This window comes from Prionailurus viverrinus, chromosome F1 (assembly GCF_022837055.1).
Source record: "Prionailurus viverrinus isolate Anna chromosome F1, UM_Priviv_1.0, whole genome shotgun sequence".
Classification (NCBI taxonomy): domain Eukaryota; kingdom Metazoa; phylum Chordata; class Mammalia; order Carnivora; family Felidae; genus Prionailurus; species Prionailurus viverrinus.
In genome coordinates this window covers 32,508,922-32,572,180 of record NC_062577.1, presented here as the reverse complement: position 1 = coordinate 32,572,180, position 63,259 = coordinate 32,508,922, and the positions used below count along the sequence as shown (strand labels likewise).

Sequence of the window (63,259 nt, the reverse complement as noted above, 5' to 3'; positions counted from 1 at the left end):
CTAAATTCCAGCAACGGGTGATTTTCTCCCTGTACTTGAATAAGACGATGCCTTTAAACAACATCATGTAAAAGTAGTGACTTTGGCAGGAATATCTCCATCTGAGAACCTCAGGTTGTGTCAGAATCTTAGTTCTGATGTGCATCTCCCCTTAACTGCTAAAAACAGTAAAAATCCAGCCACATTATTTCAAGAAAGGAGACTGTGTCCGCTATTGGCCGAACAAAGGGACAGAGAAAGCAAACAGCTGCAGTGGCACCTGGCGCTCAGGTGGCACTGACCGTGACCTGAGTCCTTACACCAGGCAGAGTCTCTGAGATAAGCCACTGGGCAGAGAGGAGGGACGGCCACTCACATTCAGAGTACGGTTTTACAAATTTTTTGCACTTTCATAGTTAGTAGCATAAGTTAGGCCAAAGAAACGCTGCCTTGAGAAGGACATGATTGGGAATCATGTTTTACAAGTATTGTTTTATGGATAAAGCATGTTTATGATGCACTGTAAGTGTCCCCTCCCTGAGGGATCGGTGAGGTACTTCGGGAAGATACGCTTGAGCAGAATGAAACAGGAATTTTGAATTAAGTACGAAGGTGAAGTTTTACTATACCCAATTTTCACATACTTTTCAGGGATGTAGCACTTGCTCAGAAACAAGAGATGGCTGTACTGTTGATTTTTAACAAGCCCAGTTGACTCTTTTGCAACCAAAGATTGTTATGCTATTTTCCAAAAAAAATTGTTATGTTATTGTTATGTTGTTTTTCCAAAACAGACTTTTATACTAGTTTCTGCTTCAAATTTATTTTTTTTATTTTGTATATTTATACAAAATTGCTCTCGATATGTAAATATAAATTTTGTTTTTCAAATAATGGCAATTATATATGCCATTATATACATTTATATATATGGGATAAAATGAAAAGTTTCTCTAATGATGTGGAAAGTAGCATATGTGAAGGGTTGCTAAAACCGGAAGAATGTATTTGCAGTGAAATGAGAAGTCCCATGGGGGGGGGTGGGGGGGTCTTTATTGTTCATATTTTGAAAATGGGGTCAAGTGTTGTGAAAAATAAAATCCAAGATGGGAGAATTTTCATTTGTGACGATGCGTTCATTTCCAGTGTGTTTCAGCTCAGAGCAGAGCATGCTTGTACTTGGCCCGACTTCTCTACGCGTTCCACTCCAGCCCCTCACATTGCAGAGCCTTGAATGTGTCCAGGCTCTTCTCCCAGCCCGTGCTGGGCCTCTCCTGCTCAGAGGTGTTCAGTCCCAGGTGCACAGCGTCAAGTGCAAGGTTTCTCGCAGGCATCCTGAAGCTTTCTACAATTAAATCCCAACTTACCTTCCGAAGACTTCTGCTCCATTTCTTCAAAGAACCTATTGTCCGTCGAGCGGACCGTCTGCCCCACGTGCTGGGCTGTGTTCCTGGTTCACTGTCGCCTGTAGCACTTCTAGTCCTGGCCGGGTCCTGGACATCTTCCCCAAGGCTCAGCTCCTACTGCCCATTCCTTGAAGCTTCTCCCGACTTGCCCAGCTCTTAGAGCCTTTGTGATGTCACCAAACCTTGAGATAACCGGGTGTCTATATGCCTGTATCTGGTGGCAGATATACCTTCCACATCACGTCAGTGCGTGGGTATGATTAAGTGCTTACAAGCCCAAGCCCCAACGATGAAAGTAGAAAGTTTGATTTGTGTAATAACAGGGTTTGCTTTTGTTTACACAAAAAGTTTTCATGGTCTTTTTTGCAGATTCGAATTAAATCAGATTGCTACATGTCTGAGATCAGGCCTCAGTGTTCTGAACCATGTTGCACATGGAATCACGGGGCATTTTACCCATGCCTGGGTCCCACCCCTCTTGGATTTCTTATGTAACTGATCTGGGATGTGGCCTGCCTGGGCATAGGGATTTTCCCAGCTTCCCAAGTGATTCTAATATGCAGCTAAGGCTGAGAACTTCTGCATTAGTGACTTGCAAGTTTATAATGACACAGCCTTATATTTACAAAAGAAAATCGAGGTTTTATTCATTTAGCATACTTAATAAATCCGAAAACGTCTAAGACTTAAAATCATGGTCTTGTTGCATGGCTAACAAGGCTCTGGTTTAAGAAAAAACAAAAGCAATCTTTACAATATCAACATTTGATGTAAATTAGGTTCTCTATAAAATTTTTTTTTAACCTTTATTTTTGAGACAGAGAGAGACAGAGCATGAATGGGGGAAGGTCAGAGAGAGAGGGAGACACAGAATCCGAAACAGGCTCCAGGCTCTGAGCTGTCAGCACAGAGTCCGACGCGGGGCTCGAACTCACGGACTGTGAGATCATGACCTGAGCCGAAGTCGGACGCTTAACTGAGCCACCCAGGCGCCCCAGTTAGGTTCTCTATAAATGAAATTAAATTTTATTGGGCTTTAATTTGAAACCACGCCTTATTTTTTAAATTATCATAAAATATACAGGGAGAAGTAACAAAAAGTCTTTTGTAGGAATGCTTAGGAGGGTAGGGCAGAATTGCACTGTTAAGGAATATGCTTGGTTTAAGGACAACAGGCAACTTCAGTATTCTAAAATTTAGTGATGCCTGCCAACTAGCTGCAACCAAGAATGAACTTTCCTTGCGTATTTTAAATATTTGCATATTTCCACTAAAGAGCAGGATTTAACATAGTCTACTGACTTCCAGAAATGGTGCAAAAATCAAGTGCCTGTGCACCATCTATTTTTTATTTATTTATTTTTTTTCCTAAGTGATGTTGCTTTCATCATTTCCAGGTTCATTTTAGAAAAGGTTGCACTAAACTGAAGCGGTCAGCCTTTGCATGACGGGGCACTGCTGCCCTCCTGTGGCCTTCCCGGGCATTGACAGTCCCAAAGTCCTTCCAACTTTGTCATCGTTCAGAGGCTCCGACCATTGCGGTGATTCCCAGAAGCCGTTTTTAATTTCATGTTGTATCCAGTATTAACTAGGTCTTTTCTGCTTTCCTTCTGTGAAATTACCATTCTAAAAGGGCTTAACTCTGCCCCTTGTTGCTTAAATATGGGAGAAATCCAATACTGGGGTCTGTGGTCAATAACATCTTCCTTCCCTCTCAGTTCCGTACCTGAAGGTAAACAAATCACCACAAGTATAGATCGCGTGGAGAAAGTTCCCCACTCTGACTCCTGACTTGCTACCCCAAGAACATTTGCAGCTGGGTAGTAAAACTGATGTTCGCATAAGCTACTTACGTTAACATCATTTATCTCCCTTACGCAGCTTTTAAAAACTTGAACCATTTTCTGTGGCCGTGGCAAGCCTTGTGCCGATCTATGGAAATCAAGCAAGAGCTATGACATCCTGGTGCTTAGGGCTGGTGGCTTCAGTGAGAATCTGGAAACCACCATTGTTTAGATGACAGTTATGGTGTTTGGGAAAATGGTCAACTGGTCACCCAGCACCACCTGAAAAGGCTCCCAGGAAAACACCCCTTCCATTTGTAATCGATGTTCGTTATTGGAGAATTCCTGGTGTAGGACCCCATGGGACTGCGCTTCAATTTCGTGTGTAGTAAGTCTTTTCGAAATGCAGATTCTGATTCCCTAGGTCCCAGGTGGGGCCAGGGTTCAGCATTTCCATGAGTTCTATCTACTGCTATTTGTGGTAGGCTAATGGCCTCCAGAGATTTCAGAGTCCTAACACCTGACACCTGTGAGTGTCACCTCTCTGGCAGAGGGTCTTTGCAGATGGGATCTTGGGTGGGGCCCTGAATGTAATCACAAGGTTCCCTAGAAGGGAAGGCAGGGGGGACCTGACTGCAGCACAAGGAGGCGTGAGCCGGAAGCAGAATGTTCTGCTGTTGGCCGTCAGGATGGAGGCAGGGGCCGCAAGCCAAAGGACACAGCTCTAGAAGTGGGGAAAGGCAAGTAAACGGTTTTTTCTAGGACCTCTGGAGGGAGACCGGCCCTGCCAATGCTTTCATTTCAGCCTAGTGAAATGATATCACACTTTTGATAACTAAACTAAAATAAATGATGAGTTTTTTATTTTAGTTCCAGAACTAAAATAAATGATGTGTTTTTTTGTTTTTGTTGTAGAGAATGTACGTAAACGGGGTAGAGGAACGGCGGGGAGAGAGAGAATCTTAAGCAGCCTTCATCCATAATGAGCGTGGACTCTGGGGCTTGATTCCGGGACCCCGGGGTCACAAGCCAAAATCAAGAGTCAAATGCTTAACCAACTGAGCCACGCAGCTCCTGTGTGGTAAGACAATCACTGTGTGAATGTGTCCCACGAAAATCCTGTTAAAGTCCTGACCCCCAATGTGATAGTATTAGGAGGTGGGGCCTTTGGGAAGGGATTAGGTCATGAATGGGTTTAGTGCCCTAATAAGAAGAGGTCCAAGAGAGTTCCCTCAGGCCCTCTGCCCTGGGAACGCACAGCCAGAAGGCACTGTCTTTGAACCAGAAAGCTGACTCTCACCCGACACGGAGTCTGCCAGCGCCTTGATCTTGGACTTCCCAGCATCCAAAACAGAAATATCTGTTGTTTATAAACTGCCCAGTCTAGTATTTTCTGACAGCAGCCCGAGGGGACTAAGACCAACACCAAGTTGTGGGACTTGTTACAGAACACGAATACACCCTTGCTAGGGGTCCTCCCACCGCAATTGGAGTAGAAAGCCTCTTAGAACAAGACCACAGAGGAGCGGCTCTCACCCGTTGCTGCCAATCAGAATCATCTGGAAAAACCTTAGAACAAAAATGTAAGCCCCTAAAACAGTATAACCAGAACCCGTACAGGTGGGCCCGAAGTATCACTAATTCAAAGGCTACTTGGGTGAATCTAACTATAGAACACTACTGGGTTAGTATAAACCCAAAGTATGACTTGTGTTCAAGGAATGTTCTTAACCTTACCCCAAATATGGACGCCCTAGTCTGCTAGGTAGCCCCTAAAACATCCACCAGCTTCTCGGTGCAGGCCAGGCCAACATCTTCCGTGAATTACCAGTTTCAAGACTTAAAACATTCTGTTTTACCTCAATTGGTCAAGTTGGATTTGTGTCATATTAATTCACCTGCACTCATTTTCACAGACGGGAATTAGTCGCCAGTTGCCAACTTGCATGAGGCTTAGATCCAATCCTCCCTACAGCTAAAGATGTGGTAAAACTGAGGTGATGGGGACCCATGCCTGACACGGCATTTCCTATCTAGGTCGATAGCGTGGCCTTAAAAACAGATTCAAGATGTCTCCAGGAGAGGGACGCCTGGGTGCTTCAGTCGGTCGAGCATCTGACTTCGGCTCAGGTCATGATCTCACGGTTCGTGGTTCGAGCCCCACAGTGGGCTCTGTGCTGTCAGCATGGAGCCCGATCCGGACTGTCTGTCCACCACCCCCCCCCCCACCCCGCCCTGCACCTTCCCTGCTCACTCTCTCTCAAAAATAAACAAAACAAAAAGTCTCCAGAAGAAACATTCTGCTCACTAATTTGTTATGAAAACCCACCCTGGAATGGCAATTTTAAGTAAAGGGCTGTCAGCATCTAGACGAATAAAGTAAAATAATCCTGTGTGAGAGGCACCACAGCTATGCGTGCACTTTGCTTCTCGTGACCTAGCACTCGGTGGGAGCACCAGGGACCCCCTTTTCGGAAAAGACGTCTCAAGTCACTGTTTCTGTGCTTTGATACTAAACCCGGTCTTCCGGCACTTCCAGCATTTGGGTGGCCGGAATCAGCATAACCCGAGGGCAGAATCCTTGGTGCAACTCTGAGGCTGGAGCTTGGGACTCGGTAGGGGACTCAAAAGTTGGCTCAACACACTACAACTGGGCAAAGCTGTTAGACCCACAGGTCCTACTGCACCTAGCGCGGCCAGGGAGGGAATAAAACCATCGCCACCATCACCTCCTGGGGATGAGAACACGGATTCTTCAATCAACAGCCCGAAATAGCATTGCAGCTGCAGGGAGGGGGTGCGTCACCCTCCCTGCGCAGTCTTCCCAGCAGATGCTTCACCACCACCCCCCCCACCCCCACCCGCCAGGCAGGGCAGCCATCTGGGGGACGTGAACTTAGAAAAGCTTCCCAGGTGCTAGAGCTGTGACCACTTACCGAAAGCCGCTGGCATGAAGTACCATAGGTAGCTAGTAGCTGGCCGCATGTGTCTTGTGCAAAATGCTCACTCAAGGGGCCACACCCCTCCTACCTGAAGATTCCCCAGGCTTAATCCCCCATGAAGTAAAATCTGGCTATTTGCTGAATACCTTCACAGGACTGGCTCACCCTGTCTTCAACGGTGATAGAAACGAAGAACCAAAAAGTAGATCTCCTGCATTTTTTTCTTTTAAGTTTATTTTGAGAGAGAGGGAGAGAGAGAGGGGCAGGGGAGAAGCTCAAGCAGGCTCTGCACTGTCAGCACACAGTCTGACTCGGGGCTCGAACTCCCAAATCGTGAGATCATGACCTGACCTGAAATCAACAATCGGATGGTTAACCAACGGAGCCACCCAGGTACCCCCTCCTGCGTCTTTTATAAAGCAGCTGAAATCATCAGGCTGCTCCCCTTTACCAGCCATGTGGCAGTATGTTCGGTTGTGCAAAAGCTTCCGGAAGGAATACCGACCGCAGAGGGGCCAGGGCTGCCTGCAGCCCATTCGGAACCAGCCTCAGTTTCCCCTTCAAAAAGGAGCATCCCTCAGCCCAGGCTTGAACATTTCTCTTTTCCGTGATCTTTTCTCTCATTTTATTTCTTGGCTCACAGGACCTCATTCTTATCTTAACGGGCTTCGTTTTTAACGTGTGTCTGCCGTAACCTCCTCCAGTTCTTTAGGAAGTAGGTAAGTCTGCATAGCAAGTTAACATTTGCAGGACCCCACTTCTCACGGCATTACGAACAGAGAATGATCAGATGAAAAACAAAGACATGATTGATTGAAGAGAGTAAAATATTTATTCAGGTCAAGATGCATGAATAGACTCTTAACAGAAAGAGAATTCAACAGCAGCCATTTACAGAATACACAGCACTGCCACATTTTAGCAAACTGCACCCCAGGACATCAGATAGGTTACAGCGATTTGTTTTTAAAACTGCATTCAATTCTCTCTTACCTCCGCAATAAGGTATCATTAATGCAGTGAAAGAAGTTAGTGAAAAAAGCGTGATCGTCCTTCCCCACGCTCTGCCCATCCGTCTTCCGGGAGACCACGTCTTCCAGGAGAACAGAGGCTGTTGCTCACCAGACTTGGCGTGAGGTTTCGAGGCTGCTGCTTTTCCCCCTACATCATAACCGATTTCAAATGGTGCTAGACAAAAACAGACTCTGAACACCAGGAGAAATCGGTCAGCCTGTGTAAGAGATGGGTCCGGTGGTGCTCCCGGGGGTCCGGCACTTGACCGTGCAGGTGGCAAGTCTGATTCCAGCCGCACTGCAAGTGCAGCTGGGTGTCCCGGGGCCTCTAGGAGCGGGTGCAACGCCGATGGGGATGGAACCGTCCTCCAGGCACACAGCCTCACCCCTCCCCCGCTACAATCGAGTACGGAGGAGCCGGCATCGCCTGGTCCCCGCGGTCAGAGGCCCTACAGACAGGTGAGCGCCCGGTGGTGCTCCCAGGTGCTACAACCAGGCATCACCTCGGCCCCTGCTCCAGCTCGGAGTTTCTTTGAAACACAAACACCCTCCCCGCACGGCCGCCCCTCCACAGCCCGCAACGGACATACGCTGCGGCGCACTTTTCCTTTTCAAGTTCTTCCTCTCTTGGACCGGCTCAGGCGGCAGAAGGAGGGGCTCTGTCCCACCAGCGAGAGCTCCTCTGCAGGTGGCCCTTTGCTGCGCCGCAATTCTTACTCCTAAAACACTGATTTCAAATGGTGCTAGATACAAAGATGGAAAAATCTAAGCCACCATGTGAAACCAGCTTCCAGAAGAAGAGGATCTCATTGAAGAAAGAAGGAAGACACAACCGGAAGACCCAGGTGCTGCCCTGTCTTCTTGCAGTTCCACTTGGGGCGGGACATCGCGGTCCGTGAGAGAGGCACAGAGCGGACCTAGCCAGGGATGCTCAAGGAATGTGAAAGTCGCGGCTGACTCGTCACACAGACAGTAGCAATACAAAACTCATGGAGCCTAGTTGACCCTGGACAACCAGTCCTAACAGTTTATTACACATGCGATGGAGGGAAGTATCCCAGAGCTATTATGAGAATGCGTTAACGTTTTCATTAGCATCGCCCCCTGCTCTCGAAAACATTTCACAGCACGCAGTGTCTTCTGATACTATGTCACGTCATCAGGAAACAAGCGTCCTATCTGCCTAGGAGGTTCGAGCCAGGTGAGTTTCACCTGCTCGGGGGCAACTCCTGATGCGCCCTATTCAGGAAGAGCCTGGGGTCCACCTTCCCAGCCTCAAGTAAGGGTCAGAACATTAGCAATCTTTGTTTAACCTCTGCTGTGACACACACACACAAATGTCGTGTCCTGAAGCGGTGTTAAGTAGATAATCCTCTAACACAAGGACCGAGTTTTGTGTTGTTTTCAAAAATGTGTCTGAAAATAAGATTTGCATCCTGTGTTCAAATTAGATTTCCCATCTCCTAAATGTGTCGGGTTTTTTGTTTGTTTGTTTGCTTTTGTTTTGGTCATCGGAAGCTGAGAAAACAGGTCTGTATCTCCCGGGATGCCACAACTAAGGAAAGAGGAGACAGAGTAGAATCTGGATCTTTCGGGCTGTCTACCAGCTCTGAAGGCTTCCAGATCCAGGCCTGTATTTATTGTGGCTCCCGGAAATAACAGCATGTGCCGCTGCAGGCAGGAGAAGGAAATAAAATTTGAACACTGAGGTGTGCTTTGTAATTGGGTCGGTCTTGTGAAGCAAATAGTATTCCCGTGCCTGCAGGAGAAATTGCTCCTTCATGCAGTTCGGTGACTCGCCACAGTCACGTGACTACTACGTGGTAGAGAGACCCCAAGTCTAACTCCAGAGTCTGTGTTCCTGCCCCTCTGTCCACTGCACCTGCTCCACGGCTGGTCTATCATCTCATTCTGTTCTTGAACTCAATTGTGAGCAAGGGTGGGGTGGGGGGAGTCCTAGGCAAGGTTTCTGCATGGCCGTGGATGTGACTGACTGCACAACACGTTTAACCTGGTGGAGATGGGAGCCCAGCTGGTCCCGTGAGGGGCCCGGTGCCCCCAGCTGGCTCGCCCACTCCTCCTGCCCCTCTGGAGCCTCTGTGCTCTCCTAGAGCGTAGCTGCGGTTGGGGGAGGCGTTGGAGATGAACCACCAGCAATGGCTGTGCTGGACTCTGGATTCTGACCCCAGCACTGGGCTCCGAGCCCAGGGGCTCTGCGAGGCCCCAGCCACTGAGGGAGGAGCTGGGCAGCGGCTCTGACACAGGGCACCTGCAGTCAACAGCTGGGCCCCGCGACACAGGTTAACTTCCAGGGTTTTAAGGTCAGGAAGTAAGTGGTAAATGAGAGTCATTTCTGTGGGGTCCTATAAAACGAGGGGGTTGGAGATCTACCTTTGCTACTTCTCAGCTTTTTTGCTTTTTACTCCAGCCGAACTCTTCCTCCTTAGTAACCCCCGACAGCCAGTATCCACAAAACCTTTCCCAAGGTATTGTCACACAGGTGTCTTTCAGTGATCCAGACAGCCTCCTTCCTCCCCTAGCAGGCCTCTGCGTACACCATTCCCTCTTTCTGGAACATTCTCTGTCGTCCACTCTCCCAGGGCTACCACCCCATCAACCCTCTCCCAGGTGACGCAGGTCGCCTGAAGCTTTCCCCAGGTGAGCCAGGTGTTGGGTTACGCCCTCTCACAGCACCTAGTTCTTGTCCTTCAGGACGCACGTACGTCACGTGGTCATCAGGGGGATTCATTACAGTCTCTCCCGCTACCCAGGAAGCATCGGCCCTGAGTTCAGAGGGGGAGTGGCAACCGTTACTGAGGGAACTGAGGGCCATGAACCGGGGTCTGGGCCCCCAGACCGAGGTCTACAACACTCAGTTCTCTGGAGGAAGAGAGAAATCATTCACAACACATGAACATAAACACCGTAAGACAAGAAAAGGCGGGGCGTGCGGGGGTGGGGGTGGGGGTAAGTAATCCTAGTATCAACACCTTCTGCCCTCCCAACCCCACTGAACAGGAGTCTGCTCGGGTCTCAGCCCTCCCAGGGGAACCAGGCTTTTCTGGCAAAAGTCCATCGAGCAAGGATGCACTTACCTGAAGCTAGCTGGTGTTTCTGTTCCCTTGTTAGACGGGGCCAGGTGGTCTAACGGGGGCTGGAGGCCCCAGCCTGCTAGGGCTCTGGTGTCAAAGGCGGACGGTGTGATCGTCCCAGCCTGGCCCAACAGTCCCACGCACACGGGCCAGTGGGAAGAGTCTGGTGCGCTGTCGGGGAAGGGAAACCGCCCAGCCAGAGAGCTGGGTACGCCATCACGCAGGGAGAAGGTCTGGGAAGCACGGTGCAGCCTCCGTCCATTTCTGTGCAGACGTTCTATTTGGAGGGTTTTCCACCCCCTCATGCCTAGACACTCCTCTGCCCGGGCAGCGACCGAGGGTGGAGGAAAGGTCACCACACAGTGAATCAGAACACAGGGGCTTTAATTCCTGCGCGGCCCAGACTTGAGAACGGGGGACCCGCACCTCCCTGGAATGGGCCCCAGCTTTTCCAAAACGAGGGAGGGCTCATGCAGACCAGTCTCCGTGCATTCAAATGCTTGAGGGCTGGGGTGGGAAAGAGGACAGAGAGGCAGAGACCTCGTGCAGCAGAAGTCCAGTGACCTGGAGAGGCTGTGTTTTGTCTAAAAGCATGTCTGAATCGGACACGTTAAACAAACAAACAAACAAAAACAACGAAAACTCTGTAAGTCAAACAAAAACATCTGAGGGTTAAAGATGATTCATGGGCCATCGGTTTAAAGGGCAGTCTGGAGACTGCAAAGAGAGCTTCTGCTGCGTTCTAGAAATGATGCCGTCTGTGCCTTTTAAAGTCCTAAAAATCCTATGCCAGGCATGGGGTCCAAAAAATAACACGGGATGAAAACGGGAAGGAGAGGAACCCCGGTTTATGAGACCTATAAGCAAACCCGCGGAACGGACAGACACGCACCCCCAGGAACCGAAGGCCGCCAGCTCGTTCAGTGTGTTCAGCCACCACCATGTGTTCAAATCCAGAATGCTGGGAAGGTTCCTGGGAGGCGTCTTCTGCCTCCCTCCCGACCAGGCTGGGTGCTGAGTCACGGCTACTTACACGACTGACGCAAGCTCCAGCCGGCGCGGGGGAGGGGTGCCGGAAGCAGAGCCCAGATCAGGTCTTCCTGCTACCCGGGATGCTGGTTTCCAGGCTCCTGGCATCGAAGAAGAGTCATCTTGGTGAGAGAGAGGGGCCTGGGGAAGACCCTTTTGAAAATGAGGAAGGTTCTGCACTCCACACGGTCCTTGCCCATTGTATGCGTGAGCCGAGAGGCCCGGCCCAGCTTCCTGTCACTCAGCTCCAGGCCAGACCCAGTGTCCTGGACATTTTGTCTTGAGCTGTCAGGGTGGGGGCCTGTTGCCAACTAGCCGTGGTTAATGAATCAGAGGAAAGGGTGATAAAATGTGTATGGGTATGTGCACGGGGGGCAAGGGAGGAGGGAATGGAGGGTGAGGGAGGCAGGAAACATGGAGCTGGCTCTTTTCCTGGCAGCTTGGCCCCCAAAAGGAGGGTGGGGCATCCAGGGATCCCTACATGTCCCAGACCCGGCATCCCGAAGTGAGAATAACATGCTCTAGACCCACTGAGCCCCTCAAATGTCTGTGGAGGTAACAGGGCAGGAGGTCACAGCCTTCTCATGTCACATGGGCCCCACATCAGCAATGCCGGTTTTCCCTAGGGCCGGGGTACCGCGGCCTGAGTTCCCAGGCAGCTGCTTTCCACCCGGTTCGGTTCTCTGTCCCTGCCTCAACACCAGAGAAGACCCGCATCTGGAAATCCTCCAGATTCAGTACAGGCCCAGGCTCGGGATGGCTGGTCGGCTGGCTGGGAGGATGGGATGCCTTGGGGTGCCGTGGGGCGTGGGGGGGGCAGCAGGGGACAGTGGGGAGCGCAGAGAAGGAGGAGCGATGGAATGAAGGGGGGGGGCCCCCACACTTCCCCAGAGAGAGGCTTCGCTCAGGCAGAGCAGGAGGACGGGCACTGCCCTGAACTGCTTCCCACGAGAGGAAAGCGAGCACGCCTACAGTCCATTACACAAACACAATGCCCACCACACGGTTCACGGGTCCAAACAACCTCAGGCCAAAGGCAGACCACCGCTGCTTCTCACTCTCCCGTCCCAAATCATGTGCTCCACGCAGTGCAGGTGGGCGTGGCAGCGAAACTTCGGTCTCAGGTGAAATCCACTCAGAAGGCTGGGGGGCGATGCCCCAGCGCCCAGCTTGCCTGCTCCCCAGGCAGAGCTGGGTCACCCCGAGCAGCAGACACGGTACCCCACCAGGCACCCGCTGCCAGGACCCTGTGCCTGCTTGCTGCGGGGAGCAAGTCTCTGTCCCCTGAGCCCCTCTGGAGGCTCCAGGGCTCCATAGCTCAGCCCGGCTCCCTCTGGAGGGAGAGCAGGCCACCTGTACGAGTCTGACGGCCTCCTGGGAGCATGGCCTCCAGCAGACACCGGGTAGTGGGACAGACCCACTAACCTCCAAGCGGAGGTTCTCCCGGTAGCTGGGCACACCCCTGGTGGGGCACGTGGACTGGGGCACACCTCGCACCGTGGCTCCACATCTCTAGCTGGGGGCAGGAAAGGGACGCAGAGGGTATGTCCAGAGTCCAAAGCCAACTTGGAACACCTTCCTTGCCTGCTTCCCCTGCAGCCGGCCGGCTGGCCGGTGGCTGTACCTAGGCCAGCCCTGTTCTGTTATCGGGCCTCGGGCCTGGAACAGAGAGTGGTGGGAGGAGGCAGGAGGAGGCAGGATGAGGAGGGAGGGAGGCTGGCGGGGGAGGGGTGGGGGAGGAAGTTTCACAGTCTGGCGCACTCGCATCAGATCAGAGAGAGGGGAACACGTACAACTTCCCCTTTCCAGGCGCTTCTCTGCCCCTGCTTTTGTTTCGGTTCCTTCCCCTCTGGACTGGGGATGGCTGGGCTGGTGGGCTGGGTGGGGGCAGGCGCCCAGGTACCCGGCCAACTGGGCCCTCGCCCGGCTCCGTCCCGGGCCTGGCAGGCTCCCTCGGCCGTTACCCGGCATGCCCTTCTCCTTGTCAGGGAGGCCTCACCCTCTTGTTTTCAAAGTTTTATAACAGTATTGTTTGTTGTCCAGCAGATTAAATTCTTTTGGAGGCTGGAGGGTGGAGGCGGGGGTGTTGAGGGAGAGAGAGAGGAGGGAGAAGACAGAGGGAGAGAAAATACAAACAACTTCCATTGGGGCCAAAAGATTAAATGAGTTCCTTTTGGAACACAGAGTTCACCTGTCTTGGAGAGAGGCCCGTGGCCAGGAGCGTCTGTCCCCTTCCCGTCTGTCCCCGTCCCTCTCTGTCGCCCTCACCTAAGCAGGGTGACAGGTGTTCTTGGACTTTCAAAGCCACTACTCAGGGTTCAAGCTAAAAAGAAGAAACTGCTAATAATGTTAGGGGTGGGGGATTCATGCCTGAGCAACCCCTTCCCAAACAGGGGGCATGGCACGGGGTCTGGCTGGTTCCCACAGACACCCTTGATTCCCGTCTCCTCAGGGCTCCACATGCCCTACTCCAGAACAAGGTAGAGAAGAGGATTCTGTGGGCAGTGCAAGGATGGCTCCCCTCTGCAGTGAGCCTCTGGCCTGTTCACATTTTAAATAAAAGCAATACATTCAATGATGTCGGAGACACTGGAAAGAACAGCACCCCAAGGAAGTCGTAACACGAATGCGTGGACAAATATTCACGTACGCCTAAGGAATGCATGGGAGTGGAAAACAGGAAAGAAAGGAGACAGAAAATCAATATAAAATGAGCATGATCTTACAGACAGGAGGGCCCAGCGAAAGGTCCCCAGCCTGTCAGGCCTTTTGATGCTAAAGCTGCAGACTTAAACACAAAATGATGTATGATTCTCCACACGAAATCAACCCTCATTTAGGCATTAACTGGTTCATGTCAGACTCTGGCGTTACCAGTAAATAGTATGTCCATCTGAATACACATGTGTGCCCGTGGGCCTGCCCTGAGATACTCCTTTTCCTTGTCCTACCTTCTTCCCAGCAAACCATGTCTGTCCCTGCCCTTGGCCTTCCCACCAAACTCATTCACATCTCTAGTGCCTATCAAAGGGCCCTAGGCTGGGGGGGGGGGGGTGGTCAGCAAGGGTGGGGAGTGGCAGTGGTACAAAGACAGGATTAGAGCCACTCAGGGCTCTTTCCTGGCAGCGATGAGGGACAACATGGCTTTCTCCTTTTTTTATTTGCAAATAATATCAATGCTGTTCGGGTCAGTTCTGGGAATTCTCTCTGCACGAGGGAACAAGGTTAGAGCTCCAGGCCCGATGCTCGTGGGGCCCACCAAGGTTAGGCTTGCCTCCACGGCAGAAAGAAAAGATGTGCAACCTGCTCTGGGTCCCGGTACCCGAAGTTCACGCTGTTCCAGGGAGAGCCTCACAGTCCCACACGCTCAGGACCCGAGGGACCTCGACAGGGACATCCAGTCCCTCTTCTGAGATAAAGAAGCTCTGTGTCTCTTTGGGAGCCCTCAGCGAAGAGGCCGCCACAGCCCTCCCTGAAGGCTGGCCTAGATCGCCTCCCAGCTACAGGTCCTGCCATCCTCCTTCCCATCCTCCAGGAGAACAGAAAGATCTGGGTGTGGTGTGACACATCTTCACACAAAAGTTATCAAAAGCCTTCGCTCCAGCAAAACAATTCTTCTATGGATTCCCCATGGCAGGGCTTCTCTAGGAGCCAAGCCTGCATCCGGGGAACACGAACGGACAGACATATGCGTGCTGCCACGCTGTCCGACCCCGATCCTTCAAGAAACGTGCCCGAGGTGAGCCCAAACCATCACGAGTGAAGGGTGCCATAAACAAAGACAAGCACTTCTCTCTCCCTTCATACAGGCTCGCTCTGGGTCTCTCTGAATAAAGGCCACTCAGAGGGCCACGCGGCCCAGAAGGCACAGTCCAGGCTGTGCCTCGACCCTCCTCATAAAGAGTGGGCTTACGCCCAGTATCCAGGGAACACTGATGCCCAGGCGTTCTCTGATCCACCTTCCCCTCTGTGGGTAAGGCCTACTTTTTCAACTCTATCAGAAAGCAACGTTCAGAGCTGAAGCCACTGGTTCCACCAGCTTATAGTATACATTGGCCAATCCTTCCAGCAGGTGCTGTACGTTCATTAGCCAGCAAACAGATAACGTATACACGATGCACACGCTGGGCAGAAAGCTCTGGGCATACCTTATAAATCTACTGGAAAAAAAATGCCCCACAATGGGGCTTCATTTCTAAGTGAGCCACTTGGCAGAAACAGGGCTACATGCACATGCCTGAAGTGCCCGACAGATGTGTCGCAACGGTCTAAAGCGCCGTATATTCCAGAAGCTTCCAAACGTAGGGAGTCTCACCAGAGACACATGGTGAATGGCTGGCTTCCTGGTCAAAGAGGGCAAGCCAGGTTTCATAAGAACTCCTCGTAAGAGAAGTTGAAACAATCCAAGAACAGGAGAACCTGGGCGGAGGCTCCCTTCCCCATTCGATGCGTAGAAAAGAAACCTGCAACCTACAGAGATCAAGTTGGCTACCCAAGATGCACTCCCCATCCCTGCCCTGCCCCCCTGCTCAGCTAAAGAGCACAACTGAAACCAAGGAAATGACATCTGGAGTCGGAGGGCCTGGGGGCGGGGGTGGGGGGGGGTGGGGGTGTGCGGTGACCCAAATTAAGCAGGTACAAGAAACCGGACCTCAGCAGGGCTGTCTGAGGCTGAGCTTGAACACCCACGGGGATCCCACCGCCGACCCTCACAGGGCTGCGTGAGGACCAAGCGAGCCAGCGAATCTGAAAAGAGCTGCAAAAACAACACACGGTGCGCATAAGACGTCGGTCACGGATCAGTTCGGCTCCTGCCTGAATCCTGGCCCAAATCCCTGTTTGCCACCCCACCCTGGTGGGGAAGGGGGCGGGCTCACAGCTACAAGTCCCAGCGTAAGTGTCCAGTAAAGCAGCACACGGATCGTGTCTTGAAGGCATATTGCTAATTTGAAAAACCCTGCATTCCATTCTGCGGCCCGCGCAGCATGTGCCCGCAGCCCCAGGGGCTCCTACCCACGCAGCCTTGGAGAAGCGGGGGACGTCGGGGACAGAGGCCGCCATGTCCCCGGGCTGGCCTTTCACAACAGCCCACGAGGGTCTGGGGCCTTGAGCTTCCCTGCATGTGTTTTACTTTTGCTACCTTTAAAACAGTGACTCAAGATTGAAAAGCTAAAATGGAACCAAGTGGCTCAGAGATATTTTTGTTTTTGTTTTTTGTTTTTTTTCTCTTGTCTTTTTTTTTTTTTTTTTTTTTTTTTTTTTTTTTTAAATAGAAGGGCTTAAACAACCACATGAGAAAAAAATGGCTAAATATAAAGGAAGACTTCCTGACAGCAAGGGGCACAGACCCTGAACAGACGTCTCAGGGAAGGCCCAGGACACGGGACCGGTAGTCCCGTGTTCCCTCGAGGATTCAGGGCCACAAAGGACAGAGCGTCTTCCCTAGAGCACGGTGGCATCTCAGGTCAGCCCCTGTGGCACAGCAAAGACCCCAGCGGCTCCCACACTGCCCAGCTCCAGACAGGCCCCTTGGTGGGAGCCAGAGGTCACAACCCCTGTCACTTGGGTGACCTTCCTGAGACACCTTCACGCAATCTCCGGCCCCTTCCCGCTCGCTCCTGAAGAGTTCCTGGAAAACTGTCTCCACCCACCTGCCCTAATTGATGGTGACAGCATCCCTGCAGAAAACAGGACTGTAGCTGTTCTCAGATCCTTCAAGGCCCCTCCCCTCTCCTGTAAGTCAGGCCTGCTTGTTCCCGACCTGAGTTTCTGCCTAAGAAACACCTCCGAGAACACCCAGGTAGCCCCCATGTCAGAGTCGGCAGGCACCTCCCAAAAGATTCTGGTTCAGCCCCCTCATCTTAGAAATAATGAAAGTGAGTCCCAAAAGGGTAAAGTGAGTAAGATTTTACCACGGGATCCTGGGCCAGAACACGGGACTGTGGAGACTTCTATACCACGCCACAGAACGCCCCCTTTCCCGGAGTTCCCACAACCACACCCCAAGACCCACACGGCACCTTCGTGCAACATCTGCCCCCTGGCAGCAGGTGGCAGTCTCCGAGGTTCAAGTGGGGCAGACTTCGACCACGGGGCCAGGGAGGGAAGAATCACGTGGCCTGACTCACCATAAGCTTCTACCCTGTAAACAACTCCTGAGCCCTGGAGCCGCACACGCTGGAGACATCCCCTCCCCCATCTCCAGCCACCAACTTGCCTCAACCTCTTTTGGACACAAAACTTGTCCAAGCATCTGGCACAAGGTGACTTCTCCTCCTTCTCCCGCCCCCTGACCCGTCCCTATCGCGATAATCTTGGAACCGCGGGTTCTGCCAGGAGAGCCTGAGCTGAGTTCTGTCTCCTGCAGGCACATATTTTACTGGTGACTTGGCGAAGACTTAACCCGAGCGCTCCCCTGTCGGTGTGGACGAGAGAGGGGCACCGTGACGAGGCAGAGAGGCGCCAGCTGCCACCTGGTGAGGGGGGGAGACGTTAGGCCAAGAGCAGCCATGGCTAACGGAAAAACCTTCCTTTGCCGGTGACCAACGGCTTGACGTCTACTGCCACCTTGATCCCTGACTCACTGCACGTTCTTGTAAGCTTTGGGGACCTTGGGGGGTTTTTCCAGCTCTTAGGAAAAGAGAGGCATTAGCAACTCTATCAACTTGAACTCTGGGGGCTCCATCAATATGGCTTCCCCAGGTGGTCGAGATCCTTCAGTCTCTCAAATTCCCTCCCCGACCAACATTGGGATCGCTGCTTCTTATGGGTGGGTGTCCCCCTTTGTGTATCTGCATACTTTATATAGTTCCTAATTCCTTTTTTATTATCGTGAACGACCTCTCCCTACACCAGAAAGTACATCCCAGGAGAGCAGAAACTTGGTTTTGTAGAGTTCTGCGTCCCCAGCTCCTAGCACATGCCCCGCCACGAAGCAGAGACTGGGCGCACACTTGTGGCGTGGGTGTATCTGCCATGCTCAGCCCTGCCTGTTCAGGGACACCAGAAACTAGCTGTCTCTGCCTTGCCCCCCTCCCCCCGAAAGGGATATGGCATGGCTATGGCCAGTGGCTGCCACGTCCCCCTAGGCACCTGGCCTTTCACACCGGTTTCCGTCAGATCTCCCTGCTGCCTGATCTCTGATGGTCTTAGCTCCCAAAGATGTCTGACTTCCACCCAAGAGGGTGAAGAAAAAGCACAGGCTTTGGAATCCAAAGTGCCGGGGTTTAAAGCTCAACAATCCCACTTGCCAAGTATGTGACCTTGGTTCAGTGAATTACTACGCACGGCTTCCTTATCTGTTGAAGGGAAGTAATACCTACTTCATGCGGTTGCTCTGAGGATGAAATCAGACCAGCAAAGACAGACGCTTAGCGAAAGTCAGTTTCCCTTTCCTGGGACCCTCTGCCGGGACCAAGAGTCCCGATGCCCATCTCATAGCCTCACGCCTCATGACAGACCCTGACCCGGGCTCCACGCACACACGGGCCCATTCCAGGCTGCAGCGGGCACCGCTGGTTGAACGCCGGACGCATCCTCCCACCCCACCCCCGCTGCCCTGATCCTGTGGTCAGACGATGCGCGACCTCGTCCCCACGTGCCTCGCTCCATCCCCGTGCCCCTGCTCCTTCCTGCCCAGGCCCGACACTATCGCATCAGGCTGTGCACGGGCCTTGGGGCCTGGAGGTTTTCTCTGGCTTCACCAGCTCACGAGCAGCCTCCTGTGAAAGGAGCCGGCAAGGAATCAAACCCAGCCCAGGCCTTCTTCACAGACACTCCAAGGCCCAGAAAAGCAACGCAAAAGGAGGGCCTCCCACAGACAGCCTGCTAGTGGAAAGGGCAGTATCTCTTTCATATCTCACAGGGAGGCAACGTGCCCAAAACAGTGACCAGCACGAGGTACACATCCTCGCTAAAGCTGTGGCTGCAGCCTCGGAGGCCCTCGTGCCAGGGGACAGAGCCAAGATATGCATTAAACAATTCACGGCCCCGACCGGCTCAGGATTCAGTGGAACAGAGAAGGTGCTGACCAATCAGGTCCCCCGGCGGGGCCCCTCCCCAGCGCCTCCTGGCCAGGCCACACCACCGCAGCTCCGGCACCACCAGCCCTGTTAACCTCTGCTGGACCCCGGGTGGAGAGGCCCCACTCTGCCTCCTGGCTCCCAGAGCACAGGGGTTCAAAGGTTGAGAACCGAGTGCCAGATATGCCCGGTCCCCCTCTCAGGGGACGCCAACCGTGGTGCTAGCTTGGCTGGGGACACGTAATGCCCGTGTCATGGCTGCAGAAGCCAGCCCGGTAAGCAGGGAGCAAGGAAGCAGATGACGAACAAAATGAGGAAAATCAACGGGGAAGCACCCACCCCAAGTCTGGAAACGCCAGAGGCCCCGCAGACAACTGCGTCACAAGGAGCAAAATCAACTTTCCCTCCGCTTCCCACTCTGATCTTCCCAGTCCAGCCAAGGGCAGGGCAGAGCTGTGAATGGGAGCAGCGGCCACCCTGAGCCAGGCCCAGGACCACACCACACCATATGGGGGCAGAGGCTCCTGAGCGTGGCCAGCGGCTCCATCTGGCTCCGGCCCGGCAGCCTGCACTGGCCAGACTCTAGCCGACACATCTTGAGGGACTTGGCCGGCTCCTCCTCGTCTCCCCAGCTGCACCAAAGCTGATCTCTCCTCTTTATTCGTGTTCCAGGTCCAACACCCCCAGCCATCCCTCCCCACGTTACTGCTGGAGGGGCTGAGACTTGTCAAATTCCTTCAGGGAAGAGAAGAGTCGGGTGTCTCTTCCCAACAGCCTCGGATTCCTCACTCGGGGAGGACCTCAGGCTGCTCACAGCCAGCTCAGCCTCCGGTCAGATGGGGAGGAGAGAAGATAAAACACTGATGGGCAGAATTCACCGGTCCTTCCTGGCCCGCGGTGGGAAGGGGGTGGGGAGAGCAGAGGTGGGATCCCACAGGTGCCTCCAGATATCAGCCAAGTGTACGGTACAATTACCGGGGACCATCCCTTTTATCTTGAGACCCCAGACAAATCCGCTGTCGGCTAATTCCAACCTGACCCTGCTCGCCCAGAACATTGCAGGAATGCATTCAATAGGAGATTTCCTGGTAGGCAGCGTGGCAAGCGACTACGGTCTGCTTTCTGAACTGTCTCTAGAATGCGACAGGCCTCCCCAGTTCTGCAGTCCCAACATCATTTTTAATCACCGTTGCTATTACTGTGACCAGCATCAAGTGAGGCAGAGAAAAAACACTTGTACGTCAACAGCCTGGAGATGCTTTGCAATGGTTTACCAGGCCAGGAAATTTTTTTTTTTTTTTTTTTTTTAAGGTGAAGGCAATGAGGGCCTAGAAGAAGAGAGTGATTTACTCAAAACAAAAAACAAAAAAAACCCCAAAACAAGCCCCATGACACACGCAAGTGGAGAAAGAGCCCTGAAGTCTACTGCCCAGCCCATAGTCTAAGCTCCAGGCTACGGCTGCAGACGCAAGCCCCAAGGTGTCCAGAGTCAGAGTGAACATCCACTGGGATACACAAGCAAGGGCACACCCAAGTCCCAGGCAGACTCCCTGCCCCCAACCGGGCTCAAACCCAGAATCTCATGCTGGATGTTGGGGGCCAAGGAGAGTTCCCGGCCAGTCACTGTGGGAGGCCCAACTGCTCTGCTGACTGCCACACCCAGAAACGCGTCCCTGCCATCTCCCACATCCCGGCAGCCGGATCACTGTGGCTGGCCCTTCCCCCAAGTCCTTGCTGGTTACTAACCCCATTCACAGAAAAGCCAGGAGTAGGAGAATGGAAAGAAGAGAGCATTGTTTGGGAGATTGTGAATGGAGACGTTTGAGGATTCCCCACTGACTAAGGAAAACGGTCTCCATGAGAAGGGAAGGGGGCTGGGAGGTGGGGGGGTGGGGCCGGAAGCGTCAGCCCACACCTGACTTACCTGAGAGGCTGGGAAGGGGTTAAATCCCATTTTCTTGTTGCATCTGGGTTCCAATAAGCAGCTTGGCGACGATTCACTGACAAGACCGGAACCTGTCACATCAGTCAGCACTCGGGGTCGCGGAACCACAGAAAATCGGTGGCTCGACAGCACCTATGGGAGGGAGGAGGCAAATATCCAGCCTGCTCTGCCCCGTACCACCCAGCACGAAACGCTCAGTCACCACCCAATTCCTCCAGAGGACGGCTGACTAAAGCCAGATTTCCAGAAACCCCAAACTGGTGGTGGGGGGGGGGGAGGGGGCGGTGGTGAGGGCAGCGAGCAGACACAGCTCCCGGATGCCCGTAGCCCAGTCTGCCGTCACACACCCGAAAGAGAATCAAAGGAAGGAGGAGGAAGAGGTAGAGGAGGGCAGGGAAGACAGGAGATCCAAAAGAAGCTCAAGAGGTCAGAAGACCTCCTTGGGCAAAGAAGGCAAACAGGAAACCAAGAAGACATGCGGGAGGCTGGTGGGCGCCATAGGCCACATCGCACACCATCAAGAACCTCCTGGCCCTCATCCCAATCAGACCTTCCGATCTCGCAGCATCTGAAACAGGGAAAAGGGAAGAAAGCTTGGCAGCCCTGAAGCAGACACAGCCGCGCGCGCGTGCACACACACACACACACACACACACACACACACGCACACACACACACAGCCCTTCCTGGAACGAAAGACCCCTTGGAGAAGGCTCACACTCTCTAGGTTCCGGTTCCCTGGGAGAAGGGCTCCTCTCCCGCAGGGGAGGGCAGACATGTCCGATAAGAATTGCTTAGCACAATGCTATATATAGTCTAGGTTCCTAGCGGCCTAGAGATTTGGAGCTAGAACTTGGCAGAGAACCATGCTAGATGCTGGCAAGGACCGTCCTCCCCCAGCCAGCCAGCCGAGAGCCTCACCTCCCCGCTGGGGGCAGTGAGGGCAAGCAGGGCCCTTCCCGTCGGCCCATTAATAACACCGCACTGAGGGACATGGGCTTTAGGCTCCGCTTTAGGGAAAATCGACTTCTCCTGAATGTGAGGGCGACGTGCGGGGGCTGGACACTGGGATCTAGCCTCTCTGCAGCTCTCCAGCCGCACCAGAAAATCCAATCTCTGCTGGAGGATCAGGGGCAGGGGTGCGCGGGGAAAGGAGAAGTCACGGCAGCTGGGTGGGTTCAATGAACATCTATCGCTTCCGATGTGTGACGGAAAACCAGAATGCAGACGAATACTTAGCTGCAGAAAGCCAGGCCGCCAGGCATCTCCTTTTTTTGTTCCAAATAAATGCAAACGGGCCATTCTATTAGGCGGTATGATGGCTGTCTTCTGCACACCAGCTCTGTCCCCAGCTTAGCCTGAGTCTCCAAGAGGCCGTCACCGACTCATGGAGCTCAACTCCTCTGAGTTCTCTGTGGGGAAGAAGTGAAAGGAAGCCAGGTAGGCTCAGCTCTTGGGGCCAGCCAGCCAAGCAATGAATTCTGCAAGCCCCAATCAGGGTTCCATCTGGGGCTAATATGTGGCCCCGGGACCATGGTCTTCAGCTGCTGCTCACTATCCAATGATAGCAACAAGACAAGGCTGTGCCCCTTGTCCTGGAGAAAAGTCCAGTCCCCGTGGGCACAGGGTCTCATCAAAGAGGAACTACCACCTCCTTCGGAAAACAAACCTGAGGGACAGCAGAGCTCTCTGAAGTACAGAATCTGAGCCCTCGTCATATGCGCAGCTTCTGGACAAAGAGACACAAAGGATCTAACATCCACATATATACGATTTTTTTTTAGGTCAAGTTGCTCTCTATTCAGGCTCAAAATGACATGACACAAAGGGGCTGGGGCTGCCTTTGCATTCTGGGCCAGGGACAGCCGGCTCTCGTCCTTTGCCCTGCGTACCTCTCCACTGTGACCTCCACCAGGTCTTCCTGCTCCCTCTGGCTCCCAAGGCCCCAAAGCCACTCCTTGCAGAGATCCCAAATGAGTCACACTGGGAGGTCCTTGGGGAGCGGAGGAGGTGCTCGGCGACAAATGTCAGTGCTAAGCATCATCTATGGGAAAGCAGGAGACTGAAAAATGGCCTAAGGGGTACATAGGCAGGGTGGTCCCGGGCCAGGCCGTCCTCAATTCCCCACCCACAAGTTATTTGCTCCTCTGTCCCCAGACAGGGCCGAGGGAGACAGAGGAGAGAAGGGAAGCCAGATGCTGAGGATAGTGGTTTGCCTGAGATTCAGTGGCAATGGAGGCCCAGGCCTCTCTTGCTCCCAAGAAGGCATGGCTGGCCATGGTTGGGCGGGGCCGGGCGGGCGGGGCGGGGGGGAATGTCACGCGCCCTTAGCGCAATGCTGCAGATTCAAGAAAAGTCTAGAACCCTGAGCCGCCATGATGACGCACACACACACACACACAAAGGTCAAGGACTCAAGGCCCACTATTTCACCTAAGAAGGAATTGAGGACGATGAAAGGGGAGAAGGTAAGTTTGACTCGGGACAATAAGGAAAGGGGAGGCTGAAGTAGGCTGTGCCAGAGCTGGCCTTCGGCTTGAGGCCGGTGACGTGGACCCACCATCTTCTGGTGGGTGACACCGTCTGCTGGTGTGATGCCAGCAGAGGTCACCTGAGACGCCACGTCCCCACCATGGGCTCTTGCTTCCGGGGCCCCGGAATGCCAGTGATCACTAAGGACTCCCAGGCCCACCCTACCCGAGACGGGCTCACCCTCCATCTATGACAATGAGCCATGGTGAGAAATCCCGGAGGGTTTTCTGGCCCTGAGAAGATGTCTCTTGTTTGGGACGGGTGAGAGGAGCTTGTAAAATGACCGTTTGCCAAGCTTATCTAATAACACAAGCAGCTGCATTTTCTTTTTGGTTTCTGAAACTGAAGGGTCCACAGACCCCTGTTGGGTTACCTGGCCTTGTCTCCCCACCCCCGATGTCCAGAAGTGCTCTCCTCTGCCAAGCCCTTCCTGAAAATGAACCCAGCCTAAGGGTCGGCTCTGAGCCCCGATAAGCTGTTTTTGCTGCTTTCATGTTGACAGAACGTCCTGGCCATTCGGCTGAGTGCCCCATCTCCCAGCTCCCGACACACTGAGTCATCATCCAAAGAGGAAAAACACAACAAAGCAGCCGTCACCAGGGTCCCCATTGCCGTCGGCTGACGACTCATGGGCTGTCGTCACTCTCTGCTCTGCAGCCCCGGAATCGGTGACGAGGGGCTTCAGGGTGCCCAACTCCCCTCCCACGGGATGCAGCAGCGTCAGGAAGCAGGCAGCCACTGCTGCGATTCGATTCGGAAAGAGGGGAAGCTAACCTGGCGTCACGAGGCTCCCAGGAAGGATCACTGGTTAACCCTCACGCTGCCACCACCCACCCTGACCTCACGGCTCTGCTCCCACAGCGTTTTCCCGATGCAGAAGTTAAGGGGGTCTTTACTCCAGGTCAGGGAAAAGCACTTCCTCGCAGGCTTCAGGTGTGCAATGCCCGGTCACCTCCTCCCCTGCCTCTGGTATCACTGAAGGCAGGCAAGCTCCTTTCCCCCCATTCCTTCTCCAGCCACCTGCTATGTACTCTTCTTAAGTCCCCGATAAAACAGCTGGGCAGGGGAAAGGGAGGTGCACCACTTTCTGTCGGGAGCCTGTTGGCTTGGCAATATATTAGGCATTTCACTGTAGATTACAGTGGCTCCATGTCACTGACTGAGGTCACTAAGCCTCAGAAAAACCACCTAACAAGATGAGGCAGGGTCAAGATCCAAGTGCAATGGTCCTGCTCCCTGCCTTGTCCGATCTCCACTGATCCTGGGTTCTGGAGCTCACTCTGCTCCGAAGGTACTACAACCATCCCACCTCCACCTTCTCTTCCAGGAGGAAGGTAAGTAGGATAACTGAGGTTTGTTAATCCAACAAAATTTCAGCTACAAAAAAAAAAAAAAAAAAAAAAAGAAAGAAAAAAAAGCCATCATCTTGAGTGAACCTGACCGCAAAGGAAGAGGAGAAAGTTAACGAGGTAGCAGGGTCCAGGGGAGCGTGGAACAGCTACGAGACCCAGACCTCGGGCGCAGGAAGAGCGGCCACCCAAACTCCCATATGGCATTAGAGGTGTATGAAATTCCTTAAACAGACACATTCTGGGGATCTACCTTGTAAGAGCCACGTGGCAGACACTGAGAACTGAGAGGTAAAGAAGGAGGCAAAGGTTTGGGGAAACAGGGGTTCTAATCATGATCAGAACACTTACCAGTCACGGGACTCTCCTCGGAGGGTTGTGGAAAGCAGTAAATGAAAGAAGGTCCATGGAACAGCCTGACGTGGCACCTGGCGAACAGAAGGCACCAAATAGGTTAAGTGTCTTCCTTCCTTGACTCTCAGCGCCTTGCAGCTCATCATCTCGTAGGTGACCCAAGACTTCTACACAAAGAGCCGTAAGGCCACCAAAGTAGCACACGAGAGGGACAAAGTGTACGAGAGCTTGGCCGGAGGGAGCAAGGAGAGGTTACGAGGACTGCTGCCTGTGAAGGTGATCGGGAAGGTCCAAGGAGGACGGTGGGGCTGCCGCAGGTGGGTGCGGTGGAGCCAAGGAGGCATGGAAAATACCAGTAGGGAAAACCGAGAGATAGGAAAAGCAAGAAAAAGTAAGTTGCCTGGCTTTGTTGGAATACGTGGTCCACCTGGGGAAACGCAGAAGAGTAAGACTGCAGAGGAGAGCTAAGGCTAGTTACAGACAGTGCTCAGCACTGTGCCAAAGGGAAGGAATTGTACTCTCGAAATGATGAGAAACCATTTTAAACCTCTAAGCAAGAAAAGACAAGATGGCCGCTGCACGCAGAAAGGCCTGGAAAGGAGAGGGATGGGCAGCAGGGAGCCTCACCGGAGGACTACAGCTGGAACCATGGCACTGGCAGGGGGCATGACGAGGAGCAGAAAAGAAAAACAATGAGAAGGGAGGGCCATCGAACAAATCCTCAAAGCTGCCTTGGACCCCACCCCCTTGTCCCCATAGAGAAACTGCCGGAGACAGAGCCTATTTGGGGAACACAAACCACAGGTCCGACACGTCTGAGATGAGCAGCCAGGTCTCTGCCTTCAGTCGCCCCCTCCACACACACACCCCCCCAAAAAAAACTCAGCTTCTGCCCTGGACTGCTTTAAGCCTCAGGCCAACGAGGGCATGGAGACCCAGGGCTTGTGTTAGCAATGCCCACCCTCTGGCCAAGCCGGGGCCCCAGGTGGTGGAACCCCCACCCAAGACTGTGTCCGAGGGTGGGACTGGGCGGTCCTGCCCCTGGGGCCACCTTCACTGCGGCAGCCACCACTGGGCCCGCCTCTGCTGCGCTTCTGCCCCCCCTCCCCTCCTCCGTCACAGCCCCCGCCCCCCGCCCACTCTGCGGAACTGGCACAGCAGGACCAGAAAAACCAACGCCACCATGTCAGAGACCAGCAGAAATGCCTCCAAAATGGCAGCCTTAGGATAAAAGGAGTCAAAAACACTATCAACCCACCCAAGGAAAGGGAAGCCAGTGACAAGGGGAGTGAACTGTCAACCACCTCCCAACTGGGCCCCCGACACACACCCTTCCTCACTCTTAGAATCGTCATGTCTTTCCCTTCAGAAACTTCCTCTCAAAACCCAGAAAGCATAAGAAGGAAAGAACGGACGTCACACCCCATGCCCCCGAGAGGTCCTGGGGGCCATGGGTGACACAGGGCATTGAGAAGGACATTCTGCGTTCCACCTCCCAAGGGGGACAGCAGCCCACTTCTGTCTTCAAACCCAACTCCCATCACTGACTGGACGAGGGCTAACCCTCCGAGGGAGCCAAGTCTTCCCCGGCTCCCCAACCAGACCCTCCCCAGCTCCATGGGCCCTGGGGAGCCAGGAGGCAGGGTTGCAAAGAAAGGCCGAGAAGGCACAGCCGTGCCTCCGTTATGTAAGAAGAAGGGCGGTGCTGTCCTAGGCCAGCGACCCAGGGCGCATTGCGCTCCCGGATGCGCAGTCATGGGCGGGGGCCACTGCGCAAGGTGCAGGGCTCTGAAACCCCCTCCCCACAAACGTGAGACCTGCAACACGGACTCGATGGGGAGCCGGGACCCTGATTTTTCCAAGTCTCCCTCCCCCAACCACAGGCGAACAGCCTGCTGCCCTAGTTTTGCTCTCACTCTCCTCACTCCCCAGAATGACAAACCTTCCTAACCTGGGACCTCCAAACCTCTTGCGGCCCAGTGGCTCTCCCGGAAATCCCACCAAATACGCAGTTTCTGAGCAACATCCTGGGGTCAGTCCCCATCCTCACCTTTCCAAGACCAAGGAGCAGCAGCTTCCAGAAGGCAGGTCTTTCCCACACTGGGCTCAGCTCTGGACAGCCCCGTCAATGCAAATCTCTCGTCCCCAGGGAGCAGCCCAGAGGCAGCAGGAAGCCCATGGTGGTGGCAGTGTCAGCAGCAGCAGATCTGTCCTACCTTGCCCCGTGCGTTTCCAGGGGAGCCAAGAATTATTGTGCCGCAACACCGAGGTGTGGCTGATTGGAAAATTCCCTTTTCCGACACCAAACTAAAGGACAAATACTTCCTTCCAGTTTGGTCAACCCTCTGCGCACCCATCTCTCCAACCCTTCCTACTCCAAAAAAAAAAAAAAAAAAGTTTGGGGAACCCGGAGCTCCTCTTCCTCTGAGTGCTTGAAATAAAAAAGGCATAGGAAGAGGCTTCACCTGGTCAGTCAAAAGCAGGCACAGACACAGGAGCATACGCACACCCCTAAACAGATTTTAGAAAGCTGCTGGGCTTCTCCCCCCCTCCCCTTTAAGCAAGTGAAATGCAAATTCAGATTTGATACCCTGCCCTCAGCCAATCAAAAAAAGGTTTTCACCTGCCATTGGCCCACCCACCAATCAGAGGAAATGTCTGGAGTGAGAGCCCTCCCCTGGCCAATGGAAGGCCAGCTCAGTCACTTAGTTAATGATGCAGCAGTACAAGGAAGGCCATCACATGTGAACTGGAAGGGTGCCAACATGGAGACACAGAGAGCGCAAGGTAAACAACTTTCCAACGCCAAAAGGATGACATTTAATCTCTAAATGCTAGCTTCCCTTCTCAGCTCATCCCTAACCCCTCTCAGCTGGCCCTACAGATGCCGGGAGCCTCACTACCTGTCCCCCTTGGAGCTCCTAACAAGATGCAACAGTGACTGCGTCACCATTCCCCACTTTTCCCAACTACGCAGTGACAAACCTACCAGCTTTACCCCACTTCTCCCAACCCACGCCCCATCCTGCCCACCGGCTCCCCACCAGCCCAGCTGCCCCGAGGCTGAACATTTCAATAAGGCAACCCCTGGAAAGCTATGGCTCTCCACCTTCCTCCCAGCACCTCTCCTCCTCACTTCCTACCTGCCACCTAAGAACGACGTGGATGGACAGACTGACGCGGATACCCAAACAACCTGGAAAACCAGTCTGTCTGTCTGTTCAAAAGAAGGAAACGGGGGCAAAGGCTGGTAGGTCAGGTGGGACGCTGGGGACAGCTTGCTCCTCTAGCCTCTACCCCGGTCAGGCTTGAGCAGCTGACACTAAAAGAAAAGAAAATTAAAGTGGAAAAAAAAAAAAACACACACACAAAAAACCTCTCTCAGAGAAAAAATAGCAAAAAAGCGAGAAAGAAGGTGAGAAAGACAGAGCACCCACATACGCAGAGACATCGCCCCCGATCCCAGCAGATACGTACGTGGGGGAAGAAGGGGGTTACGCCATCAAGTCCTGAAGCCCGTCGGACCACCCATCGTCGCCTGCGCAGACCCAAATCTCGGTCTTGGCCGTAGGGTGCCGCAGTCCCGAATGTTCCAGAAATTGGTCCCGTTAAACCTTCCACCATCGCCCCGCAACCTCTTGCTCCCACCCCTGCCCCCCCACCACCACCCACCTCCCCCCCGCGGGAACCGCCCGTGCCACCTTGTGTGTCATCTCCTTAGCCCGGGCTACCCAGAGGCCTCTAGCCCCCGACAGATTTCTGAACGCTTGGCAAGTGAGCTGGCAGAACCTGGTGCCCGGTGTTGCTATGACTTGTTTCTTGATTTCTCTCTCTCTCTCTGCTGCAGCACGGCTGTTGCTAGCAGACCTATCGACGGAGCGCTCTCTCTCTCTCTCGCTCTCTCTCTCGCTCTCTCTCTCTCTCCCCTCTCTCTCTCTCTGAGCTCTGTGACGCAGATCTAAATTCTCCAGTCTGCTCCTTGTGTTGCAAGAGCAGAACTGCAGCTCTTCCCCTGGAGAGCCGGAGGGCAATGCCAAGGCTGGTCAAACAAGGCAAAAAAAAAAAAAAAAAAAGTTGGGCCTACACTCTGCTCCCTGGCCACACTTTTGAGCCCTTTTTTTTTTTTTTTTTTTTTTTTTTTTTTTTTTTTTTACCCCTCACACCTCACTGCTCTGGGGCATAGAGGGCCTGGTCCCTGCAGGCTCACGCCTTCCCTGCCGGCTTCCCAGCCACCAGACTAGCTTAACTCTTTGAGTGACAGCACCCGGAACCCAGACAGGGCCGTCCCATGCTAAACGTTGCCTCATCTCTTCTTGAATCCTGTGAACTTCTCCCACACAGGAGAATAAAATGGTCTTCACCCTGACACCACTGTCCTATTAACTCTTTGTGCCACAGACACGTCCAGAACAATGACCTGTAGCTGACTTTTGTTGTTTTCTACTTTTCTGGCCACAAACCAGGACCTTTTTCTCCCTGGAATTTCCTAACGACACAAAGTGTAATTAAAACATTGCCCGCTTACCCCACGGATGCTATCCTTCTATCAGGGCAGGACTGGGGGAGAAACCTAACTGAACTGCAGCCCGAAGAGTCCAGGGTAACACCAGGCTGGATCTCCATTCTTTCCAGGCTCAGAATTTTCGGGCCTCGGTGGAAATGTCCAATCACTTCTCAAAAGGCACTTAGGCCACTCAGTCCCAGAGATTCAGGTTGCTGAGTCATTTGTTCCCAAGAAGATCCTCTGACAACATGGAAAGCAGCAAAACAGAGCAGCGGCCAAGCCTGGACCTAGAGTGGCCAACGGCCGGGTTCTTCGCTCCGGGTGGGCAGCCCAGGGGCACGAGCACGTGCCGGCTCACCCCCGGCTGCCCCGTGATGGTGGTGGGAGGCCTGCCCACACCTGGAAACCCTCACGGGGCTGGGGCTTCCCCACCAACACTCTGAAGGCCGGCTGGGGTTGTTTTTGGATCCCGATAGGTCTCCACTGCAGCCAAGCACATAGCTCCCAACATTTTCCCGACCCCAGACCCAGAAATGTATCCAGCACAGCTTAGAAGCCAACTCCCTAGACCCTGTCTACCCAGACAGACCCAGGGAGGCTGGGTTCCCACACCGCCACGTGGAAAGCATGCAGACCCACAGAGGTTTCCCACGACCAGTTGTGCTCTATGGGCCTAGACCTGACCAGAAGTGAGAAATATACTCAAGGTCCTCGGGTAGCTAGCTGACTCATAAGGTGTATCACATCAAGAACCTTGCGACTTCTGGGAAGAGGACTTGAGGACGGAAGACCAGGCGGCCACCTTGTCCTGCACCCTGCTTCCCAAGCAGCCTTCTTCGGGCAACTTGGGGCCAAGGTTTCACCCAGCAGAAAGAAGACCACTTGGAAGACAACCATGGCACTCCACGGGCTTAAAAGAAGCCCAGAGCATCTGTGCCAGGCTCCCAGCAGGGGGGAAAGTGCTTCAAATTCACACCTTCTGGGCTCCAGGGTAGTGCATGCCAATAAAGAAGTCACCTACTGGTCTGATGACCAAAGGAATGTGGCCTTGATGGCACTAAAGCAAGTCCCTCGGAATGGTCCTCTGCCTACTTAAATACCATTTGCTGTAGTTTCCTTTTCCATGGAAGAAAAACATGCCTAAGTTCATGTCAGGACATTCCTGATTTATCCAAGAGCCCAGGATCAAATAAACAAAGGGCTCTGAGCTCTGCCAGGGAGCCTCCTGCTTCAGGAGGGAGAACCAGAGGGAAGTAGGGCTCCGAAGAGTTGGCCCATCACCCCATGAACTTGGTGAATGACGTGGCTGCTCACTGCCATGGCGATGGAGATGTCACGGGTGGGCGGAAGTGAGAGAGGAGAGGCAAATAAGTCATGAGAGACAGAGCAAGGAGCAAGTCAGGGTCAGAGGAGGGCCATACACAGCCGGGGAATTTACTGAGGAGGGCCAACCGTACTCTCCAACCACGGCACACCTGAGCTTGAGTCCATGCAGAGAAAGGTCCCCATTTCAGGGACTCAGCAGGGCCCAACTCTTGACTCGAACGGCACTGGGACAGTACTAAGTTCGGGGAGGCTTTGTTTCACTTTGCTTTTCTTCTAAGTCTTTGCTTTTTCTTCCCACGACCGTGTTACTCTTCTCACAGTTTTACTGGGACTGAAACAGTCGTTTTAGGTGCCTCTGCCCCATGCTAGATCTTCCTTCTATTAACCTGATTCTGCGTGGTGCCTACGACAGAAAAACCCGAATGGGATGACCAGGAAGCAGAAACGAATTCAGTTCTAAAAACATGGGAGGATGTTTACTTAGCAAGCACGCTCGAGTCCTACAAGGAAGCAGTTTTACAGGGTGCTGCGTGTGGTGTTTGATTTCAGGGGGTAAAGATAACTTCGGAGCAGAGGGAAGGTGCTGGTTCCTTCCGTCCACCCTGTGAGGCCCGGGAAGGCTGGGCCACGGCAAACTTGAAAAGGCAGGGCTTCAACTCGAGCTCAGCAGGCCCCCGGCTCCCTTCGGCTTCTCTGCGGCTACAGGCCTCGGAAGCTGTGCACGCTTTATAGACGTTGCAAGCTCTCCGTGGCCTCTGACTGATCTGGGTCAAAACTATGAAATGCCAAAGATGAAGTATTTTCTTTGCAGGGAATAAGCTGAACTTTTACCCAGGACTCGTCCATGCTTTGGAATGCAATCGCTCTGTAATTGCCACAAACTCCAGTTTGGTGGGCATCAGCCAGGAGAGCAGGCTTAGTGCAGGCTTCTCCGTCTCCTCATTTCCTCATTTTGGCCTACTCTACGGGGACTGGATCTTTTTTTTTTTTTTTTCAGTTTGTTTATTTTGAGAGCGAGACGGCGAGAGAGGGAAAGAATCCTAAGCAGACTCCACACCGTCAGCACAGAGCCCGACACAGGGCCCGAACTCATGAACCATGAGATCATGACCTGAGTTGAAATCAAGAGTTGGACATTTAACCAACTGAGCCACCCAGGTGTCCCTATGAGGACAGGATCTTTAAAAAAATTGTTTTAAATATGTTATTTACTTTTGAGAGAGAGACAGAGCATGAGCAGGGGAGGGGCAGAGAAAGAGGGAAACACTGAATCTGAAGCAGGCTCCAGGCTCTGAGCTGTCAGCACAGAGCCTGATGCAGGGCTCGAACTGATGGACTGCGAGATCATAACCTGAGCCGAAGTCAGACGCTTAACCGACTGAGCCACCCAGGGGCCCCTGGATCTTTAATCGGGAAAGAAACCATTTTTCTCAAGACAGGGTACCTGTGCAGGAGACCAATCCCAAACTCCACACAAATATCTAGGGCTAGAGAAAGTGCTCTAGATAAAATGACAATGGTCTCAGTCCCAGGCAGAACCTACAGGTGGGCCACAGTGAGACAGTGTTTCTATTCACTACCTGGGAGGGGGCAGACAACAGGCACCCAGTGACCCAAGAGGTAAATCATTTATTAAGTACGTTCTAGGTGCTAAGCCAACACACAGCATAGAAGACCTTAAGACCTATGCATGCTAGTTACAGAACCTGTATTAGCATTCCCAAACTGGTATTTTTGATATTTCGAAAATCTGCTCTTGAAAAGCTAGAATCAATTTTCCCACTGAAATCATATTAAGCTCACTAGTTGGGTTCCTAGGCTCACCCACTTTACCCACTTCAGAAAGCCACAAACTCAAATGCCTTTGGGGTCTAGGCAGGTAACAAAGGAGTGACGTGGGTTGGGAAGGAATGTACCAAGTGGAAGGAACACGCTACTCCTCACGGGCAGCCCTCCCCAGCCCCACCTGGTTGGGACCATCTGGGAACAGAGGCCACCAAGAGCCCACATCATCTAGTTTTCCAGGAGAAGGTGGAAATCCAGATTTATTATATTAAACTTTCAACTTTTAAACACTGTCAAAAGCCTTTAAAAGTCAAAACATACCTGCAGAGCCTCTAAGTTGTTTTCTTTGTGGTAATGTATCCAAAATACGATACGTTTGTTATGAAAAAAAAAAAAAAATGGGAGCAAGCAATGCCAGGGGAGGACTTCAATAAACTAAAGAAACGAAAAACATAACGGAAGGGAACAGCGTTACCTCACAGCTACTGCTACCGGAAGAAAAGGATGGAAGAGAGGGCAGCGAGGGCAATCTCGGCCTTCAGGTCAATGGTGGTCAACCAGCCCTATGTGGAGGGCTGTGAATGGAGGGGTGCTTTGGAATTATTTTTAAATATACACGATACCACTCAAGGGCCAGTTAATGGTGTCTCATCCTGACTCACCAGAAAGACAAAAGTCCTAGGGGAAGACACAGGACATATACACATATATATTCCAACGTACTGGCCCTCTCTCACAGTTAGAGGAGCTGCTACTCTGGACATGCTCAAAGAGTCTGTTCAGGGCTTTGTTGGTAAAATTGGAAGGGATGATCCAGCTGCCCACCCAAGGCACAGGGCGCTCCATGAACAACACTATGGCCAAGCCATTGTCTAGCCTCACCTTGGTTCAATAACTCCCATCCCACCTTTGGAGGATTCTGACAACTGAATTTGGTTGAGAGGAAATCTCTCTCTAGGTAACTAACTACTCGCCTCCCATCTTCACTCTGCCTCTGGAGCCCATGGAACAAGCCTAGTCCCCCAAACACACTCAGACATTTCAGGAAAACTTTTACAACCGCAAGTTTTTAGGCTAAACAAGTAGGTACAAAAAGGGAAATGAAAAAAGAGGTGGTGGGGGGGAGGGGAGGAAGAAGCCGGAGAGAAACACTCTTAAAATAGCTGATCAAAAGTTAACAACCCAAAGGAAAAGAGGAAGAGACACATGTATTACACATTCATGAGAAAGGAGGCACTCGTGGCAGGATGAACAGCTGAGTGCGTGAGAACATGTGAAGGGAAGGGCCCACAGTCCACACACAAAGGAAATGTCAGAAAGAGCCACGGCATTAAATCGTTCCCAAGGCCAGCCACCAGGCTGTGCCAATGATCTGGGACAAACTGGTTAAAACCTGGAACTGGGAGAGGAAAACCACACAGCTCACAATCTTATATGTATGGGACGTTCTTTTGCTCATTTAGGGGAAGGGATTCATTTCCTTGGATTTCTTAGAGTCTCTACATATTCTAGGTACAAATCCACCGGCCAGTTATAGGTACTCCATGTGTCTTCTCCACTCAGCTTGTCTTTTCTTAGTGAGGTCTTTGGATGATTGATCAGAAGTTTCTCATCTTAATGTCATCCAACTTATCAATCTTTCCCTTTAGAGCTAGTGCTTTGGGTGTCTCCTTAAAAAATGTATGGCTCCCTCAAGGTTATGGAGATATTCTATGTTGTCTCGTAGATGAAGTTTTATTTTGTCTACTCGCACATTTAGATGGACTCTCGGGAATTTATTTTTGTGCATGCTGTGAGGCAGTGGTCAAGATTCATTTAATTCCTTGTGGATATCCAACTGTCCCAGTACTATTTATTAAAACGACTGTCCGTTCCCCACTGCTCAACATAAATCTCCCCACTCCTCTGTCATAAATCAGGTGTCCAGATACATATGGGCCTGCTTCTGGGTCTGTTTCTCTGTTCCATTCCTTCGGTCAGAAATAAGACAGACAAATAGGTCTATTATTGTATAATGGAGCACTAATCTTAAATCGGGTGATTTTAACATGAGAATCTGCCAACAAGTTCAAGAAAATATAAACCAAAGAGCCAGTTTTGCAAAGTAAGTTCAATGTGGACTCACATACTGTGAGAAGAGGACCCCAGCCTGGACCTCTCAGAAAGAAAAGGAGCAGTACCAGACAAAGAAAGCTAAGGGGGAAGAAAGAGATAGTGGCAAAATTGAGTCTCGTTTTTGTAGACGGTAACACAGTGATCAAGAGAACAGACTCCATACTGCGTGTGAGAGATAACGTGCATCCAAATCCTGACTACATACTACTTAGCCGTGTGATCTTGAGCAAGTTAACTCTGTCTTCTTGAGTCTCAGTTTCTTAATGTGCAAAATGGGGAAATATCTTCCTCATTGAGCTGTGCATATTAAATAGGTTAACTGAGGTACACAGCCTAACACTGTAAGTATTCAAAAAAGAGGTTGGGCGCTGTCTTCATCATGGTTAGCGATCTAATGGAGACCCAGCTGCTGGAGCAAGCTTGCCATCCAATGAACACTTAGTGAGTACACAGTACTAAACAAATATAGCACACATAGTGATTAAAAACTCAGATTAAAAAATGAGACATATTTGCATCTAAATTCTAGTACAGCCTCTTTATGTGTTATATAAACTCAAACAACTTATTTCTCCTTTCTAAGTTTCTAGTTTCAGCTTCATCCATACTTCCTAGGGGCTTTTTTGGTAAGGCTATTAAGAGATACAGAAGCATTCTGCACAATGCCCAACAACTAAATACTCATATAGAAAACCTCGAAGACGCCACCAGAAAAACTTAGAACTGATAAATGAATTCAGCAAAGTTACAGAATACAAAATTAACGCACAGAAATCTGTTGTGTTTCTGTACACTAATAATGAAGCAGTAGAAAGAGAAATCAAGAAAACAATCAAATTTACAATTGCACCAAAAAGAATAAACTACCTAGAAATAAATTCAACCAAGGAGGTGAAAGACCTATATATACTCTGAAAACTATAAGACATTGATGAGAGAAATTAAAGATGACATGAGCAAATAGATATACCATGCTCATGGATTAGAAGAACCAATACTGTTCAAATGTCCATAATACCCAAAGCAATCTACAAATTCAATGCAATCCTTAGCAAAATACCAATAACATTTTTCACAGAACTAGAACAAATAACCCTAAAATTTCCATGGAACCACAAAAGACCTGGAATAGTCAAAGCCATCTTGAGAAAGAAGAACACGGCTGTAGACATCACAAGCCCAGATTTCAAGCTAGGCTACACAAAGCTATAGTAATCCAAACTACAGTATGGTACTAGTACAAAAACACACATGGATAAATGCAACAGGACAGAGAGCCCAGAAATAAAGCCATGCATATATGATCAATTAAACTATGATAAAGGAAACAAAAAGATACAATGGGGAAAAGACAATCTTTTAATCAATAAATGGTGCTTGGAAAACTGGATGGTTACATGTAAGAAGAATAACATTGGACTACCATTTACTCCACACACAAAAATAAACTCAAAATGGATTAAAGACCTAAATGTTAGACCTGAAGTCATAAAACTCCTAAAAGAAAACATAGGAAGTAATCTCTCAGCCTCAGCAACGTATTTATGGATACGTCTCCTCAGGCAAGGAAAACAAAAGCAAAAATAAACTATTGGGATTACACTAAAATGAAAAGCTTTTGCACAGCAAAGGAAACACCATCAACAAAATAAAAATGCGACCTACTGAATGGGAGAAGATATTTGCAAATGATACAACCAAAAAGGAGTTAATATCCAAAATTTTACATATATATATATATATATATATATATATACACATATAAAGAACTTACATAACTCAACACCAAAAAGCCCCCGAAACAATCCAATTAAAAAATGGGCAGAGGACCTGAATAGATATTTTTCCAAAGACATCCAGATGCCCAACAGACACATGAAAAGATGCTCAATGTCACTAACCCTCAGGGAAATGCAACGCAAGACCACAATGAGATATTACCTCGCACAAGTCAGAATGGCTGGTGTCAAAACGATAAGAAATAACAAGTGTTGGTGACGATGCGGAAAAAGGGAACACTTAAGCACCACTGGTGGGAATCTAAATTGGTGCAACCACTGTGGAAAACCGTATGGAGATTCCTCAAAAAATTGAAAATAAAAACACCACATATTGCAGTAATTCCACTACTCAGTATTTACCCAAAGAAAATGAAAACACTAATTCAAAAAAAGATATGTGCACCCCTAGGTTTATTACAGCATTATTTACAATAGTCAAGATATAAAAGTGTCTATCAACAGATGAATAGATACAGGAGATGTGGTATACATATTTATGTATGTGCACATATATTCGTGTATATACGTGTGCACATTCACATGTATATACATACCGGCTTATATACGTGTGTACATATATACACACACACATACACACACACGAGTATTAGTCATAAGAAAGAATGAGAGAGATCTTGCCACTTGTGACAACACGAGTAGACCTGGAGGGCATTAAGTGAAACAAATCAAGAAGGACAAACACCGTATGATTTCACTTACATGCGGAATCTACAAAACAAAATAAACAAGCAAAAAAAACAGACCCACAAATACGGAGAAAAAACTGGGGGCTGCTACAGGGGAGGGGAGGTGAGTGGGAAGATAAGTGAAATAGATAAAGGGGATTAGGAGGTACAAATTTCCAGTTATGAAATAAGTAAGTCACGGAGATGAAAAGTAAAGCATAGGGAATACAGTCAGTAATACTGTAGTAACATATGATGACAGATGGTGCCTATACTTATCGGGGTCAACACCGAGTCACGTATATAGAGTTGTCGAATCACTGTGTTGTACGCCTGAAACTAAGATGGACATTGTGTGTCAACTATATGTCAATGGCGATTTTTAAAATTTTGGGAAAAAATGCAAAAGTAAGAGCTCAACCGATGCCAGCTATCGTGACGATGATAACAGTGACGACAGACAATGACAATCTGGGGTGTGGTGCCATATCGGGCATGGGAAGAAAGTTTGTACCCTGTAAAACCTATAGTCCCTGGCCTTCTTGGTCTTCCGTCCCAGCACTAAGCAGGCACAGCCAGCCTAGCTTCATATTATCAAGACAAAGTAGTAGACAAAATCAAGTGTGTGTTCAGGTGATAGGTCCAAGGCAGAGGAAGAAGAAAGGTCAGAGATGCCAAGTAAAAACGAAGTTGCTGTAACAGTTAAGTACCTAGTAAGATAACTGCTAATCTCAGGGTTCTGTAAGAAGAAACAAAAACACAGAATCTACAAATATATATACATATATATATATACACACATATACATAAATATATATGTATACACATATATATTTACATACGTACAATTAACAAAAGTCTGAATACGTGCTGGGGGTCGTGAGAAATGGTACTCATGCATTAGAAGTCTGATGGGGAGAAGGTTCCTGAAGGAAGAGTGCTGTCAACAGCTTCAATCCACGGTAACGACCATGATGCGGTCAGCCTTAAGACTGCATCTTGTCCATCTCCTGGAACAACTCCCCCCAGAGCCACCGAGGAGCTCTTCCTATCAAATTCCCAACCCAAGGGACCATGGTACTTCCATCCAGGTTGCTGAGCTGAAGTGAAACAAGGCCCAGCAGGGATGACAAACACCCCAAGGACACATGCAGTACCACGTGCCAAGTGAAAATCCAAGACGAGGGCTGGGGACAGCCTGTGCCGGAGGGTAGGTCCTGGCAGAGGTGAGATGCAGACGCAGACCCAGAACGCCACCACCGACGGGGAGCACGAGCCAGGCAGCAGACAGTAAGCGGCCTGGCAGAGCCCGGGACTCCTAGGGCTGCAGGCGTGAAGGAAGGTGAGTGAAGGCCAAGGCAAGTCCTGAATTCACGTCACAAAAGGAAGTGAGCCCCAGCACCAAAAGAGACTCCCTCATGGAATGTCTCCCTCAAGGGAAACAGAGTGACAGGGCGTGTCTGTCTGGGGGCCCGGGGATGGCCGGGCCTGGGACGGCAGACATCGTGACCAGTATGCCCTGTTGGTAAGAAGATGCTTTCTCCTGGGAAGATTCAGTCAGTCTGCTTCTTGGGCCAAAAGTCCAGGCTCCGAAGTGTCCTACCCAAGCCGGCTCCCGTCACCTCCTGGGAAAGTGAGCAAGGCTAAAACGTCTATCTTGTCCTCGGCCACTAACCATTAACTCTGAGCTCCTGCTACAGAGGACTCAGCTTCACACAAAACAGAGGCTGACAAAGGGGCCCGGCACCTACTATGTTGACGATGCCCTGAGGCTGAGTGAACACACTCACTCCACTAGCCAAAGCCCCTGGAAACCCCTGCCCCAGGGGCTTCCAGCGCTGCCTGACACACAGGGGGACAAAGTCTGTTTGCGACTCAGGGAGTAACCCAACGCGCCTCTTGGCTGGCTGCTCTCAAAATCCTGGCCCTGTCAACGGATGGAAATAATTTCCAGAGAAATGGAGTGTGGCTGGGCCACGTGAGTTGGGCTGAAGGGAGCCCTACCCCATCCCTGCACGGTTGGAACCTGCGGTCCGTGCCACGGGCCAGACATGGCCGGGTGGGGATGGTAGGAGGTCTTGTCCATGTGCCCTCCAGGCACAGGCTGGGACCCTTAGATGTTACTGTTGCTCTCGGGGTTCTTTGTCTTGATCCGGGAGGGAAGCTCCGGGCAAGAGGAGATGTCTCTAGGGTGCGCAGAACCTGACTCATGGAGCTGTACTGACCTTTGCGTGAAGATACAAGCTTAGCACCATGTCACTCAAAAATCAAGTTTCTTTCCTGCTCCAGAACAAACTACCGCTTGCTTAGCTGAGTCAGATCTAGACAGCAGGAGTCACAAACACCAGTAGGACAGGGGGTTCCCCAAACAGCTCTGACTTGAGCTTTAATTTCCAGACTGCCTTCTCCCCCACACGGGGGCATGCCCATGCCCATACCCACAGCCTAAGAAGGAAAAGGAAAGACACGGGGGCCGTGATGCACGCCAGCGAGCAAGTCTGGGCTTTCAGCAAAATGCCGGCCCTGCCAGGAGCTGGAGCAGGGGCAAGGCCTCTGGGGCTGAGCCGGGTGAGAGAGGGGCAGGGGCTGTCTACAACCTAACAGTCGATGTCGTATTTGGGGGCAAATATCTGGGACGCATTTTTATTAACACTGCTTTCAATTGCAGGATAGTGTTTTCCATAATATGAAATCCGACCAGAAGTTAAGGTTCTAAACATCTTTGATGGTGTGAATGGATACATCCCCTGCGTACAGAAAGCTCAGGAGCAGGGAGGGCTTGTTGACCAGAATCGTTGAGGGTGAGAGAGAGCCCTGTGATTGTCTTAACAATGGAGGGAGAGCGCTGGAGCCACACTCTTCTAGAGGGTTCTGTTTTCTGAAGGCCTCTGGGACGGGCCGGCAGCAGTTACTCTCAGGTTAGGATCTGGCACAGGCCTCTGAGGTCAATGTTCTTTCCCGAAAAGCAGAGAGGCAATTAAGCTCTGCCTTAAAAAAAAAAAAAAAAAAAAGATTGGGGCACCTGGGGGACTCCGACTTCGGCTCAGGTCACGATCTCACCGTCTGTGGGTTCGAGCCCCGCATGAGGCTCTGCACTGACAGCACGGAGCCTGGGATTCTCTCTCTCTCTCTCTCTCTCTCCCTCTCTCTCTCTCTCTCTGCCCCTCCCCTTGCACTAAATAAACAAATAAATAGATAGATAGATAGATCAAAGCAAAAGATTACATTTGGAAGTTTCCCCCAATGCCATGTAATCTGGGGTGATGGGAGCACCTTGCCTCATCAACTCCCCCTCTGAAAACTTCAAAACCTTCAGGGGCCAGATGAATGCTTAAAAAAAAGAAGGCTCATCCAACAGTAAGAATGGATCATTTATTTATCCCAGAAGGTGTGCGTGAGGCCTACTGCGTGTCAAGGCACCGTGCTGGGCACATTTTATGGAGCCCTACCTTGGCCAGCTGTGGCTTTCCAACTCTGTCTGGAAAAGCAGGGCACCAGGAGGACACCTGGCTGCTTAGTCCCATCCTGGATGCCCCCCCCAAATGAGGAGGCTCAAGTCTTGCCACCCCTCCAGGCCACAGCACCTTGTGCGTCACTCGGGCCTTCTGGACAGACAAAGCTGGCAGTGGGGCGGGGAGCCCGCAGGCCAGTGAGCTGAGGGCACCACCAGGAAGCTTCCGGGAAGGCTGACGAGAAAAAAACGCCACTGGTGCATCTGAGAACCCAGAGTCACTAGAGGGCCGGAGGATCCTGGACAAGAGCCTCACTGCCAATGGAACACCCCTGCTGCCAGAGCCCCACCCACTGACCTCAAGGTCAGGCAAAAGCACCCCTAGTGAAGTCACGCCGAGAGCAGCAACCACCATTCCTGCCTCAAACCCAACAGAGTCACTCAGCCCCATCCAAATGGCCTGGGATGACCTTCCACATAAAGCCTTTAGAGTCCTGGGGAGGTAAGGTACCCTAGAGGTCATCTGGGTAAGATGATCAGCCTTGGGTTTGAGGCCAAGGTGGGGGACTTTGGGTGGGGGACTGTCTCCCTACCTAATTTTTCTCACCTGTAGAGAGGGGCTAAAAAGGGTGGCCGTGAGGAGTAAACGAGTCCCTACAAGGAAAGCACACGGTAATACGCCTGGCACACAAGCGTTCAGTGAGCGGTAGCTGTTGTTTTTATTATTAGCGTCCCTGCGTGGCGGCCGCTCAGCTTACCTGTAAACACTGTCGGCTGGCTGAAAGGGCTCACTACCTCACAGGGTCACCCATCTGCCCCCCGTCACATCCTTTACAGCTCAATCGGTGGAAGCCGTAATTCAGTCCCACGCGTCGACATCTGCCTCTCTGTCACTGTTGCCCACTGGCCCCGGAGCTGCCCTCTGGAGCTCCACAGAGGAAGCCTGACACCCACATCGCGTGACAGTCCTTTAAATACGCAAAGCTGTGCCCAGCAAACACCCTCCACCGACGTCTCTCCCTCTCTGGAATCGATATGGCCAATTTTTAACCGTCCTTCACAGGCCAGCAGCCTTCCTCTGGACTTGCTTCCTTCCCCAGGACTCTCCACTCCCCCTCTGGGTCCCAGTCCACCAGCGCGCTGCCCTGTGTCTCCATTCCCTCCCCAGCCCCGTGCACCCATTTTCAAACCTCCCTTTGGTGTCTTCTTCGGGACTCTTCTTCACCACGGTCTTAGGGATCTATGCGTAAGCCTGTGCCGAGTTCTTTCTATCTGAAAAACACCAAGCCCGGCGCTTTTCACACATCTGCTCATCTGCTCCGCTTCCCTTCGCTGGGAACCAAACCCTGCTCTCTGATCCTAAGCTTACCTGGCCTCCTTCCCTGAGTGCGCACTGGATGGATCCCTTCTCCCCAGCCAAGTTCCTACAAGGAGAAGGTGCCCAGACACTGCTGACTAGAACCTGAGGCCCGTGGTCTCCGCAAGGTGCGGCAATCTATCTGCCTTTATTCCCCGTTCCTTCCCAGGCAGGCCACACGTCTGCCGCCGTGACTGTTCTCTCTTCTCCAGACGCCAACAACATGTGCAACGCATCTTGCAATTTAGACACTGATAATGCGCCGTCGTGTGTCATCATGGGTGCTCCTCTAGGGCCTCCCCTGCAGCGTGAATGTTTCAAAGATGGGGCCCAGGCAAGCTTTAGAATTCTCTTTCATTCTCCTCAAAGCTAAACTCCCAGGGGCATTCAATCAATACTTGCTGACTGGCTGATCGGGCCAGAGTAGCCCTCCCTGTCAACACGCCCACCCTGAGTCCCTGAGAGCCACACCGGAAACAGGTTCACTTCGTCCACCGCCTTTCCCTGCGTGCCCTGGTCCTCTGAGGGTTCTGATATTCTCTCCTCCCTCCGATCCAGACTTGTCGAACATGAATTTAGCCATCCTACTCCAGTTTCTAGAAAGGGTTCCCAAGCAAATGCCAGAGGGACATCCATCCGACTTGTGCTTTAGCAAGCACGAGTAACCACCTCGCCCTCTGGCTGGAGGATACTAAGGATAACAGTGCAACCACAACCCTGAACCGGAGGGGGGTCTGCTCCATGGTTCTCCCTGTGACCCCATGTGAAGCTAAGAATGCGGGAGACAGAAATCAGCCATGCTCGTCCCACAGGTGGGAAGACCACTGTCAAAGCCATCCTCCTCCAGAGAATCAAAGCCCAGAGACTCACAGCTCCCTACGGCTACCAACCGGGCTTTGGTGAAGGGAGAGCAGAACACTGTCCTAGCCTGAGATGGTGGCAGAAGGAGAGAAAGGAGCAAAGGAGTGACATCCACAGCCTTCACGTGGAAAGCTGGAGCCTCGCCACCTTCAGGCGCCTCCTGGGGTGGGCCAAATTTCTTGCTGTTATCAGACACGTGCACCAAGCAAGAAGACGGAGCAGAGCCCTCTACTTTGCTGGCCAGCCCCAGATGTTTCGTGGATACTGACAGGGGCCGGACAGAAACTCAGGGTCCTCTGAGACACGGAAGTGTCCGCCTGGGGAGGGCCAAACATCCTTGGGAGGCTACGCCGGGTCTCACCAACTTATCTCGTATTCTCCTAAATACTCGCAACACTTAAAGACAACACAACGCACACAGTGTTTGTTGATGCTGTTACTGAATCCAGGACAAGAGGAAAAAGAGAATCAAAATTAAATACAAGATATGGTTCATAACCAAAGGAGTTCCTAAAATAGCCTCCAGAGCTAACATGATTTGGGAGCAGTTATAAAACAGCCTAACTGCAAGGAAGCTTCTCGTGGACTGGACTGTGTCTTGTGGCCCTTTATGCCATGATGATGGCACATCCATTTCCAGTACAACTGTCTGCTGGCTGAATGGACAACCGACCACAGGTAAGGAAACACGGTACAACTTCCGCGGGGCCTACTTCTAAATATCCAAAGTACCAGTGTGTACCCCTCACTCTCGGATCATAAAATGCCCAGAGGCTACGAACTGACCGCTCCTTGCCATCAGGCTACACTCAAAGTTATTACACATCACCTTTGCATAAGGAATAGATCACTGTGTCCCAACAAACCACTCCCAACATTTCCATCTCTTTCCACTCCCCTCCCCAACTTTTAGCTCCCCGTCTCCTTTCCCTCACACACAGAACCAAGTAACAAGTTAAAAACAAACAAACAAACAAACAAACAAACAAACAAAAAACCTCTTTGTGAGTAAACTGTGCTTCTCGGCCAAGTCACCCCATGGAATGCATCCCTCCTCCTGCTGATTTGTAACCTGCTCTGACCCGAGCCAGTATCTGCCTAGCTGACCTCTAAGACCTGGCCTCCTCCTGGGGGCCTGCAGGACTGCAGGGAAAGGCTATCCTCTCTCCCACAGCCTTGACCCCTACTGGCCCCCAGATGAGGGATAGGAGCAGAGCTTCTATGCAGCTTAGAGCCCTTAACAGGAGCTTGGCTTCCTATCAAGGTTGCCTTGTGGCCTCGGCCCTCAGTCCCACAGATATGGATGGTTCCCTTCATCCCCCTTCTGAGAGTCATCAAATAAGGCCAAGTCCCCAGCCTCGGATGCCCCTCGCCTTTGATGTACCCAAGCGGCATTCTCCTCCTCACGAACGTGGGCCTCAGTATCCATCAAACACCTGCCGTAGGTCCGGCCTCACAGCCCACTCAGCCTTCAGGACGGCGTTGCGAACTTACGACTCAGGAACTGAGGGGTGCACTTAAGGACATACAGCCAGGAACAAAGACTTATAAGCCTGGCCTCTTCCTCGCCGTGCTAGACAGCGAGGGACATCCCATCCTCTTAGGAGACTTCCTCCGAATACCTGTGCTTCGTTAACGAACTCCTTCTTATTTTCACAACCGACAACACCTGATCTAAAGGTGGGACTGGGGCGCCTGGGCGGCTCAGTCGGTTAAGCGTCCGACATCGGCTCGGGCCATGATCTCAAGGTCCGTCAGTTTAAGCCCCAAGTCAGGCACTGTGCTGACGGCTCAGAGCCTGGGGCCTGCTTTGAACTCCGTGTCTCGCTCTCTCTCTCTGCCTGTCCCCTGCTCACGCTAGGTCTGTCTCTCTCTCAGAAATACATAAACATTAAAAATAAATAAATAAAGGTGGGACTAACCACATTTCTCTAAACAAACAAACCCAAAGGTACATGTCTTTTGGGTAAAAAAGTATTTTTTAAGTAGGTTTTTACTACTGACTCATTTAAATGAGATGTTACATGGGTAAAACTCCTAGTTTACAAAGTCGTTTTACAACCAATCATCCTGTCGAACCACCCCCCCCCCCAAAGCCTGGTGAAGTATACACATTGATTTCCTTTTTACAAATGAGTGAATGAGAAAAGCAAAGGGAGCTCGTTGGCCAAGACGGCCCAGCCAGTGAGCGCCGGAGAAATAAACCGACCCAAGACTTCCAAATGCACGGACAACACGTCCTAACGCATGAAAGGCGGCAGAGCATCAGGAACAACGGTGGGGGCCTGGGAGTCGGGAAGACTCACCTTCAGGGGCTGTGCGACCCAGGGCCGTTAGCTAACCTCAGTTTCTTCATCCATAGAAGACTGCTAATAACAGCAGCGACACGCCGTCACCGTGAGGATTAAATGAGATAATATATACAAAGCACTTAGCACACGGGTCAACACACAGTAAGCACTCATTAAATGGCAGTTATTTTTACTACTCCCCACCGCCCAGGCAGGGACTACAGAGTGTCCTGAACTCTCTATCTGCCCGTGTCGTGGACACCAGACACAAAACTCTGTATACAGGAGGTGCTTAACACAGGCTGGCAACGAGCGGCTTCCTTATTCATATCCAGCCAGCACGCCGCACACGCGGCCGTGGCCAAGACAGCCAGCCAGAGTGCGTCCGCTGCCACTGCTATGCGGGGACACCACGGCCGGGACCTGTGCTCTCCTGCCAGGGAGGCCGGGACCGGGCGCCCCGCCACGTGATGCCGAAGAACAGCTCCCTGACCAACAGGGAGCCCACGAAGGCTGCGGCCACACGTGCAGGCCACAGACAAGATGGCGGACCAGCCTGAGCACACCCATGCCTTCCTCTCCACATTCTGCCTCACACCTCCCTCCCCCGGGGTCTCCGGGGCTCCGCTCCCAGGGCTTGGGAACATGCCTGTCCTTGGTGAGAAGAGCAAATAGAAGCTCGTGGCCTACATCCAGCAACCTCACTGTTTCTCACTTTAAGATTAAAATAATAAACACACAGACATAGAGAGGCTGGAAAGTGCGGGGTGGGGAGGGGGGCGGAGAATGAAGTGGCATCAGAGCTGCGGCACAAGGACTCACGCAGCGCAGGGCTGTGGTAACCTGGCAACCTGGGAAAGGTGTGTCAGAGTGAGTGGGACGTATGTAGTCAAGAACCAGGGCTGGGAATAGTCAGGGCTGGACAGGGGAAGGTCACAACCAGCTGGCCTGGTTCCTCGCAGTGCTGAGGAGGGAGGGAGGGAGAGCAGAGAGCACGCTGCCTGCCCACACAGCTCGTGACTCCCAGCTGTGTCCCCAACGCCTCCTAACTGGTGGCCCCGCTGGCACCAGGCTCTCTTCTGCCATCCGGACTCTAGATTCCTCTACCAGTATCCTCCCTGAAATTCTCAGCCATCGCGTCCTTCTGCTCTGATGCCTTCCTTCCATGGCTCCCCAGTGCCTCACTGAGGCATTCAACGGTTCACGGCCCCCTAGCATCTGGTTTCTTTTTTAAGAATTTTTTTTTTAATTTTTTTAATGTTTATTTTTTTGAGAGAGGGAGAGACACAGCATGAGCGGGAAGGGGCAGAGAGAGAGAGAGAGAGAGAGGGAGGGAGACACAGAATCCGAAGCAGGCTCCAGGCTCCGAGCTGTCAGCACAGAGCCCAAGGCGGGGCTCGAACTCACGAACCACGACATCATGACCTGAGCCGAAGTCGGACGCCCAACCGACTGAGCCACCCAGGCGCCCCCCCAGCATCTGGTTTCAATCCACCCCTCCAACATCAGTTTCCACATTCTCTCATACGGTGCCCTCAGATCTGCCTACCCGCCTTTCGGCCCAAATCCGAGGTCCCTGCTCTCTCAACACACGTCTGCTGAGTGCCTACCGTGGACCAGGCAGTGGGCTAGGCACTGAGACTATAGGAATACCTACGACAGTCTGCTCAAGGTGAGCTCGTGGTCATAGGGCCAAATAAGCCCACCGACACAACACAGATGTGGCCAGTAATCTAGGATTAACAGACACGGAGCACTTACCATGAGCCAGACACTATTTTAAGCACTTTCCAGGCTCATTTAACCCTTTCACTAACCCGATGAGGTAAGTGCAACTATCACCAGTCCCATTTTATAGATGAGGGAACTGAAGCTTAGCAGGTAAAACTTACTCGAAACCACCCTGAGAGACAAACGTCCCTCGACATGGGGCGTCCCCGGCAGGGAGGCTGGTGTGGGCGGTGAGGCCGGCAGGGCCGTCAGTGGTGACCGCAGTACTGGACAGAGCCCAGTGCGAGGAGGCCCACTGCCCAGCACCCGCCCTCCACTTCCCAAAGAGACACCCCGGGAGTGGGTGCTTCCCACCTGGAAGAGAGAGAGAGGCTCCACGAAGGAGGGAGAAGCTGAAAGGGAATGTGAAAAATCCAAAACTTCCCAATAAAAATGGAAGGAGCAAAGGCAACCCGAGGGGGAGGAATGACGTGAGAAAAGGCAAGGGGGCAAAACCGGGCAGGCTCGGGGGATAATTTGTAAAGAAGTCCGACTGGCCTAAGGTTTCTCTCCCCTTGTTTCTTTCTTGAAAACGTATACCTCTGCTTTTAACGGTTTCATATTCTGCCCTTATCAGTAACGTTTTATTTGAAGAAAATGTTCCACTGCAATTAAAAAAATTTTTTTTTTTTTTGAAAACCACCGCTCACATTCACTCTTGTCATCCTACAGATGGGAAACTAGAACTGCCCGCGGGCCCAGAGCTAGCTCGTGGCAGAGCCGAGCATAGACCACAGGTGGCTGTGCTGCTGGTGAGCTGTCCACGACACTGTCACAGCCCCCACGGTATGATGGGGGGACAGCGGAGAGAAGGCGGGCTGCTACAGACACTGGCCGCCAAACGGGTCGGGCCTCAGGGCCCGAAGCTGCAAAACGAGGGGTCTCGGGGTCCCTCTCAGGAGCATATGCCGATGACGGGGACGTAACCAGAAACATTCGGGGCCTCTGCGGTGGAGGTCTCCCCTCCTGCTGGGGAAGCTGCAGGGCTCTTTCTGCTCAAAGTCATGAGTTGTTTGTTGGTTTTTTTCCTGCTTGGCTTGTTTTGACATGAGGAAGAGGCTAATCCTCCTGGCAAACTTGGGTAATACAACAAGGCAGCAGTCCCCTCCCTGAAGCAACAGGGGCAGCCGGCTCCAACAGGGAGAAACCGGATCCAGGAGTCTGACTGGTCAACAAATGACCTCCCTGTTCTGGCCTCTGGTGGCTCCCACAGGTCCCACTGGGGCTGTCTTCTCTGAAGAGTCACCAGCTCTGGAGGCACATGTGTTTTGATTTCTGCCTCCACCTGGTATTAGCTGGCTGACTCGATCTCAGGAAAGATACTGTACGTCTCCGTGACTCGGTTTCCTCGTCTGTCAAACGACAATTATCCCACAGAGTCACTTAAGGTTTAAACAAGTTAATGAATAGGAAACACTTAGGACAGGGCTTGGGACACGGTAAAGACTCGATAAATTTAGCTCTTACTATTTTTTGTGTGTCTGTAGGTAAGACTCCCTGAAACCTAGGCTCCAAGGTGCCGGGTGAGACTAGATGGGCCCTACGCTAAGAGAACCCGACGTGGGCTGGAGTAGACACGGTACCAGATGACACAGGCACGAGCCTAAAGGGATCCAAAGCCTCCTTTAGGGTCCTGGTTTCCTTTCCAGCATTTCAGAGAGAGCCGGAGGCAGGCAGTGTGATGCTTCTCGCTCGTCAGCTCGCTCAGGAAAACCCTGGGACTCAGAAGCAGGCAAGGACCTTAGCACGCCCGCCTCACAGTCCCTGCCGCGGTTCCTGCACTGGGGGGCGGCATCTGACTGGTTCCCTGCACGGAGGATTCACGGTCCACACGCTTCATTTATACCCTGTGGGAATGCTCCGGGCATTTTCCTTGAGATAAATAGCTTCCAGGCAGCACGGATTTGGGGGGCGGGGGGGGGGGGCGGTTATCTGGGTATTATCTTTAAAAGCCATTTCTGAATATTTCCTTAAGATCTAGGGCCAACCCTGTGGGTGTACATAAGAATTCACCAAACTGCTTTTTCAGAAGGGGTACGTATGAGAGTACAGACTTCTGCCTGGCCCTGGGGCAGTGCGTGGGCAGCCTGGCATTTTCTAGAGGCTTCCGAGGGTGAGATGGTGGCAGATGTACCATTCACTTTCTCGGCCTTCAGTCCAACATCTCTTCAGATTCTGCGGGAAGGAAAGTCTTGAAGACTCAGGTAAATCTAGAACGGTCCGGGCTCAACTCCTCGTTTTTAGACCACAGCCTTTCTGTCTTTCTAGCCCAGCATCGAGCACCAGGCGTGCCTCTCAGCTGGGGCCCGGCGAATACGGGTTACTCAGAATGAGGGCTCTGATTCTCTACCACACAACTCAGAAATAGCCACACTCGTTTTGAGCCAGCTGTGTCTGTCAGATGCAACCGAATCTTTATAACCACCAGGGTCGGTGATAGAATATTCTACTATACTTACAGGGCAACGGGGTTGTCCTGGGGATTCTCTGGTGTCCAGTAACTATAAATAAGACTGCTGAGTTACTTTAGATGTAGATTACTCAGGCTTCCCAATCACCATCTCTCAATCAACTTTAAAAGGGAGAAGATGGGGCGCCTGGGTGGCTCAGTCGGTTAAGCGTCCGACTTCGGCTCAGGTCACGATCTCGCGGTCCGTGAGTTCCAGCCCCGCGTCGGGCTCTGGGCTGACGGCTCAGAGCCTGGAGCCTGCTTCTGATTCTGTGTCTCCCTCTCTCTCTGCCCCTCCCCCCGTTCATGCTCTGTCTCTCTCTGTCTCAAAAATAAATAAACATTAAAAAATAAAATAAAATAAATAAAAGGGAGAAGATAATGGATGTGCCAACCATCTTTCCCATGTTCCCCTGCAAATCCTCTGCCTCACTGATCTGGTCTCCTTATCATCCCCATTCACACCCACATTCTGTCCCCCAAGCTCGTTTCCCTCACTGCTTCCTCCACTCGGGTGCCCTGCTCTCTCCTCTTTACAGCACAGAGCCCCCAACCACACTCCAAGGCCACAGGCGAGTTCAAGGAGGCCCGAGAATGATCTGTGTTCCCTCAATCTTTCTCTGCCGCTGCTTCACCTGTTGCCAGGGCTGGTGCCTCAGCATTTAATAGCTCGGGCTATTTCAGGTGTGTTTCCCCTGATCGCACATTCTGGCCGGTACCACCACTAACACTCTATGGATTTCTTTCCGAAGTGATGTCAGGCAGAGCCGAGTTCAAGCGTTGGTTTCATCACTGTTGGCCGATTCCAGCACTCCTTCCTCATACCTCATCCTCTTGACTTGGATGTTACTTAGTACCCCCTTCTTAAAACTGCTATCTTGTTTTTAAGTACATGCCATTACCCTGAGACCCCCTTTCCTGCATCTTTCTTGGCTTTGCTCCCACCTGTCCGGAGGCCAGGCCCCGGCTCCTGTGGCTCAGGCCCTGTGCCCTGGGAGTAACTTCACTACTGGCTTCATCGCTCCCTTCCCCTTTATTTATTTATTTATTTTTAAATGTTTTTTTTTTGTTTTTTTTTTTTTTTGAGAGAGAGAGAGCAAGAGAGAGAGTGTAGACAAGCAGGGGAGGGGCGGTGGGGGGGGGGGAGAGAGAATCTTAAGCAGGCTCCACACTCAGCAGGGGGCCCAATGCAGGGCACAGTCTCACAACCCGTGAGATTATGACCTGAGCCAAAATTAAGACTCTGATGCTTAACCAACTGAGCCACCCAGGCGCCACCCCCCCCCCCCCCCGTCCCCACCACCTCCCCATCCCCTTCCATTTAGACCCGAGTTATCATAGGACACCTGCTGGACAGTCTACTTGAATATCCACTGTCACTCCATGTTCAACATAACTAAAATTCATTCAATAATTCTCTGTTGAGTGCCTACAAAGCCAGGACTCAGTCTGGTCATTGATCAGCAAACCATGTAAAAGTTCGTGCCCGAAGTATCCACTAATGAATGCATGAATAGTTAAAATGGAGTATATCCACACAAGAGAACATCATTCAGCTTCTAAAAGGAAGGAAATTCTGGTGTGTGCTACAACACGAATAAACCTGAAGACAACACATCAACTGAGAAACGCAAGTCCCAAAAAGGACAACGCTGGAGAATTCCACTTATCCGAGATGCCTAGCGTGGTCAGAGCCATGGTGGCTGCCAGGGCTGGGTAGAGGGGAATGGGGAGGTAGTGTTAACGGGTGCAGGGTTTCAGCTTCGCAGGGTGAACACAGCTCTGGAGATGGACGGCAGCGATGGCTGCCCAAACACCATGAATGTACTTAATGCCCTGAGCTGTACGCTTAACGATGGTGAAGATGGTTAAGTCAGACGTTATTTGTCACAAGAAAAAAAAAAAAAAAGTCCTCGTCCTCCTTGCACCCCTCTGTAAATTGCGCTTCAGTAAAAACAGAAAAGACCCTACCCTCATGGAACTTACGTTCTGGAGTCAAGATGGCGATCATCACGCACGCAGCTTCCCTCCCCAAATTCTGCCACTTGTGCCGCCCCTCCAGGTTTGTCCTGCAGGCGCTTGACCCCCCCTTCTTCCCCATATGCCATCATCCTTCTTTAAGGCCCTAGCCTTTCTGTCCTCCTCCCCGGTATCACAGTTTCCACCACATGTTAATGTTTGAGGACGGCATGAGGAAACAGAGAAACTCTGTAGTGCCTGGTTCCAATGCAGGCTCTACCACCGGCTCCAAATAACCTCACATTTTTAAGCTTTAATTTCCTCGCCCGCTAAATAAAGAGTTTGACAACACATTCACGAAGGCTGCTGCTGGCTCCAGCACAGGAGAAGTCTCTGGTTCACCCTGCCCCGAGGTCTGGTGTATTCCTCGCAGGCATTCTGCAGCCTGAGAAGAAAGGCCTCATTCAGGAGGGGAACCCAGCCCGGGAGATGACTCCCTCCAAGCGCTCCCTGGCTCTCTTTCCTGCCAGCCTGAACTTTTACTGCTTACAACCTTGTGACTTTGGATTACCTGACCTTGCGTCCTGTCAGCCCTGCACTGCTGCTGGGACCTCTTCTGACCTCACTGCCTGTAACTGGGACAGCCTCGCCTGCTGACTGGACCCCGCTTCTGTGTCCACACACCAAGCTGCCCTGTGGCCACACAACCAGGGCGCTGCTGGCCAGGCTCTCGATTCTCCCTGGACCATCACCATAGCCCCCCGTGATGTGTCTGCCTCGGCCCTGGTCCCCGCGGCGTTCTCTGAGTTCATCTCTTCTGCTAAGCAGAGGCTGCAGTCTGTCTGTGATTGAGTCATTCACTCCACAAATGCCCACTGTGATGTCTACACCACAACAGGCACCACTCCAGGCAAGACATACAGCAGGATGGAACACAACTTCTCAGGCCGACATATCCAGTGCCAGGACAAACTTCCCCACTCAATGAAGACTTCGACTCACCACTGTCGAATTCTTTCACTCGGCGGGTATTTACTGAGCACTTACTATGTGCCAGGCACTCTTCCAGGCATGCTAATAACACACTGATTTTTGGAAGTGCAGCTTTCTATGTAGTACAACGGTTATGGAGCATGAGCTCTGCAACCAGAGTCTTATTTATGTGACCTTCGTTAATTGCAAAAACCTCTCTGAGCCTCAGTTTCCCCACTAAAAAATGAGGAGTAATAATAGTAACTAACCGATAAGCATGTCTGAGAAATAAATGAGATAGTCTATGTAAAATGCTTAGAATGGCATATGGCACATGGCAAGCACTTGGATATTACAATTTGTATTTTTATAGGGCCCCAAAGGTGCCAACACCTCGGTATGCCAAGAACTTCAAGAGTCCCTGTCCCACCCTACACGGCCAATATTCCAACAGTGCCTTTCTAGGTCAGTAGTGACAGAATGAAGCTGCAAGCTGAGCATCACTAACAAAGAATAAAAGATCCACGTACAAAGTACTATCTATAATCCCAATGTTTTCATATGGGTTAACCTTGGGGATATCACTAAAGATATGGACACCAAAAGCTACTGAAGGGAGAAGACAGCTGCAATACAAATATCCAACAACATATGAAGAGCTTCCTACAAACCAATGAGAAAAAGACAGGCAACCCAATAGGAAAAGGGCAAAAGACCTGAACAGGCCCTTCTCAAGAGGATATCCAAACGGCCAGTATCATGAAAATGCAAATTCAGAGCAGAGTACAATACTACTTCACGCCCACCAGGCGGAGTGCAATGGAAAAGGAAGATAATACCAGATATTGACAGAGACACAGAGCAGCCAGAACTTGCCTATGTTGCCAGTGGGAGTACAATTGTTACAACTGCGTTGGCACAATCTTCTAAAACTATGATCCAGCAGTTCGTCTCCAGGGTCTATGCCCACGCTGTCCAAACATCATCAGCCACATAACGATAATAAATTGTGGTCTATCGATAAAATGGAATACTACACAGCCAGCAGGATGGAAAGCAGCAATAGCATACAACATGGATGAATGTCACAAACAAAGTGACGGGTGAAAGAAGCCAGACACAAAAGAGAATGTCCACGTCTGTAAAGTTGAAAAGCAGACCAAACTAATCTGTCATTTTAATAGTCAAAATAGCATTTACCCTTGGAAGGGAGCTGGAAAGAAGCACAAGGAGTTTTCGGCGAGAGGAGGGAGGTGTCGAGTAATATTCTATTTCTTTGCTTGGCCTGCATGTTGGTTATAGGCTATAAACACTTTGTGCTAAAATCTTAGGATTTGTTCACCTTTCTGAATGTATATGTCATGCAAAAATAGCCAAAAAAAATAGTTCATGAGAAAGACTAAAAAATAAAAACCCTAAGAAAAATGGCTTGTTTCCCCAGCACCAATAGATTTTTGTGTCTACTATCCACTCACGAAATATGAAAGACACACATACATTTCTGATCGCGTTCTTATTGCCTTTTAGTAAATGGTAGAGGTTACTCTACAAAACTTTGAAGGCATATAAAATTAACATGTTTTTAGAACTCCAAATTAATTTATCAAGTTTTATGTTCTACGAGACAGAGTTTGAGAATGTATTTGGGTTTTACGGATACATGTTGAAAGATGGAGTGATTTTTATGAGGAATAAGATTGTTTTAATAAGACAGAAGGGGTAGGGGCCGGGGTGGGGGGGGAAGGGAATGAAAATCGAGAAGACTGGGGAGACAACACAGTTCCAGATAGGCAACCCAGGGCTTAAATTTTCAGTGGCTACCTGACAACTGAAGTCGGTCTGGGCCTGGAAGCCAGCTAGTCCAAGCAGAAGCCAAGGGCCCAAAGACAAGTGCAGGATCAGGACGCAAGACGGTAGCTACGATGGAAGGCGGCTCAGTTATGCTGGTAGCCGACTAGAAGCTACCAAGAAGTTATGAAAGGGGTGATCGGCACTTCCTGACCCAGTGCAGGAAATACTGGCTGGGTGTGGGCAGCCTTGGGTACATGAGGAAGTGACTTCAGCTGATCATGGAATAAGAGGATGTGACCCTGGGTGTGCTCAGACCTGTGGCTGGGATGAGCAATCCGGGCTTACCCGGAGGTTCTTTCTCGACAGGGTGGGACTTTCTAAATATACACACATGCATTTGCTCATTGCATTCAGATGTTTACCGTCACTGACCGGGACTTTGGAGGCTTTTGGTTTCGACTGCCCTGGCTGCCTACTAAACTAGCAGTAATCTAGAACCTAGTTCCCGAGCCCACAGTTATCACCTTAGTCCTGTAACCGAGAATAAGGGAAGCAGTGAACCTGAATTCCAAGAACATCAGGATCTGCCATCTAATCCATCTCCCAGGGATTTCCACCAACCGAGAGAGACCACAAACTCCAAGTTAAAACACAAAACAGGTAACCCCAACATCATTCGTATTTACTCCCTTAAGAAGAATTACCTTCCTAACTGTTTGGCTTGGGCTCATCTAAAAATATATTGGTCTCACTAGAACACATGGAAATTGAGAGCGCATGTCAGAGCACAGAGAACACTGAGTGACCTGGGAGCGAGGGTGCCAAATGCATCCAGGGAAGCATCTGTCCATCTTCCCCTGGCTTCTGCCCTGCCACCACACTCCCCGCCTCTTCTCTTACCCACCCCCCACCACCCCAAAACTATAAAAGCTCCATTCACACCTTTGCTCTCTGACATCACAGCTATAGAGTCAGTACCGAAGTCACATGAGAAGAACCTTGAGGCTTGTCCTGAAACGTAAAAAGCCAGCGTATTCCAGAATCCACGCACAGCCATCCTCCCTCCAGGTCCTCATTTGGGAAGACATCGCATTTCCTGGCCTGTCCTGGCCTTAAAGCAGCCTTGCTGGCTGCAGGAGAAGGGTGCTGGCAGACGAGCGATGTGCTCAGCAGCTGAGGCTATCTAGCAACAGGTTGGGACATTTTATCTGGGAAGCAACATCATGTTCTCCAAGGCCAGAAGCATGTTTCCTGCGTTTAAGAGGACTTAGCAAGCACAACTCCGATCTGCAAGGCAGGCTAGACCCTGTCCTTCCACAGGAGGTTTGCTTGGAAGGGCTTCTCTGCTGCACTGAAAGTTCATCTCAAAGATATCAGCATCGAAACATGCTAACACCATAGCTGATTTAGGTGCACCAGGGACATACCTGCATCATGCTGACTATAAGACTGACCTAGGGTACATGAGCGCTTTAATGGTGGGATTCTATGAGAATCTGTACCATAGAAGGTTTAAGCAACTCCCTGGAAACCTCCTGAACACAATGCATATAAGAATTCTTCATATACAAGAATATATATGAACATATGAGAGTATGTAACTGTAAATGCTAAGGGGAGGGGGAACGGACCTGGAGGACAAAGGGAGAAGGTGGTGGCCAGACAGCTCTTGGTCTCGTCATTTCCAACAGAAGCACAGATCTGGAAGAAATGGCCTCTAAGGGCCTATAAGACTGTCCCCCGTATACCAGGGTTTCTCAAACTCAGCAGTATTGACATTCCAGACTGGATAATTCTTTGTTGTGGGGAGGACTGCCCTCAACATTTAGCAGTATCCCTGGCCTCTATCCACTAGACCCCAATAACATACCTCCTTCTCCTCCGTCGTGACAACCAAACATGTCCCTAGACTTTGCCAAAAGTCCCCTGGGGAAATGCCCCTGGTTGAGAACTGATGCTTTAAGCTTAACAAATCATGTCACGCAGACAAGACCCCAGCCCTGGCCAAAGTGTAACTGTCCACTTTGGAAAGGGCTGGGAAAATGTAGCCTGGTCATTAATCAAAGCCAGGGCACTGAGGCAACAGCGGCTCTCCCAGGCAAGCTGCCACCATGAGATCTGAGAAGTGGAAGAAGGAGATCCAGGAGGGGGAGATAACCTGTCACCGGCAGACCCCCAGTCTCCAATTCCACGAAACCCACCTCCTTCCAGAAATGGGCCCCAACAGGGCAGAAAATAAGGCGCCCAAAGAAATCCCCAACTATTAACGAGCCTTTCGGCCCACCCACGGTCACTCCACATCGTGATTCACTTTAAGTGGAGACAGTGGGCCTCTCAGACCCTTAAAACCTTGTTCAACTGACCATGTGAATGAACTCTTTGCTCCATTCCACAACCTTGACCAAAAGGTATCCTAACATGCCAGATGCCCTAAGAGAAATCCACCAAAGTTCATGTCTGCCCTCCAGGGCCTTGGGAATCAAGGTTGCCAAGAGGCATGGAAGAATTTTCAGGCCACGGCTAACGTACTGAAGTGAGAATTCCAGACACGTGAGGGAAGGACGAAGGAGCCAGATCCCCAGGGGCAGTGGGGGTGGAGCCAAGCCTCCTGGGGGCAGAGTCAGGGAGATCCTGCAGGACAGGCTGACAAGCTTCCGGGCTCTAGACACGGGAAGATCCTGTATAACCACAGACTTGCCCAAGCAGAGACGACGCTGGCTGCGTTGCTGACTATAAATCTGGTCCACTCGGGCTGCGTTTGGCTCACTACAGGCCAGCCCCCCACCAGCTACACTTTTGCTAAATTTAGTGCTGTTCCCAGCCACCCAAACGACTCCGTTCCTCGTGTCCATTTCAGGTTCACCCGGGGACAGGCGGAGAGGAGCAGGACTCGTTGAGAAGAGATCTGCCCTCAAGTGACCCTCGCCCTTCCCCGCTGAAGTCAGGGGCCCATGGGAGCAGAAGACGTGAGAAACCACAGTTGAAGGTCTCCAGGGCTCTGACAGTGTCTCTGCCCCAAGACGGCCCTCCGAGAGAAGAGGCACCCCTCCAGGAGAACACCCCTCTCTCTGCCCACCCCAGCCCACCTAGGTGGGGTCCCAGATGCCGTGGGCTGCGACGGGTCCTGCTCCCTCAGAAAACAGGCTGGAGTCACTCTCTCAAGAACCATGGGTGAGCTTCAGACAGGCCTGGAGGGAAGGCCCCCCTGTCTTGGAGATAAAAATGGATTCAATCAAATATTCAAGCCCCCCCCCAAAAAATTCAGAGGTTAACATAATGGTTTCTAAACCTGGTGGCACATTGGAATCACCTGGGAAGCTTCAAAAAGTACTGATGCCCGAGTCCCCCCTCACCCAGAGACTGATGTCATTGGCGTAGGGTGTAATGTAATTGGCCCCGGCTTTGGAAATTTTAAAAGATCCCCCGGCGATTCCAATGTTCAGACAAGTTCAGGAACCAGCGGGTTAAGAGTACAGGTTTCTGCCTTCAGGCTGCCCTGGGGGGACTCCTGACCCAACCATTTCCTTGCCACATGATGTGGCAAGTTATTCAACCTTTCTATGCCTTAGTGCCATCCGCTGTAAAATGCATGTAATAATACGTTAACACCTACATCAGAGTGTTACTGGGCAGACTTAATGAGAACATCCACGTAAAAGCATACAGAACAGTGGTATGCAATAAATGCTCAATAAATGCTAGGAATCATTCTTCTCGTTGTTATAATGATAAAGAGGGGGAGAAAAGAGAGGAAACCCAAGAGCTGTCTCAATGTTATCCAAAGAATAAGGGTGCCTAGGCCCGAAACTGGGGCTATTTCCAGAACTGGGGGGCTAATCGCTTCTCGGCCTTTTGGCTAAGATCAAAGGCAGAACTGGGGGGCTCCACAGGCACCTGCCCTTTGGAAGAGGACCACCCAGTCCCCCTGCCTATTCTCGCTGCTCCTACCTACCTTCAATGTCCTCTCCTCTCCCATCCTTCTTAATCTCCCCACTCAGGGCCCAGCTCTGCCCACCCTGGTGTTCTCTCCCTGCTCAGGTCTCCAAAAATACATCCCCCATGCCGTTTACTTTGGAACTCAATAATCTGTTCCCCTGAACAGCTTCCAGCCAAGTAAGTATCTGCCTGGCGGATGAACGAACATTTTGATATATACTAGTCTGGTCTCCTCCAAAAGACAATGAGCAATTTGGGGGAAGCTCCAATTCTCATGCTTCTGTGTGTTCCCAATGGCACCTAGCACCACCCTGGGCACATGACTCTTGATTAATAAATATTTGTGGAATGGAAACACAGGTAGAGCCAGCACAACTAACTGCACATTCAGGCTGAGTACCCAGGAGAAGCAAGGTCAGCACCCAAACCCCATGGAATTCTGGGCTTTCCACTCTATCATTACAAGGATATACCACTACAGCATTCCATCCCAAGAGAACCCACCCACCCACCCCCAGGGCCTGTGTGAGTGCTGACGGCAAAAGGGATATTGGGAAAACAGCTCTGTTTCCCAAAGACCCTGCTTCCCTGGCCTTTGACAAGTGAGTCTATACGTCTGGTTATTCCTGACATGAAGTCATCAACCCCCTGATTCCTTAAACACAACAACAGCCAGGCAAAGCCCAGCTCTGCCCCATGGGAGTCTAGAGCAGCTGGCCACCCAACAGGCTGTAAGCCTCTTACAGATTAAAGGTCCTAATTTAAACCTCTATTTGAGGTACGACAAGTGGGTCAGCACTCCGCAGGCCGGTTGGCACAGCTGGTGAAGGAGAGGCAGCTAGAATCCAGGAAAGACTCCTCTCCTTTGGAGGAAAGATGGAGGCAGAGAATCAACAAATCCAAGTGAAATCACTGAGCTGGGCTGGCTCATTCCACTGTGCCAGAATCTCCCCCAGATCGTGTGAACTCTAACATCCCCACCCAATGAACCATAGGGCAGAACAGCATTTTCAGATGGCCTTCTCCCTGCCCTAACCTTGGTGTGGACATAGCTAAGAAAGTCAAGAGACAGAGAAGAGGCAGGGGGCTGAATACGCTGCACTCCAGGGAATGATACCTGGTGAAACAGAGGGGAGGGTGACCTCTGCTCCCATCCCCTGGTGAGGTTTCCCTGCCCCTCCCACCCCACCCCGCGGCAGGAAACACTGGGCACAGGAGAGCGGGGGCAGGGGTGGGTGAGCAGCCACAGACAAGCCCGGATCACACTGTGGGAGCCTGAATCTGCTGCTCTTTAAAAAAAAAAAAAAAAAAAAAGCCCTCTCACACATCTGTCACCATAGAGATGGCCTCCAGGGAAGCGGCTGGAACCCACTGTCTACCCTAAGAGCTGAGAAATCCCTCCAGGACCATTTCTCGAACTTTTTGGACCCTGACCCACAGTAAGAAATAAAGTTTACAAGGTGACCCTGTATACTACATGTGAACTTTCTGAGACACAGATATGTAAGCATATAATACTATGTACTTACACATAAATATGAAATGTATAAAACTGAAACAAACCTTCACAAAATCATACTCCTCTTTACCACATTCCATGCAGTCTAATATTTTCTATTATGACCTTTAAAAAAAAAAAAACGTTGGTCTCAACCCATTAAACTGATTTTACTCCCCATTAAAGTGTCTGGACTTGAAGTCTGAACACAACTCGGGGAAAAACAGGAGGGCCTCTTCTTGAAAAAAATATCGTATTGTATTGTACTGTATTTTAGACAGAGAGTGTGAGCAGGGGAGAGGGGTAGAGAGAGAAAGAGAGAAAAATCTTAAGCAGGCTCCACGCTCAAGGGAGCCCGATTCGGGGCTCGATCCCACGACCCTGGGTTCATGACCTGAGCCGAAATCAAGAGTGAGACGCTCAACCAACTGAGCCACCCAGGAGCCCCCCCCAAAAACGTAAAACTCACTCACAGACTAACCTCTTCACAAAGCAAAATCCCGCTAAGCACATGAATGGGGAGGAAGGGGGGGGAGTAGAGGGGAGGAAGAGCTTGCATCGAGCAATGGCTGTTCCCAAGGGTCCCCGACCCTGCTCCTTGCTTTGCTCTGGATGCGGGAGCTCAAGGGCGCTCCCCTTCCACCTCTGATGGTTCCTTCCGTTGCTGGCCAGCATCAAGCATGGCCACGCACAGGGCTGGTCTTCAATCAACCTTGTTCACCAGAACGAAGCAGGGCCTCACCGCACCTCCGCGGGACGAACTTCCTACGACACGCACAGGCAGAAAAGTCAACACCGTGCTGCCCACGTCGGGTTTTTCAAATCTCCAAATATCCTATCTGTGTATCAGATACACTACAAACTCCTGGCAGACGGGAAGTCTGATTAATTTATTTTTTAACTGAAGGTACACAGATACTCTCTTTACAGGAATTTTTTATGACAAGGAGAACAGAACAATCCAATTTCAAACTACCCCCAGCCCAGTCTTTCAGCTTTTTCAAGCAGCCCGTGAAATCTCACCACCTCCTCCTCCAGGCAGCTCGCGGATGGATCGGGACAGCTAAGGAGCTCTTTGGACCTTGTACCATGGTAACATGAAACTCTAATGACTCCCTTCCGCAATCGCTGTTCCCAAAAAATGCAAACACTGCCTCTCTATATCTGTAATTACTGCTTGGCCGGGTGTCTGCGTTGGAAGCCGCGTCACAGAAAAAAAGTTAGCATAAGCATCCCATAGTCCAAATTAGTAAGTTATAAGGGTTCATTTTTTCCCCCGATTTTTTTCCCAGGTACACTTCTTGTTGTCCTCTGCTAAATGGAAGAAACGCTGGATCTCTCCATTTACATCAGTGCACAAGAGAGACCTCTCCCCTCTTCTCCACGGCTTCCCTGAGCTCATTGGGGTCACAACTAGGCCTGCCGCCCATCGGTGCCCTGAAAACCTGGAATGTGTGCATCAAGGGAAAAACAAGTGCCTCCTACCCATGATGAGACCTCAGCAAGAGCCCGGACAGACCCCCGGCTGACAGCACGGTATTGTAACCTGGGATCTGTGAGTTCTCTGATGGCATAGGCCAGACCACGTGCTGTTATGATATTTTTTTTCTTGGAGAAAGAGACTCATTTGCATGCAACTCCCAATGAGTACTGGTGCAAAAGAGCTTAAGAACCACCACCACCAAATTCCTAGGAAGTTGGTAGAGGCCCTCCGGAGACTGCCCTTAACTCTGCAACACGGAGGCCCACTTTCTGCCACATACACTTCCTCAGAGCACACCAACTACTTTCTCCCAAGCAGTCATTTCTTCCTTGACCCCCGGGCCTTTGCACTGCCTCTTCGGGTGAAGGCCTACTCCTTCAATACCCAACAATTAACACATACGTAATTACTGAGCACCTGACAGGAACGAAGCACCTCCGAGGATTCAGCTAAGAGCAAGATGGACAAGATCTTCTTCCTCATGTTCCAAGAGACATCTTCCAATTCCCAACTGCCCCCTCTGGCTAATAAATCCCCTTCTTGTACTCCGTTCACATCCCTTTTATGTTCGTCTTGTATTTTTAGCATGGGTGCCTGGCACCTTCACTAACCATTAGCTCCCTGAGGACAGAGACCCTGTCCCATTCACGCTGGCATATTCCTTCCTGTCCCATTCCCACCCCACTCCATTCGGAATGGTAGACTCTTTCACCCAGGAGGCCCTGTACAGATGTGCATCAATGAACAGATGTCGACGGAGTAGTGAGTTATCTAAGTAGCGAAGACCGATCCGCCAGGGACAAGCCTTGCTCGCCAATGTGGGGTCCAGGGAACACGAGAGGTGGCCCACGCAGCAGAAAATACCGAGGGCCTCTGTTCTTGAGACGGTCTGCGGCTCTCCTTCCAGCCGCTCATCTTTTAAATTGCGTTTCTGGTCACAGCAGTCGGAAAGTCAACTCCAAGCGAACACATCCAGCTGACATACCTCCTAGACTGTCAACACGGATGAAGAGCAGACCTGCACAGACATTTTCAGCATCTAGGTGAGCTGAAGGAAGACATCCCACGATGCTTTAAAGACGTATCACCACGCTTTAAGAAGACAGCTGGCTACTCCAGCTACCCTGGCCATCTTTTCCAGCAACCTCTGCCAGCCCACTTCCAGAGCAGCACCTGAGCACAGCCATCTACCGCACAGCACGGCGGTGCCTCACGCAGCTGCCACTTTTGCTACCTGTCAGAACCAGACGAGGCATCAAGACTCATCAAGCATCAACTACACTGCTGTTCTCCCTAATGCCACCAATGCCTGTGATACTGTTAAAGAAATGGCTGTAGCAGCTACCAAAGACATCTGGATACCGGACTTTGCCGTCCAACAAAGGTGCTGAGGTCAGAGAATGATCTATTCCCCAACACCGTTCAGTCTGTAGATACTGGTGAAACCCAGCCCTGTTAGGTACCAGGAGCAACAAAAAAGAGGAGACCCAGTCCTCAACTGGATGAGAGTTATAGAGACAAGGTTAATACAGAAGAACCAACAATCCAACAACCGTGTTGGATGAGGCAAGTACAAGATCCATCAGGACGAAGAAGAAGTGATTAGGATGTCTGTATTTCCTTTTATTTGAAAATAGGGAATTAAATCTTATTGTTCTTTGACATGTGAATCGACACCAGTGAATTCTTTCAATTTGTGTGCCCGGTGGTCACTGTCACTTAAAGGTCCAGGGGGCATCCTGTGCCTGAGTAGGAGATCCGAACACAAAAGAATGGGCAGTGGTACCCCCAGCTGACT

At 51.2% G+C, this 63,259-nt stretch overlaps 1 long non-coding RNA gene across 6 annotated transcripts; it reads right to left on the bottom strand.

Annotated features, from left to right (window-relative positions):
• Window positions 1–6,924: 6,924 nt before the first annotated feature.
• LOC125155362 (uncharacterized) lies at window positions 6,925–29,087 on the bottom strand. Of its 6 annotated transcripts, none has more exons than XR_007148173.1 (3): window positions 27,497–29,087; window positions 21,191–25,520; window positions 6,925–11,346 (listed from the first exon to the last, which is right to left on the bottom strand). It is a non-coding gene; the product is annotated as an uncharacterized LOC125155362 (long non-coding RNA). The 6 variants fall into 6 exon arrangements; XR_007148172.1 differs by having other exon boundaries at window positions 6,925–22,623; window positions 25,444–25,520; XR_007148174.1 differs by having other exon boundaries at window positions 6,925–21,343; window positions 25,444–25,520.
• Between the last annotated feature and the right edge of the window lie 34,172 nt (window positions 29,088–63,259).